The sequence below is a fragment of the Mus musculus genome, chromosome 2 (genome assembly GCF_000001635.26).
Source record: "Mus musculus strain C57BL/6J chromosome 2, GRCm38.p6 C57BL/6J".
NCBI classification, from domain to species: Eukaryota; Metazoa; Chordata; class Mammalia; order Rodentia; family Muridae; genus Mus; species Mus musculus.
Window position 1 is genome coordinate 175,304,976 of NC_000068.7, and position 72,089 is coordinate 175,377,064.

The 72,089-nt window shown below is 40.3% G+C and overlaps 2 protein-coding genes across 8 annotated transcripts in view; one reads left to right on the forward strand and one right to left on the reverse strand.

Annotated features, from left to right (window-relative positions):
• Nucleotides 1-9,724: 9,724 nt before the first annotated feature.
• On the reverse strand, nt 9,725-45,411 carry Gm4631 (predicted gene 4631). 6 transcript variants are annotated; one of them, XR_003954122.1, is made up of 6 exons: nt 45,397-45,411; nt 33,158-34,733; nt 29,648-29,702; nt 22,497-22,623; nt 22,231-22,291; nt 9,725-10,853 (listed from the first exon to the last, which is right to left on the reverse strand). XR_003954122.1 is itself a non-coding variant. In XM_030252314.1 (6 exons), exons 4-6 carry the CDS (start codon nt 22,528-22,530, stop codon nt 19,768-19,770), a joined length of 1,401 nt encoding a protein of 466 aa, XP_030108174.1. In that variant the 5' UTR covers nt 22,531-22,623; nt 28,241-28,342; nt 29,648-29,702; nt 33,158-33,332; the 3' UTR covers nt 16,884-19,767. The 6 variants fall into 6 exon arrangements, 5 of the variants coding, with proteins under 5 accessions (XP_030108174.1, XP_030108175.1, XP_030108173.1 ...); XM_030252314.1 differs by lacking the exons at nt 9,725-10,853; nt 45,397-45,411 and adding exons at nt 16,884-21,073; nt 28,241-28,342 and having other exon boundaries at nt 33,158-33,332; XM_030252315.1 differs by lacking the exons at nt 9,725-10,853; nt 45,397-45,411 and adding an exon at nt 28,241-28,342 and having other exon boundaries at nt 16,884-22,291; nt 33,186-33,341.
• A 21,647-nt stretch (nt 45,412-67,058) lies between these two features.
• Nucleotides 67,059-72,089, forward strand: part of Zfp968 (zinc finger protein 968) — a 12,721-nt gene continuing 7,690 nt past the window's right edge. The window contains exon 1 of one of the 2 annotated variants that reach the window (XM_030252321.1): nt 67,059-67,598. In XM_030252321.1, coding sequence (XP_030108181.1) covers nt 67,539-67,598 — 60 coding nt within the window. In that variant the 5' untranslated portion in view covers nt 67,059-67,538. The remainder of the gene's footprint in view (nt 67,599-72,089) is intronic. The other variant, NM_001374746.1, reaches the window with a different exon arrangement.

Below are 72,089 nucleotides of genomic sequence, written 5' to 3' on the forward strand. Positions count from 1 at the left end.
TTTACCACAAAACCATTCTTGAATCTTATAAACTGTCCATCTCACTAAATTTAGCAATGTTATTACAAGTATTTCATTAAGCTCAGATATACTATGGATTATTTGCTTATTACTAGATTTTAGACATATACGTGTCACCTAATCACTTTGTGTTCCTTTGCAATAGGTAAGTGATATGAGACTGTAGAGACACTTTTACAGCATGACTCTACTAGGCTTGATTTAAACACTAATATACATACATACATACATACATACATAGATAGATAGATAGATAGATAGATAGATAGATAGATAGATAGATAGGAGGCACTTCTTCTTCCTCCTAGAATCAAGCTGAATATCTTGCATAGCCCATCAGTCAGCTTACATTGGAGTTAACAATTTGTCCCACAAGTGGACAGTTGGCCAGGATATTAGCAATTAAAGAAATTAAAGAGCGATTTTAGGAAACAAGATTTTGTTCTGTGGCTTCCCACTGGGTTCAGGTCCACTGCATGTATGTTCCACGTGAAGGCTATGAGCAAGCTTCAGAACAGAGCAGGAAGCATATAACAGACACGGTGGCTTTGCTCGCTTTCCTTGTCTTCGTGTGTATAAGGCATGGATCGAGAACCAAAATACAGAGGCAGAATAACCATACAAATAAAATTCTTTGAGAGACAGAGAGAGGGAGAGAGAGAGAGAGAGAGAGCGGGAGGGAGGGAGAGGGAGGGAGAGGGGGGGAGGAAAAGAAGAAGGAGAATAAAGAGAGTAGAGGTAAGAGAGAAGATAAAGAGGAAAAGAAAAACAAAATGAATAATTAGATAATGAAAGCACTGAAGAATTGGGACAATACAATAATTCTTACAATCATTTCAGGTGTTTAGAATCAGTACCTTACAATCATGTTCAAAATGAATATTGCCAAGCATGGTAGTATGTGCTATCAATCCCAGAAGTTTGGAGGCAAATTCATATTCCTGAATTTCCAGCCACACTGGTTTCCATAGTCACTTCCATAATATAACCCATTTCAAAAAGGCCTAGTTTTTAAAAGGGTAGATATGTTTACACTGTCAAGAACCAGGAAGAAATGACCAAAATGATGTGAAGTAAAAATGTATTTTATTTCCAGGTCAATCTTGGATTCTCCTCTGAATTAGGAGAGATATTCAGCCTAGAGTACAAACAGAGAAACTTTTTGTAGTCAAATTCAAGGGTAAGATGCATACTAATTATCACAAACTGGAATTGCTTTGCAGTTAGTAATACAATTAAAATCTGAAGTTTTAAAAACATACCATGAACAGTCGAAGCAATTTATACTGTGTAAATCTCAAGATTATAGAGGAAAAACAAGTCAAAATGACAAGTTGGCCTTTAACTTGGGACATGATTAGAGAAAACACCATTATTAACAATATAGAATTAATCAAACTTTATCTTTAGGATTAATTTGGAACAGAAAATAAAAAATAGTTCTTTACAGGCCCTTAAAAATATAATTGTGATGTTTATCGTTGTTGTTGTTCTTGAGAGAGTGCCTTATTTAGAATGTCATCCCAACTTGATTCACTAAATATACCATAATTTACAACATTTATTGTATGTGTAATAAAGATTAGTATAATGCCCCAGTGTAAGTGAGTGCCAGGGCAGGGAGGCAGGAGTGAGTGGTTGGCGGAACACCCTCAAAGAAGCAGGGGTAGAGGTAGGGAATAGTGAATTGGGAGGAGAGAACTGAGAGAGGGGATAACATTTGAAATGTAAATAAAGAAAATATTCAATAAAAAATAAGAAACTGTCAGAAAAAGAAGGAGTAGTATGTATGTAATCCTATGCTTTTGGACCTCAATTCTTTACATGAATCTTCAACACAAGATGGAGTTGAGACGTTATTTGGTATTGGTTGAGTTATAAGTAAAGGAGAATGTCCTTAAAATGGTTGCTTTTTAAGAGAAATATATAATTGCCAATCTTGGAATCACTGATAATTTCAACGGCATGGAACAGATCATAGTGCCCTAGAGATAGTTGGAATAGTGTTCCTCCCTGTTTTCTGAAGTTAGAAGTGATTGTTTTCTGTGTTCTGATTTTCCATGCACTCTTTTGTATATTTATTTCTATTGATATCATAAAACACACCACAGAAAAAAGAAATTATAATTGAAGGCATCATTTTGGGCTTAGAGTTCCAAAGCATTAGAGTCACTAGTGGCAGCGTAAACACATGACATCCAGTAGAGCTGAGAGCTCATATTTTGAACCTGAGACAAGAGGTAGCTAGCAAAGTGAGCATGGTCAGAAGATATTAAAACCTGAATATGCACCCATATGACACATCTTTCCAAAAGGCCACACCTATGCTTCTTTGAAAACAGTCCCACCAACTAAAAAATAAGTATTGAAACATATAAGTCTATGGGAGCCATTCTCATTTAACTGTCACATGTTTTTTCAAAAGCCAAAACTACTTTTTTCTGTCCACACTGTACCATATGCTTAAGAGAGATTGTTATCTTTCATAAATCCAATGTCACAAAAGAAACAATCCTTAGCAGAAATAATCAGAACATAGGAAAAAATGAACTGACCAAATGAGACCAAAATTTAACAGTGAAAACAACAAAACTTATAACTTCCAGTTCAGCATCTTGGGATTATGGTGAAATTGCCTTAACCACAAGGTTTTAGGTACTCCCACTTCTCCAGCTCTGTCACTTGCAGCAAACATAGCTTCTTTTCAGCAAGCTCCATTAACCATTTGTAGCTTTCCTCAAAGCTGGTCCTTGAAGATCTAATATCTCGTGTTCAGTATTTTATTTTATTTTATTTTATTTTATTTTATTTTATTTTATTTTATTTTATTTTATTGAAAGTGGGTTACTTGGCACGCAGGGATCATTCAGTGGTTAAGAGCACTGTTCAAACCCATTACTTTTCCTAGGTCTCACACAGCTGATCAACATGGTCTTTAATTACACTTCCATAAGAACCATAAATCAAAATAGTTGGGTATAAGCTACTATTGGCATTGGAAAAGACCTTTAAAATCTTAGGTTCCAAATATGTAATTCCTCAAAAAACAATGATGCAAATTGAACTATGAGGGGCTTCACAAATCTAAAGGAAAGAAAGTAGGTGTGCTGTGAGCCAACTTATCAGACAGATACTAAGGAACATTTATGTTAACATAAATGAGACCTTTCCTATAAGTCCTGATATAGATTAAAAACTTAGTGGCATAAAAATATTCCTCTGTTGCCAAGTTCCAATCCTGGGCTAAAAGGAGTGTTCTGAGAGAAGGGGTATCTGGGAGCATCAAAAATAAAGGGAAGGCAGTTGAATCATCACTACAGGGTAACAACCTATGCTCTGCTGGAAACAGTCTTCTACCCTGCGTTCATTCTGTTCTGTGCTCATTTTGTCTGATCTGCCTCTCTGGAGATCTTCAAGCAGCTCTCCATGAGAATCTTCTACAAGAAATTCTCTTTTGCTATTCTAAAAAATTCTCTTAGTAGGTCATCTCTTGGAGATCAGAGTCCAGTCTTTTATTTTACATACCAATCCAGTCATTTACTCCAAGTTTCCGTTTGATTATCTTAAGAATGTGCATCCCTGAGCACACACCTGATTCTTAGCAGAAAGCAAGTACACATTTTCTTTTAATATTGCAGAAGAATTTAGAGGTCTTCATGCCTCTCTGTTAAGCACAGATACTAAACTAGTTGAGTGCAACCCAGTTCTGAAATTCCATTTCCAAAACACCTGGACTTAACCTTGATCTGTTCCAGACTGATATTGAACTCAGGAATCTATTTGGCTTTGTAAATATAAAAAACAGCTATAACAACAAAAACTTATCTTGGTTAAATCTCTTGTGATCACCACTCTCTAAGTCTCATTATCTTCTATATCCTTCCTTAGTATCTGTCTGATAAGTTGGCTCACAGCACACCTACTTTCTTTCCTTTAGATTTGTGAAGCCCCTCATAATTCAATTTGCATCATTGTTTTTTTGAGGAATTACATATTTGGAACCTAAGACTTTAAAGGTCTTTTCCACAGCCCTAAGGGCTGTCCTGAAGTTTGCAGCATTTACCATTTTACTGAGACATTAGCCACCCCTTTGCCTCCTGGTCTTGTAGCCATAATGGAATCATTAATATTAACAGGGAAGACATTCTTTAAAGCAATATTGTAATGGTCTGTATATTTTTGGACCACAGAGTGGCACCATTTGGAGGTGTGGCCTTGTTAAAATAGGTATGACCTGTTTGGAGTATGTGTGTCACGTTGGGTGTGGGCTTAATACTCTCAAGCTATGTGCCTGGAAGGCAGTCTTCCACTAGCAGCTGTTGGATGAAGACATAGAACTCTCAGCTCTGCCTGCACCATGACTGCCTGGATGCCACCATGCTCCCACCTTGATGATAATGGACTGAATCTCTTAACCCATAAGCTAGCCCCAATTAAATGTTGTTCTTTTGTTTGTTTGTTTGTTTGTTTTTTTATAAGACTTCCTTGGTCATGTTGTCTGTTCATAGCATTAAAACCCTGACTAAGACATCTTGTGTTCTCCTGAATGGAAGTATTTACAGAGACAAAGTTTGGAGCAGAGGCTGAAAGGATGACCATCCAAGACTGCCCAATCTAGGGATCCATCCCATAAACAACCACCAAAATCAGACACTGCTGTAGATGCCAACAAGAGTTTGCTGACAGGATCCTTCAGTCTCTGCTCCAAACTTTGTCTGTAAATCCTTCCACGGTTATTTTGTTCTCCCTTCTAAGAACAATTGAAGTATCCACACTTTGGTCTTCCTTCTTCTTGAGTTTTAAGTGTTTTGCAAATAGTATCTTAGGTACTCTGAGATTCTGGGCTAATATCCACTTATCATTGAGTGCATATCCTGTGTGTTCTTTTGTGATTGGGTTACCTCACTCAGGATGATATCCTCCAGACCCATCCATTTGCCTAAGAATTTCATAAAGTCACTGTTTTTAATAGCTGAGTAGTACTCAGTTGTGTAAATGCACCACATTTTCTGTATCCATTTCACTGTTGAGGAACATCTAGGTTCTTTCCAGCTCTGGTTACTATAAATAAGACTGCTATGAACATAGTGGAGTTTGTGTCCTTATTACAAATTGGAACATCTTCTGGATATATGCCCAGGAGTAGTATTATTGGATCTTATGGTAGTACTATGTCCACTTTTATGGGGAACCACCAAACTGATTTCCAGAGTGGTTGTAAATGCTTGATAGCCCACCAGCAATGGAGGAGTGTTCCTCTTTCTCAACACCCTCAAAAGCATATGCTATCTCCTGAATTTTTGATCTTAGCCATTCTGACCGGTGTGAGGTGGAATCTCAGGGTTGTTTTGATTTGCATTTCCCTGATGATTAAGGATGTTGAACACTTTTTCAGGTGCTTATCAGATATTCTGTATTCCTCAGTTGAGAATTCTTTGTTTAGCTTTGTACCCCATTTTTTAATAGGGTTATTTAGTTTTCTGGAGTCCACCTTCATGAGTTCTTTACATATACTGGATATTATTCCCCTATCTGATTTAATATTGGTAAATATCTTTTCTCAATCTGTTGTTAGCCTTTCTGTCTTATTGACAGTGTCCTTTGCCTTACAGAAGCTTTGCAATTTTATGAGGTCCCATTTGTTGATTTGCGATCTCACAGCACAAGCCATTGCTGATCTGTTCAGGAATTTTTCCCCTATGCCCATATCTTTGAGGCTCTTGCACATGTTCCTTTCTATAAGTGTCAGTGTCTCTGGTGTTATGTGGAGTTCCTTGATCCACTTACACCTGAGTTTTGTACAAGGAGATGAGAATGGATAAGTTTGCATTCTTCTACATTCTACCCACCACTTGAGGTAGCACCATTTGTTGAAAATGCTTTCCTTTTTCCACTGGATGGTTTTTGCTCCTTTGTCAAAGATCAAGTGACTTCCTCCTTTCCAGTATGAATCCCCTTAATCTCCTTTTGTTGCCTAATTGCTCTAGCTAGGATTTCACGTACTATGTTGAATAGATAGGGAGAGAGTGGGCAGCATTGTCTAGTCCCTGATTTCAGTGAGATTGCTTCAAGTTTCTCTCCATTTAGTTTGATGTTGGCTACTGGTTTGCTGTATATTGCTTTTATTATCTTTAGGTATGGGCCTTGAATTCTTGATCTTTCCAAGACTTTTATCATGAATGGATGTTGGATTTTGTCAATTGCTTTCTCAGCATCTAATGAGATGATAATGTGGTTTTTGTCTTTGAGTTTGTTTATATAGTGTATTTTGTTGATGAATTTCCATATATTAAACCATCCCTGCATCTCTGGTGTGAAGTCTACTTGATCATGAGGGATGATCATGTTGATGTTCTTGGATTCTGGCTAAGGGTTTATCTATATTGATGATTCCCTCAAAGAACCAGCTCCTGGTTTGGTTGATTCTTTGTATAGTTCTCTTCATTTCCACTTGGTTGATTTCAGCCCTGAGTTTGATTATTTCCTGCCATCTACTCCTCTTTGGTGAATTTGTTTCATTTTGTTCTAGAGCTTTTAGATGTGCAGTCAAGCTGCTAGGGTGTGCTCTCTCTAGTTTCTTTTTGTTGGCACTCAGAGCTGTGAGATTTCCTCTTAGGACTGCTTTCATTGTGCCTCATAAGTTTGGGTATGTTGTGGCTTCATTTTCATTAAACTCTAAAACGTCTTTAATTTCTTTAATTCTTCCTTGACCAAGTTATTGAGTAGAGTGTTGTTTAGGTTCCACATGAATGTTGGCTTTCTATTATTTATGTTGTTACTGAAGATCAGCCTTCATCTGTGGTGTTCTGATAGGATGCATGGAATTATTTCAATATTTTTGTTCTGTTGAGGCCTGTTTTGTGACCAGGCCAGTCAGTTTTGATAAGTTTATGGACAGTTTTGGAGAAGGTACCATGAGGTGCTGAGAAGAAGATAAATCCTTTTGTTTTAGGATGAAATGTTCTACAGACAATTGTTAAAATTGGTTCATAACGTCTGATAGTTTCACTGTTTCTCTGTTTAGTTTCCATTTCCAGGATCTGTTCATTGATGAGAGTCGGGTATTAAAGTCTCCCACTATTATTGTGTGAGGTGTGATGTGTGCTTTGAGTTTTAGCAAAGTTTCTTTAATGAATGTGGATGCTCCTGCATTTGGAGCATAGATGTTCATACTTGAGTGTTCATCTTGGTAAATTTTACCTTTGATGAGTTAGAAGTGTCCCTCCTTATCATTTTTGAGAACTATAAGTTAAAAGTCAATTTTATTCAAATGGTCCCAGCTTGTTTCTTGGGACCATTTGCTTGGAAAATTTTTTTGCAGCCTTTTACTCTAAGGTAGTGTCTGTCTTTGTCCTGGAGGTGGGTTTCCTGTATGCAGCAATACGTTGGGTCCTGTTTATGTAACCTGTCTGTTAGGTATTAAGAGATATTAAAGAAAAGTAATTGTTTTTTCCTGTTATTTTTGTTGTTAGAATTGGTATTCTGTCCTTGTGGCTATGTTCTTTTAGGTTTGTTGAAGGACTACTTTCTTGCTTTTTCTAGGGTGTAGTTTCTGTCCTTGTGTTGGAGTTTTCTCTTTATTATCCTTTGAAGGGCTGAATTTGTGGAGAGATATTGTGTGAATTTGGTTTTGTCATGGAATACTTTGATTTCTCCATCTATGGTAATTGAGAGTTTTGCTGGGTATAGTAGCCTGGGCTGGCACATGTTTTCTCTTATGGTCTGTATAACATCTGTCCAGGATCTTGTTGCTTTCATAGTCTCTGCTGAGAACTCTGGTGTAATTCTAATAGGTCTGTCTTTATGTTACTTGACACTTTTCCCTTACTGCTTTTAATATTCTGTCTCTATTTAGTGCATTTGTTCTGATTATTACGTGTAGGGAGGAATTTCTTTTCCGGTCCAGTGTATTATGAGTTCTGTAGGCTTCTTGTATGTTCATGGGCATCTCTTTCTTCAGGTTAGGGATGTTTTCTTCTATAATTTTGTTGAAGATGTTTACTGGCCCATTAAGTTGAAAATCTTCATTCGCATCTATACCTATTATCCTTAGGTTTGGTTTTTTAATTGTGTCCTGGATTTCCTGGATGTTTTGGGTTAGGATCTTTTTGCATTTTACACATCCTTTTATTTTTGTATCCATGTTTTCTAAGGAATCTTCTACACCTGAGATTCTCACTTCCATCACTTGTTTTCTGTTGGTGATGCTCAAATCTATGACTCATGATTTCTTTCCTATGATTTCTATCTCCAGAGCTGTCTCCCTTTGGGTTTTCTTTATTGTTTCTACTCCCATTTTTAGGTCTTGGATGGTTTTATTCAATTCCTTCTCCTGTTTATTTGCATTTTCCTGTATTTCCTTAAGGGATTTTTGTGTTTCTTATTTAAGTACTTCTTGCGGTTTAACTCTGTTGTCCTGTTTTTCTTTACGGGAATTATTAATGTCCTTCTTAAAATCCTTTACCAGCATCACGAGATATGTTTTTTTGGGTTATCCAGGGTTTGCTGTGGTGGGATTACAGGTTTCTGGTGATGCCAAGTGTTTTTGGTTTCTGTTGGTAAGATTCTTATGTTTGCCTTTTGCCATCTGGTAATCTCTGGTGTTAGATGTTCTAGCTGTCTCTGGCTGGAGCTTGTTCCTTCTGTGTGTCTGTTAGCCTCTGTCAGTACTCCTGGGAGACCAGCTCTCTCCTGAGTTCCTGGGTCAGAGCACTCCCTATAGGCCAACTCTCCTCTGTCAGGAAAGGTGCACAGAGGACTGAGGATCAGCTCCACCTCCTGGCTGAGGAAGAAGGACTGAAGGGATCCTGTCCAAGAATCTGTTCCTTCTGTAACCCACGTGCTCTCCTGTGTGGACCCGCCTCAAAGACACCCTGGATAGAAAATTAGCAATAGCATTTCTACAAACCAGGAGAAGATAGCCTAGTAAAAAGAGAGCCCAAAAATCAATGCAGGCATATATAGTCAACAAAATTTTGTCCCCAAAGTACTCTTTGAGTCATCTCTTTAACCACTCAGGGCCCGTTTTTTCATTTATTTTTAAAGGTTCTTAATGGTTAGACTTTCTTTTTAGTTCTTTGTACATTCTATCTATGATTCTCTTTCAGATGAGCATCTGGCAGAGAGGCCTCCCCTGTCTTGTGAGCCTCTCCTCTTCACTCACCTGACACTTCATTGTACAGCTGCATATGGTCCCCTTTGTCAGTAATTGCTCTCATCCTCGGCAGCACCAGGGTCCTGTTTAGAAATTCCTCTCTTGTACTTCTATGTTGATGCAGACTCGTTGATGTTTCTGGTGAGCCTTGGAGTACAAAGTCCTGTGTTGATGTCCTTGATCCAATTGGAATTAAGTTCTGTGCAGGATGAAAAGATTGGCTTCTTTTTCCTGAATATTGATTGTCAGATGTAGGGATACATGTAGGAATGTGTATGACTTTGGGGATGTTTTTGCATGTGTGTGGAGATGTATGTGGTCCTGTTTGTGTTTGAGCATGTAGGTAAGGTGCATGTGTATGTGTGAGCACAGGGTTTGCACATGCATATGCGTGTGTGTGTGTGTGTGTGTGTGTGTACATGTATGCATGTATGTGTGTCATCCAGTGTTCGTGGGGGTTTGTGCATGTGAGTGTGAGCAAATGTGCTTGGGTTACATGTGTGAATGTGTGTATGAGAATATGGGGCAGTGCATGTCTGAATGTCTGTCTGTAAAGTTGTTTTGGGGTTGCATTTGTGTTTGTGTGAGCATGTGGGGGAAAGAGTTTCTTGTGTGTATGTGTTTGTATGTGTGTGGAAGGGAGCATGTGTGCAAGTGAGGGTCAGGTATGTGGTGTGCATTTGTGTGTTAGCATGTTTATGTGGAAGTATGTGTGCATATGTGGGTGTGAGCTTGTGACCGAGAATGGGAGATGCAAGTGTGTATGTTTCTGCATGTGACAGGTGCATAAGCATGTGCTTGTATTTGTGTGTGTGAGCATGTGAGTGGGGTTCATGTATGGATGTGTGTGTGTGTGTTTGAGTGTGTGTGTGTCTTTGTCAGAGATAATGTGACCTTATGCAGTTATATCTGGATCTTCTATTCCAGTTGTTAAATCTGTGCCTGGTTATGTGTCAGTACCATTCTGACTTTTATTACTTCAGTTTTGTAGCATAATTTGAAATTAAGTATGGTGATGACCTGCAATATGTCCGAACACAGGGTATTTCAAACAAATAAAATCACTGGTAGATTTTCTTATTATTAAGGTAAATGAATTATTTGAAAACACAGAAACCTTTACAACAGTTTTATTTCACACCTTGTTTCTAGCTGGTACCACTTGCATGATGCAACCAAAAAACATTGAGCAATATTTGAGGTCGCCACAAGAGGGCCACCGAAACCTTCCTGACTTGTGGGATTCTCAGGGAATGGGAGAGTTGAGGGTGATGGGGGAATGGCAAGCTAGCTTTTTGAGAAGCCCCTGCTTTGTTTTTCTTTGAACAAACTCTGTCACTTTTGCCCTTGTCCTTCCTCCATCCACTTTTCATCTTAGACAGGCACATTCTTGAAGTCTGTACATTAGCACCAGCAATGATGTCCCAACACTGAGGTGGGTTCCTGGCTCCATGGCAGTGACAGTTCACAAGATGTCACAGGAGCTTCTCATGTGTCAACTACCCAAGGCACTGACCCTGGACAATGATTATAGCAAGTTCTTAATGGGGTGTTTGTTGTTAAATGTATCCTGGGGAGATGTGAAGGAACTTCCTTTCCTTCCAGATAGAGCATGTTGAGAGATAGGAGATGGCTCCACCCAAGTATTGTTTTGGAGCATCAGTGGGTTTTCTTGTTGCTGCAAATAAATACCCAACAAAAAAATTTTAGGATTATGGGAAGGAAAGGTTTATCTTGGCCCATGATTTTCCACCTTAGCTGGGCCAACATTTGGAGTCATTTCATTCTGGGTGGCTTTTTTTTTTGCTTCTCTCAAACTCCCCAAAACAACCAAAACTTTATCTCTGAAGTGATTTCAAGCCCAGTGAATGGGAGAGAAATTATTATTGAGCTTTTCGGATTATGGTTGATATAGTCAGCTAGCTGAGTCATTAACAAAGCAACCCAACATGGGTGATGCCTTGAAGGAGCTGAATCCCTGAAGTTTGCTATACTGCTTGCAGGCAGTGCTACCAGGGAGTCATCTCTCCCTCATGAACTGGTTCTTGCTTATACAACCCCATTGGGAACACTGTGAGTCCCATAACCTCCTTCTGAGTTAGTTTCAGATTGGAGGTAATATACAGCTGTAGGTCAAGCCAGGGATAGCATAGTAGGAATCTACTGTTTCCTGGCTGGAGAAATGAATGATGCCTGACAGAGAGTGAGACTGAGGGAGGCTGTCCATCAAGAGATAGACTAGTGAGATGTGTGCACTTGGCATTCTTTGGACAATGCCTTTCATGCCATATATACTTTATGTTTCATTTTTAAAAATCCTCAAAAGAGAAACAAAATGTTTAAATTTATTGGTACATCTCAATGCTATTCTTACAATAAAATACCCTAGGAAAAGCAAATGGGAAAGAAAGGGTCATTTTAGCTCATAGTTCCGTAGTATGGTTCATGGTGGTAAAATGTTGCAATGTCAAGAGCCTGCAGCAAGAGTGCACACCTATCGACAGTCAAGAGCAGGAGTCTCAGAGCATTTTTGCTAGTGCACAGTTCACTTTCTCCATTCTTTTACAACCAGGGTCCCTGCTTAGGAAATGGAGCAACTTAACCGTGCTAAGTCTCTTCATCTTAATTAATATAACTATGTCAGTATCCCACAGCTATTGTGAAAGGCTAACCTGATTCAGATGATGCCTCCTTGAGACTTTCCTACCATATGATTGAAGATTGTGCTAAATTGAGAATTGTTTTAAAGTTCCATGGGTGTGCTCCACAATACCTAGTCTTTGAGAATAATAAGGAATCCCAGTAATATGACAAATATTAAATTGTTAACAAAACATCACAAATGCCTGACTGTAATGGCCAGTAACTTTATGTCTTCCTGTCATTTTGAACATCAAGAATAGAAAAACAATGTAGGCAATGACTAGTTCCTTATTTAGTTGCTTATCCTGTTAAAGCAGTTGCAAATAGAAAGCATGAGAAGATATCAATAGTCATATGTACATTGTTTAACCTTTCTTAAATTCTGATATATAAGTAACATCCATTTGCCATACTTGATTAGGTATGTGTTCTCAAGGATTAACACCATTATGTAGTACAGGAAGAAATTGAGGACACTGAAGACAAGTTTTTATAAATTGACATGCACATTTTCTAGAAATACCAAATTGTTGTCTCAACCTATTAGTATTTTAATGATGTAAAGAATGAGAGTGTTTCTTTTAGTGCATCTGACTATGCCGGGGCCTAGCACACACAAAAGTGGATGCTCACAGTCAGCTATTAGATGGATCACAGGGCCCCCAATGGAGCAGCTAGAGAAAGCACCCAAGGAGCTAAAGGGAACTGCAACCCTATAGGTGGGACAACAATATGAATGAACCAGTACCCCGGAGCTCTTGTCTCTAGATGCATATGTATCAAAAGATGGCCTAGTCGGCCATCACTGGAAAGAGAGGTCCATTGGTCATGCAAATTTTATATGTCCCAGTACAGGGGAACGCCATGGCCAAAAAGTGGGAGTGGGTCGGTAGGGGAGTGGGGGGAGGGAATGGGGGACTTTTGGGATAGCATTGGAAATGTAAATGAGGAAAATACCCAATAAAAAATATTTTTAAAAAAGAGCACTGACTGGTCTTCCGGAGGTCCTGAGTTCAAATCCCAGCATCCACATGGTGGCTCACAACCATCTGTACTGAGATCTGATGCCCTCTTCTGGAGTGTCTGAAGACAGCTACAGTGTACTTACATACAATAAACAAACAAATAAATAAATAAATAGAATTTTAAAAATGAAAAAAACCAAACAAACAAAAAGAATGAGAGTGTGTGGCGGAACTATTCCTGTGTAATGCCTATACTCTGCCTGATATGCAAACCTGCTGTGGCATTGCCCTCATTAAGGGGTCTGGGTTCCTGTTCCCCCTAGGCCATTGTAAACACTTGTATATGGGTGTAACTCAGCTATCTATAGTTCTAAGTATCTACTCTGGTTCCTCCTTAGGTCACTAACTTCCCTCTTCCTAGATATTGGTAAATTCCTACATAGGGCAATGACTTAGCTATCCATGCCCAGGGTCGGATCAACGACTGCCTAGAATCTAACTTAGCTATATGTAAAAAAAAAAAAAATCAATACTTAGGAGCACTTATTTTTTTTTATAATTATGTGATTTAAAGATTTATTTATTATGTTTAAGTCCACTATAGCTGTCTTCAGATACACCAGAAGAGGGCATCAGATGTCATAATGGGTGGTTGTGAGCCACAATGTGGTTGCTGGGCTTTGAACTCAGGACCTTCAGAACAGCAGTCAATGTTCTTAACCACTGAGCCATCTCTCCAGCCCCCTTAGGAGGACTTATAATAAAGCAACATTAAGGGAAAGCCCAAGATCCGTTTACCAACTAAAGCAAGGACATTGGAGCATTCTTTATACGTGATGGCAAGATTCCAGGAGACTAAGTTTCCGTGAACTTCTCGCCTCAGGACAGCACACAGGTTTTCGGGGCCTGTCGCGCTTCTCACTACTGGATTGGATGTAGCACATATGTACATTGTTTAACATTTTTAAAATTCAGATATATAAGTAACGTCTATTTGCCATAACTGAGTAGGTACCAGTCCTAGAGGATTAACTCCTAGAGGATTAACACCTTTGTGTGATACAGGAAGAAATTGAGGACACTGATGAAAGTCTTTACAATTTGACATGCACATTCTCAAGAAATACCAAATTGTTGTCTCAACCTATTGTTTTTTAATGATGTAAAGAAAGTGAGTGTTTGGCTGAACTATTCCTGTGTAATGCCTATACTCTGCCTGATATGCAAACCTGCTGCAGCATTGCCCTCATTAAGGGGTCTGGGCAATCCACTATGAGCTTTTAAATGTAAGGTGTATGCCACCACTGCCAGGTTGATTATAGGTTGACTGCTCTATTTTGCCCCTGACAACCATATAAAAGCTCGCCGAACAGGCACGCGGGTCACCACCTCTCCTTAGGGTCTGGGATGACCCCAGTTTAGTGGAACAATAAATTCCTCTTGCTTTTTCCATTGATTCCAGCCCCACATGGTTCACTCACAGGTCCCCAGTAAGCTAAGGCTCCCGGGAGTCTTACAACCCAACAAGACCAACAGTCTCAAGAAACCTTGACCTTGGAAATCTCTCAGACTCTGAGCCAGCAACCAGGCAGCATACACTTGTTGGTCCAAAGTCCCCAACATATATACAGAGGAGGACTGCCTGGCCCGGACTCAGGGAGGGAAGACACACCTAATCCTTGAGAGACTTGAAGTCCCAAGGATTGGGGAGGCCTGGCAGGATGTTGTTGAATGGTTGTGGGTGTGAGGACACCCTCATGGAGATGTACAGAGGGGTCGGGATATGGGATGAGAAACTGTAAGTGGTTGGAATTGGGGGGTGATAATGACTGGAGTATAATTAAAGAATAAACATAATTAAAAAATCTCCATTCTGGTTGTTTGAAATATGTCTTAAATTCTAAGGGAAACTCTCCCTTAATCTTAACTACAGTCTTAATTGTCTATAATCCTATCCACTAAATATAATGTGACCTAGGTAACATAAAGAGAAAGTGCCAACAGAGAAGGTGCACAGAAGTCTGGAGTTCAGATCCACCTCCTGATTCCTGGGGTCAGAGCCCTCCCTGGAGGCCGACTCCCCTCTCGCAGGGAAAGTGTCTAGGGTTCTGGGTGTTAGGTCTGTCTTCTGGCTGAGGATGAAGGCCTGTAGGGACCTTGTTCAAGAAGCTTAGTTACTTCTGCTGCCCACTTACTCTCCTGCATAAACAGTTCTCAGTGATCCCAAGATTCTGGATGTGCTAGAGCCTGCCTTTGTTCTTTGACCCTGTTGCTGCTAGCACAAGACCCACTGGATTTTTTGGAAGTGATGTTGCATTCCACTCACCAGTGATCTCAAGGACCAGAGTGTGCTAGGGGGCCTTCAGCATAAAGAGTCCTCTGGGGACCTTTGGGCCCTCTGCTGAGATCTGGCCAAAGATTGCATGGGGGTGGGAGAGGGTGGCTCCAACCAGAAGTTAACCTCAGTCGCTGGTCATGCTGCTGTCCTTTGTCCCTGTTCCTACTATTACAAGACCCTCTGTATTTTTTGGAACTTATCTTGCATTCCACTTACCAGTGATCTCAAGGACCTGGGTGTGCTAGGGTGCCAGCCATGTGAAGAATCCTCTGCAGACATTAGGGCCCTTCACAGAGATTGCCTCAAACACTCTTACACAATCACCACCTGCTCATTTTTCCTTAAAAGAAGTTAAAACAAATCTCATCGATTTCTCTCTATTCTTTTTTTCTGATTATAGCTCTGGGCAGCCTCTACCATCTACCTCTGTTGTTGCTTTCTGAGCAGCCTGTCTCTTTGTACTGCACCTCCAAGCTTAAACTATTTGAGGCAGACAGAAATCTTTTAGAAGGGCTCATGGTGGAAGAGGGCTCATGGAAAATCCAGACCAACAAGGACGTCTGGATCAGCTTGGGACATTTTTCTGAGTCCCAGCTCATTCCACAAATCCAAGAATTATGCATACCATTTTAGCTCAACTTTTGTTTTAGTTGTGAACCTGCACAGCTAGTGAGGACTCAAATGGCTCAGCAAAACAAGCGAATCCACTAAGAAACCAATTTTCCTCATCCCTTAATTTCACATCTTAGCATTTGTTTTTCATTTGAGAATCCCCAATTAGTTTTTAATATTGCATTCCATCCTATAGGTGTGATGCCTTCTGTAGACTCAGTTGGTTACTCTGCTCTACTATAAAATGCCACTTGTTTAAGTTCTTAGCTCAGCATACAAGTACTTTGGAGTCTGAAATGAAAGACAAACAGCATTATGTAATATGCCAAATCAGCTCATTGGCTGGGACACTACCAAACATCCACATTGCTATTGGTTCCCCTGTGATACACCTAATTTCCTAAATCTAGAGGCCATCTTTGCTTCTCCAGAACCAATCAGAGGAGGGAACACTGGGGTCACTCTTTCCTAGCTTTTATGTGGCTGGTATTGAGTCTTTCCCAGCTCTGAAGCTGGCATCCAAATCCTTTACTGGCATGGAGATCCTCTTTGTTTCCCTTGCCATGAATCCAAAAGTTCTGCCTTTGTTGCCTGCCTAGCCATTGGCTGCTGGCACTTTTGTTACCCATTTATAATCAGCTTGGGGCAGGGAATCTCAGTGTCCCAGTACAGGATTATCATGAAATTTGGGAAGAATTTAACAGGAGTAGCATAAGAATCAATACACAATTGGGAATTAGCAGAAAAACAAATCAAATCCAAACACCAGGCCCTAAGTATTGCCTTTTTGTTATTATCCTGAATTTAATCATATGGTGAAACTAAGTTCGTTTCCAAGGATTAGGTATTGTGGAGATCCAACCTCACTTTACTCATATTTTCTTTTTAAAACATAATGACTGTCTCTAACAATGCTTTCTGCTTTTCATTGTGCCCCTCAAAACATAAGACCTGTACTTTACCACCAAAGAACAAATCCATATGATTAGTTAAGCTATAACACCCATAATATATAACAGATGACACTGTAAACTACATAAGCCCCTATCCCTAAATCCTGATTGGTGTGAAAATAAAGGTATAATTTGGAAGGAATGTTTCTGTCTGATCCTCCTTTTTTAAAAAAAAATTAATTTTATTTCTTCATTTCTTTATTGTCTAACCTTTTTTTTACAATCCATACCTTATACCCCTTGTCTTATTCATGGTTTCTATTCCTACACAAACATCATGACCAAGAAGCAAGTTGGGGAGGAAAGGGTTTATTTGGCTTACACTTTCATACTGCTTACTGTTCATCACCAAGGAAGTCGGGACTGGAACTCAAGCAGGTCAAGAAGCAGGAACTGATGCAGAGGCCACAGAAGGATGTTTCTTTACTAGCTTGCTTCACCTGGCTTGCTCAGACTGCTGTCTTAGAGAACCCAAGACTACCAGTGCAGAGAGATGGTCCCACCCACAAGGGGCCTTTCCCCTTGATCACTAATTGAGAAAATGTCTTACATCTGGATCTCATGGAGGCATTTCCCAACTGAAGCTCCTTTCTCTGTGATAACTTCAGCTTGTGTCAAGTTGACACAAAATTAGCCAGTATAATTGACACCTTGTCAATTTGACACGCAAACACATCACTAGTAATGCTCAACTCTTAGTTTCTTATTCATGCCCAAGATATACACAACTTTGAAAGCCCCACAGACTTTACATATTAAAAGTTCAATGCTTTTAAAATATCCAATATCCTTCAAAATCCAAAGCCTTTTACAATGGAATCCACTAAAATACTTGTTTCCTTCAAGAGGGAAAAACATCAGGGCACAGTCACAATCAAAAGTAAAAATTAAACTCCAACTGTCCAATGTCTGGGATCCAACTCACAATCTTTTGGACAACTCCAAAAGAACCAAGGGCTTGGGTCACTTTTCCAACCCTGTCCTTTGTAGCACACAACTTGTCCTCTATGCTCCAGATGCATGTACTTTACTGCTGCTGCTGTTCTTCGTGGTCAATCATGGACCTGTCAACTCCAACACACTGCATGATCTCTTCAGTACTGGGCCATCAATTTCACCTGAGTCTGCACCTTCACCAGTGGCCTTCCATGGCCTCTCAAACTGCTGGGCCTTAGCTGATCTGCATTATCCCTTCATGCCTTCAAAACCAGTACCACGAGGGTAAGACTTACACACTACCAAGTCCAGCCACAGCACAAGGTACCACCTTGATTATCTCTAGAACACTTCCTCTGTGCTCTCAGAAAACACTTCACAGATGATGCCACTTCAATAATGCTGGTTTCTTCTTAATCACTGCTAATTTCTTAGCTCCAGCTAACCAGCATCAACAGTCCCAGTAATGCAAAGTTTTCACTCTAGAAATTCTATTATCTTGTTAATCACAGCTGATTCTTCAGCCCCAGTTAACCAGAACCACAGAATCTTCACAAAGTAACAATGGCCCTGAAAAGAGGCTTTAATTTTCCCTCTGAAATTTCACAAGCCAGGCTTCCATCTTCTGCACGATTCTCAACATTATCTTCCAAGCTCCTACACAACATCCCACAGCGTTCTTAACACAGAATGGATCTTCTAACCCAAAGTTCCAAAGTCCTTCCACAGTCCTCCCAAAACATGGTCAGGTTGTCACAGGAATTCCCCACTCCTGATACCAATTTGTCTTAGTCAGGGTTTCTATTCCTGCATAAACATTATGACCAAGAAGCAGTTGGGGAGGAAAGGGAATCCACTCACAATTTCCACATTGATATTCATACCAAAGGATGTCAGGACTGTAACTCAAGCAAGACAATAAGAAACATTTCTTGTATCCCCTTGAACTTTGTATGATTATTTTCAGGATTATAAAGAATTAGAAATGTTTAAAGGCTTCCCCATATTGAATGCATTTATGGGTTTCCCATTCATAATGATGAAGATTTGGGAAATCTGAAAAGGTTTCACCATATTATATTCCTAAATTTATTTGCAGTATGAATTGTTTCATTGTGAAGACTCTAAAATATTCAAAAAGTTTCACCATATTAAACACACTCAGCCTTTTGTTACATTTTGTTTTCTTTTGTGTCTTTGAATATGACTGACAAGTGAAAGCAATACCACATGGCTTGTAGACATCGGATTTCTCACCTCTATGTCTTCTTTTATGTATTTGAAGATTTTAATGCACAAGGCTCTGTTCACTTGTTCATTTCATAGTGTTTTTCTCAACTGTGTCTCTTTTTATTTACTTAGAGACTACTGTGACTTATAAAATGTTTACCACATTGCCTATATTCATAGGGTTTCTATCTAGTGTGTATACTTTTGTGTTGGGAGATGACTCTTTTGTACAATTGCTTTCCCTAATTGGTGTTATTCAGAGGATTTCTCAAAACCTCATGTTCCTTACAGATTTGAAGATGATTGTGATGTAGAAGTGTTTTAAAACATTGCCAATATTCATAGGGTTTCTCTCCTGTATGTGTTCCTTTATATATTTGGAGGCCACTGCTTTGTGAAAAAGCTATAAAAGCACCATTGCTAACATTCAAAAATCTCTCTCCTATACGTGCTCTTTCATGATTTTGTTGATGACTGCTTTTTGAAAAAGTTTAACCACATTGGTTAAAATCAAAGCATTTCTCTCAACTATATGTGCTTTTATGTGTGTAAAGACTATTGGTTTTCGAAAAAGGTTAAACACATTGGTTACGTTTAAAAGGTTCCTCTCTGGTATATGTTCATTTATGTACTTGGAGATCAATGCTTGCTGCAAAGGCTTTATAACATCAGATACCTACATAGAGTTTCTCTCCTGTATGGTCTTTTCTCTTTAAAGGTCACTCCTTTCTGCAAAGACTTTACCACATTGGTTACATTCCTGGGTTTTTCAGCTGTGTGTGTTCGATTATGATATTCAAGACCACTGCTTCCTTCAAAGGATTTACCACCTTGGTTTCATTCATATGGTGTCTTTCGTGTATGTGATCTTTTATGGCATTGGAGACCACTGCTTCCTGCAAAGGCTTTACCATACTAGTTACATTCATATTGTCTCTCTCCTGTATATGTTCGCTTATGGATTCGGAGAGAACTGCTTTGTGCAAAGGCTTTACCACAGTGGTTACATTCATAGGGTTTCTCTCCTGTATGAGTTCGTTTATGTTTTTGGAGGTCACAACTTCTTGCAAAAGCTTTTCCACATTGGTTACATTCATAGGGTTTCTCTCCGGTATGTGTTCGCTTATGTATTTGGAGGACTCTCCTTGTTATAAAAGCTTTACCACATTGGTTACATTCATAGGGTTTCTCTCCTGTATGTGTTCGGTTATGGATTTGGAGAGTACTGCTTTCTGCAAAGGCTTTACCACATTGGTTACATTCATAGGGTTTCTCTCCTGTATGTGTTCGCTTATGTATTCGGAGATGACAGCTTCTTGCAAAGGCTTTACCACATTGTTTACATTTATAGGGTTTCTCTCCTGTATGTGTTCGCTTATGCATTTGGAGAGTATAGATTACTGCAAAGGCTTTACCACATTGTTTACATTCATAGGGTTTGTCTCCTGTATGTGTTCGCTTATGCATTTGGAGAGTATAGATTACTGCAAAGGCTTTACCACACTGTTTACATTCATAGGGTTTGTCTCCTGTATGTGTTCGCTCATGTTTGTGGAGATGACTGCTATGTGCAAAGGCTTTACCACATTGTTTACATTCATAGGGTTTCTCTCCTGTATGTGTTCGTTTATGTTTTTGGAGGTCACCACTTCTTGCAAAGGCTTTTCCACATTGGTTACATTCATAGGGTTTCTCTCCTGTATGTGTTCGCTTATGTATTCGGAGATGACTGCTTTGTGAAAAGGCTTTACCACATTGTTTACATTCATAGGGTTTCTCTCCTGTATGTGTTCGTTTATGTTTTTGGAGTTCACCACTACTTGCAAAGGCTTTTCCACATTGGTTACATTCATAGGGTTTCTCTCCTGTATGTGTTCGCTTATGTATTTGGAGGTTAATCCTTCTTTTAAAAGCTTTACCACATTGGTTACATTCATACTGTTTCTCTCCTGCATGTGTTCGATTATGTATTTGGAGATGACAGCTTCTTGCAAAGACTTTACCACATTGTTTACAGTCATAGGGTTTCTCTCCTGTATGTGTTCGCTTATGTATTTGCAGGACATTCCATGTTCTAAAGTCCTTACCACATTGGTTACAGTCATGGTGTTTCTCTCCATTATGTTTAATTTGATGCCTTTGTCTACCACTCTCATATGCAAAGGCTTTACCACATTGAATAAACTCAGAGGGTTGCTCTGCAGAACAACTTCTTTCATGCCTGCAAATAAAATTTGCACACGTGAAATCTTTCTTACACTGATTATACTGATGAGTCTTTTTATCTGTATGAATTGTTTTAAATTTTGGTTTCATTGAACAGAGCAATCTAATGTTAACATAATATTACTTTGTTTATATTCAAAGGAGTTCTACTAAATTATGAATTGTTTTACATCTTCGAGGATATATGAAATGGGAACAGTATTGATTATCTGGCTCACATTTATAACATACTTTTTCTATAAAAGGTTACTCACATATTTGAAAAAAAACAGGAAGAACTCACAGTGTTTGCACAATTATTGCATTCACAAATTTTGTTATCATGAGAGTAATACTACATTTGGAATATGAACAAATGCAAAAGAAAAAAAAAATTCTACTGCCTTAATTCTCATTACTATTTTCAGCAGTTAGAGTTGGTAAATGTCCCCAGCAATGTTCGGAAACAAATTTTTTATAAACTTATATAGCACATTTAGTATGTTGTTCAAAATATGTTATACTGCATATCCTCTAATTGTTCTGGAAAAGTGAAAGGTATGTGGCTTCTTTCAATGCCCCAGTGATCACAAGGCTTGTATCAATCGTAACCTATGACATCCACATCAAAAGAAGAATAACAAGTGAAAATTCCACATTACATTCACAGCTGACTTTTTTTTGTCACAGAGATGTGGTACAGAGATTAAGGTTTTTCCACAAAACCATTTTTGAATCTTATGAACTGTTCATCTCACTAAATTTAGCAATGTTATTACAAGTATATCATTGAGCTCAGATACACTATGGATTATTTGCTCATTACTAGGTTTTAGACATATACTTGTCACCTAATCACTGTGTGTTCCTTTTGCAATAGCTAAGCGATATGAGACTGAAGACACTCACACTTGTATAGCATGGCTGTACTAGGCTTGATTTAAACAGTAACATATGTGTTAAGCCATTATTTCTCTGTCTTTGACCTAATGGAATGTCTTGCAAACAACAGTTACATATCTGCCATAAACATATATGATTTTTATGAAAGTCAGTAAACATCCATCACTGAAAGCAGTGCTTATTGTACCCTATTGGTTTTCTTTACTACTTGTAGCACAAGTTAAACTTTCTTCATAGGCATTTTCTCCTCAGCTTGCAGAGTAAAATTACCTTCCATGACTTCTAGAAGTTTGAAAATGGTCTTCAATCGTATGTTCTTCCCAAATGTAACCTAAACCCAGTACCAGAGAAAGTATGTTACATTATTGGCAATTAAACAGTATTTAAGTTATTAACTCCATTGAACTTTAAAACCATGAGTGATTTATTCATCATATTCTTCCTCATTCTCAATTGAAATTATAAAAACAAATAAAATAACAAAGAAACAGTTGTGCATACATGTTATAAAGTAAATAAAAAAATCATAATATTACCTATAGCTGTGAGATTCTTATAGGTCTCTAGCATCACACCCTTGTAGAGACTCTTCTGAGAAGGATCCAGCAAAGCCCACTCATCCTGAGTGAAGTTCACATGCACGTCATCATAGGTGACTAAATCCTAAAAGATTCGATACGTGTGAATATTAAAAAATATGATACAGACAACAGTGTAAAGGTGTACTTCAAAATGAGTATTCGCTGACTGCCCTGCCCACCCACATAGTACTTTTTATCCAGTCTTTCACAGTTGGACAACAAAAACTTAAGTAAATAAATGATCTCTGGGAACCTGATGCCTTAGTATTAAGATGTTAATACATGGAACCATGTAGAATGCTGCTAGACCTTCACCCATATTTTGTTCCCTGAGACCCAATATGCAAGAGTGCCCTTAGGACTGCAGTTTCCTCTCACCTGTCCATGCTACCTGCAGATACAAAAGACCTTTTCCATCTCCCCTTCCTTTCTTGCCACATGTCTGTGTCTTAGCCCCCAAGTATGGGCAGACACACCCTTCTCAACCATAGCCAGTACTCCCGAAGAACAAGCAATCTGTCTAAAGACCAAGACCATTATCTGTTATCCTAGACATAATTCTCATAGTAGCCCACAGAACTGCAACACAATATCAGGGAAAGCTTCCTCTGCCCATTTCCATGTGGCCAATTTTCAACTTTTCTTCAATAACTAATACAACTACACCAGGAACAATGTGAACTTGACCAATGTTACCTGTGCTAGTATGTGTATAGAAATAAAATCATATTTCCTGACTCCGATAAAAATAACATAAATAAGTGACCCTGAAACTGTTATAAATCTGACCCTCCAGATACTACTGATCTGTCTTCAAACAGAGAGGCCCCATGCTCTAGAGTTCTCATTGAAATTGTTGATGATGAGAAAGTTGGACTATGGCTCAATAGCTGTTCATGACCCTTAGTAATTTCATGTTAAACCAGCCCCACCGAAGTATACAAAACAATGCTGAATGATAATTTAATGTCTGCTTCCTGCCATATGCATTATGTTCCAATCTGTCCTATCCACCCACCCAGCACCATCAACACCTGAGAAACTTCTGCATGTCAGAAGCTTTTTTTTGTAACCAAGAATTGAAGTTCTGTGAATCATTGCATTTTGACAATAGTTAACAGAAAGATAAAAGGAATCTAATCAAATATTTCTGAAGGATGATCGTGATCAGCTCTTTACTACTAACTTCTAAAGTATTTATAAAACTAGTCACACAAAACTGAATACAGAAGGGTCAGAAATTCTAGAAATCAAACCATTGCTTTTCCAATGTTGTCCTACTACACACCAAAGGCAATTCCTGTATATACACACTGCATAGTGACATTTAAGTTTCATACCTTGCCACTCCCAGGGCTACCGAGCCTCTGGGAGCCCTGTAAATCCACACTTAGGAAGAGTCAAAGGACGAGGAGCTCTGTTATGATCACCACATGGACCAACAGAACCACACTCTGACCCACAGTCCATTTAGAACCAGCAGATCAGACTCAAATAGCTCGCAGACTTGCTCCTCCTGTATTCTCAGTGGAGATTACTATAATAACCAGGGGATGGCTTGTAGTCTTCCAGGCAGCTTGTAACACATGCATCTGAGGAGAATCTTGTAAAGAACCTGTAAGCTACCTTCCCCTAGTGTTCCTGATTGTTAGTCCTGCCCAAAGTCCCTCATTAACTTGGAAAAGCCAGCAGGGCCTCAGGGCAACAGCAGCTCCTCTACTGTGGGATCACTGAGCAAAAGACTCAGACAGCTGAAACCTTCCAAGCTCAACTGTTACACCCTACAAGCAGACATAGCCCTAGTCTGGAAAATTTACATTGAAAAGAATATTCTAGTCCTGCAGACCAAGTATTTTCCATTTAAAAGGCCTAGGGTCCTTTCTTTGTATATTCAATTATGCATGCAGCCAACTCTTCTTCATAGTGGGGAGGTCCTGCAGACAAACTGGGATCAAATTCATACATTAACAATATTAAAAGTAAAAGTGGCTATGAATTTTAAAGATAGAAACTTTTAATGGGCAAAAAAAAAAAAAAGGAAGAAAATGAAGAAATAAAATGTAAAGACATCACTGCTCCTAGGTATGGTAGAGGAGAAAGTATATTATACACAAAAGAGTGAACATAGCCAGACCCAGTTATACCTGGGATAATACAGAGTAGACATGACCTGGGACCTTGTGGAGAGAGGAAGGAGGGCAGAAGCAAGAGTCAGATCAGGATGATTAATGATAGATGAAAAGTCCAGTTCCTAAATGATTGAATTGCATAAGGAATGGCAGCTGGGAGATTGGCAGTCCTACTGCTGGGGTAGATGGTGAGGTATGCCAGCAATATGGTGTCACAACGAGGGCCTGTGATCTCATTTGACATTGCCCTAATCTGAAAAATGCCTGAAGATGACCAGTATGGAATTTTACTGATTGTGTAAAATTGATTACTTGACTCCTCACGGTGAATGTCAACTACTGCCAAAGCAGAAAGACCTCACCTACTGTACTGGCTAGTTTTGTGTCAACTTGACACAGCTGGAGTTATCACAGAGAAAGGAGCTTCAGTTGAGGAAATGCCTCCATGAGGTCCAACTGTAAGGCATTTTCTCAATTAGTGATCAAGGGGGAAAGGCCCCTTGTGGGTGGGACCATCCCTGGGCTGGTAGTCTTGGGTTCTATAAGAGAGCAGGCTGAGCAAGCCAGGGGAAGCAAGCCAGTAAAGAACATCCCTCCATGGCCTCTGCATCAGCTCCTGCTTTCTGACCTGCTTGAGTTCCAGTCCTGACTTCCTTTGGTGATGAACAGCAGGGTGGAAGTGTAAGCCGAATAAACCCTTTCCTCCCCAACTTGCTTCTTGGTCATCATGTTTGTGCAGGAATAGAAACCCTGACTAAGACAAATTGGTACCAGCAGAGTGGGGTATTCCTGTGACAACCTGACCATGTTTTGGGGAGGACTGTGGAAGGACTTTGGAACTCCGGGCTTGAAGATCCATCCGTTGTTAAGAGCTCTGTCGGATGTTGTGTAGGAGCTTGGAAGATAGTGTTGAGAACACTGCAGAAGATGGAGGTCTGGTTTGTGAAATTTCAGAGGGAAATTAAAGACTCTTTTCAGGGCCATTGCTGTTTTGAATGTGAAGATTCTGTAGTTCTGGTTAGCTGGGGCTGAAGAATCAGCTGTCATTAACAAGATACCAGAACTACTAAAGCAAAAACTTTGCATTACTGGGACTATTGATGCTGGTTAGCTGGAGCTAAGAAATTAGCGGTGATTAAGAAGAGACCAGCATCATTGAGGTGACATCTTCTGGGAAGTGTTTTCTGAAAGCACAAAGAGGCTGTGTTCCAGAGATGGCCAAGGTTGTACTCCTGCTGCAGCAGGACTTAGTAATATGTAAGGGTCACCCAGGTGGTACTGGTTTTGAAGGCATGAAGGGGTCACGCAAAGCAGCTGAGGCTCGGCACTGTGAGAGGCCATGGAAGGCCATTGGTGAAGGTGCAGCCTCAGTTGCAATTGAAGGCCCAGGATTGAAAGGGTCATGCAGTATTTTGGAGATGCCAGTACCATGAGATGACCACCAAGAGCAGCAGCAGCAGTTGAGTACAGGCATCTGGAGCCTAGAGGATGACGCCTGTGCTACAAAGGGCCTGGCTGGAGAAGTGACCCAAGCCCTTGGAGGACCCCAGAAGATCGTGAGTTGGATCCCAGACATTGGACTGTTGGAGATTGACTTTTGCTTTTGATTGTGACTGTGCCCTGATATTTTTCCTCTTGAAGGAAGAAACTGTTTTAGTGGAGCCCACAGTTAAGAGACTTTTAATTGTAAATAGACTTTGGATTTTAAAAGAGATGGATATTTTAAAGAGATTGAAATTTTAAGCATATGTAAAGACTGTGGGACATTTAAAGTTATTTAGATCTTGGGGATGAATAAGAATGTAAGGGTTGAGGCTTACTAGTGATGTGTTTGTGTGTCAAGTTGACAAGGTGTCAATTGTACTGGCTAGTTTTGTGTCAACTTGACACAGCTGGAGTTATCACAGAGAAAGGAGCTTCAGTTGAGGAAATGCCTCCATGAGGTCCAACTGTAAGGCATTTTCTCAATTAGTGATCAAGGGGGAAAGGCCCCTTGTGGGTGGGACCATCCCTGGGCTGGTAGTCTTGGGTTCTATAAGAGAGCAGGCTGAGCAAGCCAGGGGAAGCAAGCCAGTAAAGAACATCCCTCCATGGCCTCTGCATCAGCTCCTGCTTTCTGACCTGCTTGAGTTCCAGTCCTGACTTCCTTTGGTGATGAACAGCAGGGTGGAAGTGTAAGCCGAATAAACCCTTTCCTCCCCAACTTGCTTCTTGGTCAGCATGTTTGTGCAGGAATAGAAACCCTGACTAAGACACCTACCTTATTCCTCCTCCATTTCTGTGCTGCAAGTAGACCAGCTTCAAAGTTGGTCAGTGAACTCAACCTTATACCTGTCCCTCTTTATTTGTAACCCCCTAATTTGTAACCCTGTAACCCAGGGAGGTTAGACAACACTCATTCCCTGGTGTCTTTTGTCTCACTGATCAGTCAGAACCCAGCCTGAAAGCAGTTGTAGGACTGTTTTCCAAGCCCTGGGCAGCAGAGGCTGGAAGAGGAGTTCAAAGCAAGTTTTAACTACATGACATAAAGAAAGTAGGAGCTACAGGAGATGTTTCTCTAAACAGACAGATGTGAAATCTCTTTAAAAATAGGAATGAAATTCTTAATTAGGGGAAATATTGGAGAATAGAAACACGTAAGACGTCAAATCACCTATGCATAATGAAAATGAAATTCAGAAAAGTAATACCAAAATTTAATATTTAAAAAGATCAATATAATTGAAAAAATATATTCCTGTACTGATTTGAAAAAGATCAGGCCCTTCCTGGTAGAAGGAATGTCATTAATAAGATAGCATTTGACCTTGCCCCTATGTGCTTTGTTAACTACTGAGACCTATAATGTGACACACACAGTTACAAGTAATGGCATGTGTTTTACATTTTTGAGCTCACTTAAATATGTCACCCAAGGATTGCACATGTTTATCTAATACAGATCCTGAAATGGGAATTCATTACTAATTGGTTCTAGCTAACCTGCCCAAATTAAACACCCACCAATCAGATTTTACTAAACTATATCCATAAATTAATATAATCTGTGAAGTTATCAAATTATTCTCACTGCCCTAATCAGGTCCTTCTCCATAACAGTGACCCCTGCAGCATACTCCCCTCTGGTCTGTGACCTAGCTCTTGTCAGCACTGTTTTATCTGACAGTGTACACAGTAAGCTGTTTCTCTGGTTCTCATCCTGCCAAGTGTATTTCCACACACAAGCCCCTGCCACAAAGGTTTTGTCCAGATGCAGGCTTATAATAAAGTTACTCAGAGGCCACAGCCTGGTCCAAAAGGAGAGACTAAGTCCACAAGGGACCTCACAGGTGGCCCCATCTGTCTGGCTGAGGCTTACCATCCTGCCTCTGGGAAGACCTATTATACAGGCATCCTTTGCTAAGATGTTTGCTCACCCCACTTCGTTGGAGATGAAGTTGCACTTACCATGTCTGAAGTTCTAAGCTTGCCTGAGCTAATCTCACAGCATTCAGTAAAAATAATAAGAACCGATTCCACAGAAAATCTGAGAGCAGCTGAGTTACACAGAGAAACTTGCAGGCTTAGTACCTGGAAGAGTCACCTCCTCTTCTGCCTGGCAACTCCATGTGGAGGTTTTGATTGGCCATTGAGTCTTGAGTGACATGAGGACCATGCTTAGGGTCAGAGTGTCTGTAGGGACACAGCACAATGGTTCGAGCCTGGGCAAATCCTTTTCCATATCTGCAGATTTCCAGTTCAGTAGCACTAGTGTGTCTCCTCCAATGGCCTACCTGTCTGATCCCCTGCCAAGCCCTTCTGAGGGGCTAAGATTCTTGATCCCTGCTGCTTACCTGCCTGCCTCTCCACCTTTCTGGTCAGTGACCCTGGGTTCACTGCTTTGAAAGGTTGGAGCTTGCCTGAGCTCCAAATCCAGCGCTCAGGAGGCATTTCCCCTTCTTCCTCCTGGAATCAAGCTGGGTAGCTTGCATACCCCATCAATCAGCTGACACTGGAGTTACCAAACTGTCCACAGGTGGTCAGTGCCAGAATATTAGCAACTGAAGAGGGATTTTAGGACACAAGATTTTGTTTTGTGGCTTCAGGCTGGGTTCAGGTAAATTGCAAGTACTTTCTACCTAATGGCTATGAGACAAGGCTCAGAGCAAAGCAGGACACATGTCACTGAGGAGCACTCAGTGCATTAATCAGAACAATTGTCCTCACTGGGTTGGTAAAACAAACATAACAACAACAAACCCACACCTATATTAGTAAAATATATCACTGTTCTGATTTGAAAAAGACCAGGCCCTTCTTGGTAGAAGGAATGGCATTAATAAGATAGTGTTTGACCTTGCCCCTAAGTGCTTTGTTAACTACTGATGTCTACAATGTGACACACACAGCTACAGATAATGTCATGTGTTTAATATTTGTGGGCTCACTTAAATATGTCACCCAAGGATTGCACATATCTCATAATACAGATCCTAAAAAGGGAATTCATTACCCACTGGTTCAAGCTAACCTGCCCAAATTAAACACCCACGAATCTAGTTTTATATACGTCCATGCATAATTAATACAATCTGTGAAATTACAAAATCATTCTCACTGCCCTAATCAGGCCCTTCTCGATAACAGTGGCCCCTGCAGCATACTCCCCTTTTCTTTGGTCTGTGACCTAGCTCTTGTCTGCACTGTTTTACCTGACAGTGTACACAGTAAGCTGTTCCTCTGGTTCTCATCCTGCCAAGTGTATTTCCACACACAAGCCCCTGCCACAAAAGTTTTTTCCAGTGCAGTCTTATAATAAAGTTACTCAGAGGCCACAGCCTGGTCCAAAAGGAGAGACTAGGTCCACAAAAGACCTCACAGGTGGCCCCATCTGTCTGGCTGATGCTTACCATCCTGGCTCTGGGAAGACCTAGTACACAGGCATCCTTTGCTAAGATGCTAGCTCCTCCTCTTTGTGGGACATGACACTGCACTTACCATGTGTGAAGTTCTGAGCTTGCTTGAGCTAAATTCACAGCATCCAGCGAAGACACTAAGAACAGATCACACAGAAACACTGAGATCAGCTGAGTTACACAGAGAAACTTGCAGGCTTGGTACCCGGAAGTCACTGCCTCTTCTAACTGGCAGCTCCATGTGGAGGTTCTGATTGGCTATTGAATCTTGAGTGACATGAGCAACACCCTTAGGTTTAGAGTTTGCTGAAGGGACACAATATAGAGTTTCCAGCCTGGGCCAATCCTTTTCCATATCTGCAGATTTCCAGTTCAGTAGCACCAATGTGTCTCCTCCAATAGCCTACCTGTCTGTTCTCCCGCCAAACCCTTGGGAGGGGCTAAGACTCCTGATCCCTGCTGCTCACCTGCCTGCCTCTCCACCTTTCTGGGCAGTGACCCTGGGTTCACTGCTTGGAGCTTGCCTGAGCTCCAATGACAGGACTCAGGAGGCAATTTCCCTTCTTCCTCCTGGAATCAAGCTGGATAGCTTGCATATCCCATTAATCAGCTGACACTGGAGTTACCAAACTGTCCACAGGTGGTCAGTGCCAGAATATTAGCAACTGAAGAGGGATTTTTGGACACAAACTTTGTTTTGTGGCTTCAGGCTGGGTTCAGGTAAATTGCAAGTACTTTCCACCTAATGGCTATGAGACAAGGCTCAGAGCAAAGCAGGACACATGTCAGACACTGTGGAGCACTCTTGTTAATCAACTCATTGTCCTCAGTGGGTTGGTAAAACAAACATAACAACAACAAACCCACACCTATATTGGGAAAAATATATCACTGTACTGATTCGAAAAAGATCAGGCCTTTCTTGGTAGAAGGAATGGCATTAATAAGATAGTGTTTGACCTTGTTCCTATGTGCTTTGTTAACTACTGAGATCTATAATCTGACACACACAGCTCCAGCTAATGGCATGTGTTTTACATTTCTGATACATTTTATCTATATAGTACAGATCCTAAAACAGAAATTCATTATCACTGGCTCAAGCTAACCTGCACAAACTAAGCACCCACCAATCTAGTTTTATTTAATATCATGCATTATTTAATACATGCTGTTAAATTACAAAATTATTCACCCTGCCTGACTCTTATCCTTCTCTAGAATGGTGACACCTGGAGCAGATTCTCTTATGGTTTTATCTATGATCAAGCTATCTCCTGCCCTGTTTCACCTGACAGAGATAACAGTAAACCATTGCTCCCGTTCTTATCTAAAGGTGGAAGAAATGGAGGGTTCATTATATGACTCAAATGAGCAATTATAAAACACTTTTTTGCTACATTCTTTAACTCAAGAATTTAGGAATTTATATCAAGAGGAAAGCAAGGCCATTGTCCTGGGTAGCAGCAGACCAGGATCAAGGCTACCTGAGTCAAAATAGCTTGTCTTAGAAACATCTCTATATGGGGAAGAAGAGACAGCTCTCCCAGAACTAACATGTCACCCCAGAAAAAATCTCTCCATATACAACTAAAATATTAATTAGGAAAAATGTCTTAATGACAGCATGGATTCAGCTGCGGCTAATGCTCAAAGACCAGGCAGCCAAAAACAGGTTTTGGATTCCACACATGCTCTCACCCATAAGTTTCTTTCCTGTTCAGTCCCCAGGTTATTTTGAACAATTTTAATATGGACTGGAGATTACAAGTCCTACTTAAGACTGCTAGGAGATTTACACAGCAAAGACCCCCAGAATCACTTATTAAGTGTCTCAGAGCCCTGAAATAGCAAGCCATTTCTCAGAGATGGGTTCCTGAGTTGGAGGTCGCAGGAGATGAGAAAAATAGCAAAAGTAGAAGGTAGAATTTACAACAGCTGCAGTGGGGACAGCTTACACAAGCTATGTCTTATGCCAAGTAAACTTTTTAAGAGTAGCATCAGCCGGGCGTGGTGGCGCACGCCTTTAACCCCAGCACTTGGGAGGCAGAGGCAGGCGGATTTCTGAGATCGAGGCCAGCCTGGTCTACAGAGTGAGTTCCAGGACAGCCAGGGCTATACAGAGAAACCCTGTCTCAAAAATAAAATCAAAAAAAAAAAAAAAAAAAAAAAAGAAGAGTAGCATCTTGTATCCTACTTACAGGGATAAGTGGAAAGAAATGGAGACCTCTATGAAGTTTGCAGAAGCTAGAATACACTGGGACAAATTCAGGAGAAGTCTAATAAAACAACCCTGCACAAGGGAACTGCCAAGTATCTAAAAAAAACATTACTGACCAAGCCCCCAGTGGACTTGGGGACCCTACTCAGTGCAGGGTGGCACAGAATTACTGCATGGCACAGCAGAGACAGAGGTGGAATTGACTGGCACTGCAGAAGCAGGTTTGCAACTTCCCCTCCCTGCCTGCATTCCTTTGTATTTGCTGGAACCCTCGCACCAAGGCTGGCAAGAGATCTCCGTGGAAAACCTTTGGTACCCAAGTCCACAAGCTACTAGGGCTACTGAGCTTCCCTCATCCCCATTAATCCACACTCAGGAAGGGGCAAAGGACAAGGGCCTCTGCTATGATCACCACATGGACCAACAGAACCACAGTCCTTGGAAATAGCAGAACTGACTCAGATAACTCAGGAAACTTGCTCCTCCTGGCCTGGCAAAGGAGACAATTACAATCACCATGACATGGCTTTTGGCCTTCTTCACAGTTTGCAACAGATGGCTCTGAAGAGACTCCCATAAAGAACCCCAAGCTACCTTCCACTAGGGTTCCTGATAGAGAGGCATGGACAGAGTCCCTCATTAGCCTGGAAAACACAGCTGGGACTGGGACAACAGCAGCTCCTCCACTGTAAGATCACAGAGCAAATGATTCAGACAGCTGAAGCTTTCCTGGCTCAGCAATTCCGCCACAGTTGCAGACAGAGCTCTAGTCTGGGAAATTTGCATTCACTAGAATTTTCCAGACTCCACTTATTTTCCTTTTTAAAGGCACAGAGCCTTTCTTTGCAATTAAAGAGCATTATTAAATTATACAGGCAATGTCCAGTGCAGCCATCTCTGCTTCATACTTGGGAAGCCCTGCAGCCAAACTGCAATCAAATTCACACAGTAACAAAAATTAAAAAGAAAACCTCCGGCCAGAAGGCCATCCTGTGCTCCAGCCCCGGACCTGACCAAGGACGCTCGCTCGCGTGGGAACCATTCAGTGGCCCCTATCCCCCAACTTCTCCTCCCTTTGGCCCCGAAGCCAGTGCCACCCCGGGGACCCCATTCTGTCCTAAGCTCTTCCGGGGTATCCAGCATGGGATGCTGGAGACTGGGAACCCGGTGCTTAGAGCTGCCCTTGTCCACCACCCACCGAGTTGTGCCTTCTCAGGGCCAAGCAGCCACCCGGGGCCATGTGGAAAGCGTCCTGCAGTCCTCCCGCTCCTGCCTGCCCAGGGCAATGGAACTCTGGCCAGAAGCGAGTTCTCTCCCACTCCCCTCTTTTCCCCACACCGACGGCACCGCAGGAGATGACCTGGCACTTACCACGTTTGGAGTTCTGAGCTTGACTAACCTTCTCTCACAACACCCAGTAGAATCACGCAGAACACATCACACAGAAACTCTCATGATCGCTGAGTTACAGAAAGGAGCTTGCAAGCTTGACCTGGAAGAGCCGCCTCCTCTTCTGACTGGCAGGTCCATGTGGAGGTTCTGATTGGCTATTGAGTCTTGAGTGACATGAGCACCACCCTTAGGGTTAGAGTATGTTAAAGAGACAGGGCACAGAGGTTCCAGCTTTGGCCAAACCTTTTCCAGATCTGCAGATTTGAAGTTCATTTGCACAAGTGCCTCTCATCCAATTGCTTACCGGTCTGTCCTCCCATCAAGCCCCTGGCAGAATGTAAGACTTCACATCCCTGCTATTCAACTGCCTGCTTCTACCCCCTTATGGGCAGTAACTCTATGCTTCCCTGCTTTGCAAATTTGGAGCTTGCTTAAGCTCCAATCACAGCACTCAGAAGATATTTCCACTTCTTCCTCCTGGATTCAAGTTGGATGGCTCTCACAGTCAATAAATCAGATTACAATGGAGTTAAATCTGTCCCAAATGTGGAAATGTGCCCAGAATATTAACAATTAAGAAAGATTTTAGAAAGCAATATTTGTTTGGTGCCTTCAGGCTGGGTTCAGCTACAATGCAAGGACTGTTCACCTGGTGTTTCTGAGACAAGCCTCAGAGCAAAGCAGGAAACAACAACCACAAACCCACAGCTGTGCTATCAAAGATTCTTCTGATGAACAGAGCTGATAGAATGAATCTCTATTATATAGTTAATGCATGTATTAGAATGACTCACAGGATGCCATTCAACCAGTCCAAAAATGGCTGTCTACACATTTAAAATTTCCAATAGTGGTTCAGTTCATGTGGCTTGACGTCTCAACTAGTCTTCATTATATACCTAAATTTTCAAAATTATGCACTACTGCCAAAAAACAAACAAACAAACAAAAACAAACAAACACACACAATAACAACAACAACAAAAAGTTGTTAGAAAGAGGTAGGGCATTAAGGCAAAGAGATAGAGCTACCATCTTCAATGTCCTTTATATATGTAGGCTGTCACCATAAACTGTTGCCTAGATCCAAGGTGGATCTTATCACCCCAAAAGACCCAGATTAAAAATACTTTTCCCAGATTGAAAACTACAATTAAGAAAAATCCCTCACAGTACCCAACTCTTTCTGTTTCAGCTAATTCCAGATGTGTTCAATTTGACTGACAAGAATACCTAGCACAGCAGACAAGACAGAACAGCTTCAAAAGATTTTTCCGGTGATGGGTAAGGAGAGCACAGGAGCCATTTCCAAAGCAACGCCTTTCTTCAAGTGTGGGAGCATTGAGATTTTACTCAGGGAATCTAGACACATTTACACATAGATCTGCCTACTCCTATGAATGTTAAGTTAAATTCTTTTCTGAAGATGATCAAATGTAAAAGCTGAGATATTGAAGGGTATTCTTACCTCATAGTCATCCAGAATCATCCATAAATTATAAAAATGTTGGACATAAATGCATCTGGAAAGTACATCTTGTAGTACAGGTCTTAGCTGTAAATCAAGGGAAAGGTGAGAACTCATAATTTGAACTCCACGAAAGTGGGAGCTTGCAATATCGGCGTGTTAAGAAGAGGATAAAGCCTGAAAATGCACCCAAGTGTCACACCTCTTCCAAAAAGGCAGACCTGTGTTCCTTCCCAAACAGTTCCACAAACTAGGAAGTCTATGGGAGCCATATTAATTTAACCTATGAGTCTATGGGAGCCATATTAATTTAACTACCATCTGTCTCCTTGAAAGTAAAAACACCTGTTTACCTAACATCACTGTACCATATCCTAAAGAGAGCCTATTATGCTTTCAACACACAATGTCACAAAAGAAGCCTTACCAGAAAGAATCAGAGCATTATAAACAATAAACAGAACAAACAAGACCAAAATTCAACAGGGAATCCATCAAAACTAAAAGTTTCTTGTTCAGCAACTTGAGATTATGATGAAATTGCCTTAGCCACAAGGTCTTAGGAACTCCCACTCTTCTAGGTCTGTCACCTGAAGCACACACAGCTTTGTTTTCTCAAAGTCGCTGTCTTCTTTCAGCTTTCCTCAAAGCTTGTGTTTTTATCTCAAATCTATAATGTATAGCACTCTCTCTTATTTTATTGAAAGTAGGTTAGTGGGCTACAGGGATCATTCAGTTGTTATTAAGAGCACTGCTCAAACCCATTTCACTTCCTAGCACTCAAATGGGAGTTCACTCATCTGTAGCTACACTTCTATGAAAATACTTGAGTATAAGCTGGTACCTGGAATTGACTTGGATGGTTACATAAGTGATACATTTGCTCTAAGTCCTGACATCTAGATGTAAGATTAATGATATCAAAGTATACCTCTGTTGCCAAGGACCAAGCCTGGGCTTGGAGACTGGTAGAGAGAGAAGGGGTGTCTGGGAGCATGAAAACAAAGGACTGGTAGTCAAGTCCTGTGTCCAAGCTGTCAGTCTATGCTCTGCAGGAGACAGCTTCCCATCCTCCTTTCGCTGTATTCTGTTTTCTTTCTGATCTGCTTGCTCTGCAGGTCTCCAGACAGCTCTCTGTTTATGTTCTGCTGGAGACTCTTCACCAAGCAGCTATCTCCTGCTATTCTAAAAAATTCACTCAATAGTTCATCTCCTGCATACCATAACCAGAATCTATTATATCTCTCAAACCTGCCATTTACTCCAGTTTTCCTTTTGATTGTCTTAAGAAATAGATCCTGTGTCCACAGGAACTTAATTCTTATGAGACAGGAAGCACACATTTTCTTTTAACCTTACAAAAGGAGATCTTTGCCTGCCTCTGTGAAGCATAAAGGCTAAGATCAAACTGGCTGGGTGGGACCCAGGCCTTAAATTACCATTTCTACCACACATGAGACTAAATTTGCTCTTTCCCAGGCTGATACTGAAATCAGTAAACTGTGAGCCTTTCTAAGCATCATCATCATCAACAACAACAAAAACATTAGCTGGGTGAGATCTTCTGTGATCACCAATTACAAATCTCTTTATCTCCTTCCTTAGTATCTTTCTGAGAAGTTGGCTTTCATTCCTTTAGATCTTGATGTCCCTCATAATTTATATACATTATTATTTATTGAGAAATAATATATTTTTAATCGATGTTTTAGGGGTCTGTTCCACAGTCTTAAGGGCTGTCTTGAAAGTCCCAGCATTTACCATTTGGCTGAGACATGAGCCACACTTTTGCTTTTGGACTTGTGCTGTCTCTGATCTTCATGCACTCATTAATGTTAACAGGGAGAACATTCCTTAAAGGAGATTGTAAAATATGTGCATTATTCTGTAAACAAGCCTTAAGCTCATGGTAGTCATTAGCACTTTCAGACGCCCACATCCACTGGTCCTGTGAGAGGGGCAGAAACCATGCCATTCTGTAGTAACCAAGTTTTTATATGGTTTCCAGGGGCAGAATAGAGCATCAGCAACTAGGCACAATATGATTGGTGGAACAGTGCACCCTTTAAACTGGTCTTTAGGGAATGAGGTGACCAGGAACTTCCCTTGTCTGAAAGGGGGCAATGGTCCATCCTGTGGAATGTGTCCCCACCCACAGGTTGGTTCCTGCCCTGTGGTCTGAGAAATGTTAATTACCCTCTCCCTTATGGAGGGGCAAGTGTTTCATGACCTTCGCAAAGTTCCTGAGGTGACCTTTTCAAGAGACCTTATTGCGAAGCTGTGGATAAAGTAAGACTCTGGCAAGCATCAGCTTACAGGGAAACCCCTGAGTGAACAATGCAGAGCAGAAAATCAATGCAAAAAGCAAGAGGAATTTATTGTTTGAATGTTTTGGGATTATACTACACCTGAAGGAGAGGTGGTGACCTCGTGCAGCCCATTCATTAATTTTTTTATACAGTTTTCAGAGCAGCAGCAAGTAGACACAATGTGACTAGTGGAAGAGTGTACCCTTTAAAGAGTTTGGTCTTTATGGGCTGAGGTAGCAAGGGCTTTTCGTGGCTGCGGCGGCAGGGGGGAGTTCAGAGGAGGAGAGGTGGTGGGGGGATGCGACCTGTCTCTTCACCTTGAGGAGTGTGTCTATGTGCTCTGGGTTTCCCTTATCTGCATGTGGTCAGCAGTAGGTCCCCCCTATGGTCTGCAGAATTTAATTAAATTAGCTTCTCCCTTCTGGAGCACAGGGGTGCCTACATGTTCTATGACCATTGTCTTTTAGGAGGAAATTGTCTTTTCAGGTGTGGTGGAATTTCCCAAAGTTGTTGAGCTCAACTTTTCAGTAGCATGCAATGCATTTCTTCAGTCCAGGCACTCAGAACTCAGAAGAGATCCCTGAGATTTTGGATAGCCATTGTTACATATCAACACACACACACACACACACACACACACACACACACACACACACACACACAGAAACACACACACACTCACTCACACACTCACAGGAAAAGAAAAACAAATTTAATAACATGATAAAAAGAGCATTGGGGAATTGGGACAGTACTATAACCCTTAAAGTCATTTAAGATGTTTGGATCCAATGCCACACAATCATTTTCAAAAATGAATATAGCCAAACATAATAGCATGTTCTATCAATTCCAGCAGTTTGGAGGCAAATTCACATCCATGAATTTGAGGACACACTGTTCTACATAGTCATGTCCATATTTTTAAAAAATAGTTATGGTTGCACTGTCAAGAACAAAGGAGAAATGACCTAAATGATGTGAAGTTAAAAGTTATTTTATTTCCAGGCCAATCCTGCAGTCTCCTCTGAATTAGGAGAGAATAGCAGTCCCGAGTAAAAACACAGGAAATTTTCTATTTAAACTCAAGGCCAAGGTTCATAGTAGGTGATTACAAAACTAGAATTGCTGTGCAGTCAGTAATTTAGTTAAAAACCTGGCAGCTCTAAAACCATACCACGAACACTGGAAACAATTTACACCATGTAAATCTTAAGATTATTGGGGAAAAACAAGTCAAAATGAAAAGTTGTCCTTTAACATAGAACATGAGTAGAGAAAATACCGTATTAAACAATATAGAAATTACTGTATTTTTTTCTTTAGGATTAATTTGGAACAGGAAAAAGAATAGTCTTTAACTGGCCCTTAAAATATAGTTTAGATTGTTTATCATCCTTTTTTTTTTTTGAGACTGGTTCTCATTTATAATGCAGCTGACCTTTACTCACTAAATAAACTACTATTTACAACACTTATTGGATCTGTAATAAAGAGTAGTATTTATTTCATCCTGTGTTTTGGGCCACCATTACTTAAATGAGAGTCTTCAATACAAGATGGACCTGATTCATGATTTGGTATTGGTTGGGTTAGAAGTAAAGGAGAATGTTCATAAAGGGGTTGCTTCTCCAGGGAAGTCTATAATTGTCAATCTTGGGATCATGCCTAACTTCAAAGACACAGGACAGAGATAAAGTTTGAACAGTATTCCATCCTGGTTCCTATAGTTGGAAGGGGAGGATTTTCTGGGTTCTGACCTTCCACACAACATGTGTATATATTTACTTTTCTATTGTTATTATAAAACACACCATGGACAAATTATAATTGAAGGCATAAAATCGGGTTTACAGTTCCAAAGTGTTAGAGTCAATTATAGCAGCAAAAACACATAGCATCAGGCAGAGATGAGAATTCATATTTTGATCCACAGGCAAGAGGTAGCTAGCAATATGGTCATGGTCAGAAGATGCTAAAACCTGAAAATGTACCCATGTGACAGACCTCTTACAAAAGGGCCACATGTATGCTCTCTGTCCCAAAGAACTCCACAAACTAAACGTAAGTTTTCAAACATATGAGTCTATGGGAACCACTCTCATTTAACTACTACAAGTTTTTTCAGAAGTAAAAACTGTTTTTATCTGACCACACTGTACCATATCCTTAAGAGAGACATTATGTTTCCAACATACAGTGTTATAATAGAAACACAGCTTACCAGAAAAAAGTCAGAAGATAGGAAAGAATGAACAGACCAAACAAGACCAAAATTCAGCAGGGAAAACACCAAAACTTATAGCTTCTTGTTCAGCAATTTGAGATTATGATGAAATTGCCCTGACTCTAAGGTCTTAGGTATTCCCACTCCTCTAGCTGTGTCACCTCCTGCATACATAGCTTCCTTTCTAAAAAACATAAATAAAAAAGATTTATTTATTACTTATATGTAAGTACACTATAGCTGTCTTCAGACACACCCGTAGAGGATGTCAGATGTCATTATAGAAGGTTCTAAGCCACCTTGTGGTTGTTGAGATTTGAACTCAAGACCTTCAAAAGAACAGTCAGTGTTCTTAACCGCTGAACCATCTCACCAGCCCCTACATAGCTTTTGCTGACAGGACCCTAACATAGCTCTCTCTTCTGAGTCTATGACAATGCCTGGCAAATACAAAAGGGGATGCTCACAGTCATCTATTGGATGGAACACAGGCCCCATAATGAAGGATTTAGAGAAAGTACCCAAGGAGCTAAAGGTGTTTGCAAAACTATAGGCAGAACAACAATATGAACTAACCAGTACCCCCTACCCAGAGCTATGCCTCTAGTTGCATATGTAGCAAAGGATGACCTAGTTGGCTATCAATGGGAGAAGAGCCCCCTTGGTATTGTGAAGATCATATGCCCCATTACAGGGGAATGCCAGGGCCAGGAAGCAGGTGTGGGTGGGTTGAGGAACAGGGCGGGGGGGGGGTATAGGGGACTTTGGGGATGGCATTTGAAATGTAAATGAAAAAATATCTAATAAAAAAAGTGGTTGAGTATACATGGAATAAGGTAATCCAGGCTTTGATCTCAAATGTAGGAAACAAAGGCATGAAGATAGAGTGATAACTTACCACAATAAATAATTAGAGGTGTTAATTTCTACACAATGGAAAATGAATCGAAAAACTGCCTTAAAGAAAAATTTAAAAGTCTATGGTATTATGGGAGAGAATCTATATTTGTGCTAATAGCAAGGAAGAAATTGCCTTGGACCTCTTCCAGAGTGATATAGCTCAGATGTGACAGGGGAAGACCCCCTGAAGATCTTGGCTACCAAAAATTAATGTTTGAGAAAATCCAACAGGCAGGCACCATGATTTGCTGTTTCCTACACATGGGAACAGCCCTGTAACTAGCCTAGACATGTAAAGTCGCTAGCCAAAACTTCAGCTAAAATTAGAACATATATATTATTGGTTATGGAACACTTAATATTCATCGTCATCCATCCTATGACATGAATGAAGATTTATTATTGATTAAATTAACACATAAAAGAATAGTTGTCTTTCACCTGCTCTAACGAGGAGCAAAAATTAATTCTTAACTGATCTGTGCTCCTTTCACATTCCATATGAATATCTTAATAGAACTGAAATCATTACTGTAAGATTCACATTTGCAGAATGTGCCCCGCCAACTAGATTCATTAGTTGGGATGTTGAGTTGACCTCTTTTTCCAGGTACCTGCCTCCTTATACTGTTTCCAGAGACTTGCTTCCAGAACAGTTTCAGAAATTGCTGCTGATTCAAAATGGACTTGATTCATCCAACCTTTCAGACAGATAACTGAACTTCAGTCAAAACCTGAGTGTTCTAAGCATGCAGAGACTGGAAAACAAATGCTTTCTTAATTCTAACCAGGTTTTCTAATTTTCGCACCCCTACTCACCCCTTTAAACTCAGCAGGACGACATTGTGCAGTCTTGTCATGCTGATCCCTGACTTTTGGGTGTGGTTATTTTATAAATTATGGTTTGGTTGTCATTTTAAGGGATGAATTAATATCTTTTTTTCTGTTCTAATTATATGAGATGTGTGTAGCCACATCATGTTTGATACTTACTGGTTTTAATAGTAATATATTTACTCCATGTCTCCATTATGGAGTATTGGCTTATAACTCATTGGGTATGATTAAAAATTTGGAACACTGGTAAGAGAAAGTTACCTTAAAACTGGTAACTCAGGGATGGAGTCATTCTAAACAACAACTAATGACATGAGCCAACCCAGGAAAGCAGGTCTCTAAACATACTTCTAAATGAAAGTAATATATTATGTAATTCTTATCCTAGAACTAAACTAATAAAAATGGATTAAAAAGAATATCTCTTTTATGAGGTATTAAAACTGTACTGTCATGCATTCATATATATGAACTTGAAAACAAACTTTGTAATGGCAAAGTAATGCTCTTGGTATTGATTTTAAAGAGAACAGATGGTTTGCACTGATAAAAACTGGGTTTTGCTTTCCAAAATTATGGTTATGCTATAATATTAAAAAGAAACTTAACAATAGAGATTCACTGCCAATGTCCCATTAGCTACAGTATTCAATTTGATCACAAGCTCAAGAGTGTTAATTCACCCATATTTGTAATTAAGAAAAAAATCAACTCCTATGCTTAGGCTCTTCCCAGGACAGAAGACCATCAACTTCTGGCTACCTGCAGAAGAATCTGGCTGCTTTAAGATTCACATTTGGTAAGATCCTTACCAAAATAGCACCAGGAGAGAGCTAGTCTCCCAGGAGTACTGAAACACCTGTGAGTACAGGTAAAACCATTACTACTGGTCACAGGGACCCTCCTGAAAGCCTCAGGACACAGAAACCTAGAAGCAGCCTGGGACAGGAGCCTTGTGGTATCTGTCAGGAAGCCCTTAAAGAGGAAAAAAAATCCCTTAAAAAATTACAGGAAGCCGGGCATGGTGACACACACGTTTAATCACAACACTTGGGAGGCAGAGGTAGGTGGATTTCTGAGTTTGAGGCCAGCCTGGTCTACAGAGTGATCTCCAGGACAGCCAGGGCTATATAGAGAAACCCTGTCTTGAAAAACCAAAAAAAAAAAAAAGAAAAAAGAAAAGAAAAAAGAAAAGAAAAGAAAAGAAAAGAAAAGAAAAGAAAAGAAAAGAAAAGAAAAGAAAAATTACAGGAAAACACAACCAAACAGGTAAACAGGTGAAGGAAAGGAACAAAACTGCCCATAATCTAACACGGGAAATAGAAACAATAAATCATAAAGGGAGACAACCCTGGAGATAGAAAACAGGAAAGAGATCAGGAGTCATGGATATAAGCATCACCAACAGAATACAAGAGATACATAAGAGAATCACAGGTGCAGAAGATACCACAGAAAACATTGATTCAACATTCAAGAAAATGCAAAAATGCAAAAAGCTCTTAACACAAAACATCCAGAAGATCTAGGACACAATGAGAAAACCAAATCTAAGGATAAGAGGTATAGCTGGACAGTGGTGACACACACACACGCCTTTAATCCTAGCATTTGGGAGGCAGAGGCAGGTGGATTTCTGAGTTCGAGGCCAGCATGGTCTACAGAGTGAGTTCCAGAACAGCCAGGGCTACACAGAGAAACCCTGTTCCAAACAAAACAAAACAAAACAAACAAACAAACATACAAACAAACAAAAAGATAGTAGGTATAGAAGGGAGTGAAGATTCCCAAATTGAAGAGCCAGTAAATATCTTCAACAAAATTATATAAAAAAACGCCCCTAACCTAAAGAAATAGATGCCCATATACATACAAGAAGCCTACAGAACTCCAAAGAGATTGGACCAAAATAGATATTCCTCCTGTCACATAGTAATCAAAACACCAAATGCACTAAACCAAGAAGTAGTAATAAAAGCAGTCAGGGAGAAAATGTCAAGTAACTTATGAAGGCAGACTTATCAGAAATACACTAGACTTCTCACCAGAGACTATGAAAGCTAGAAGATCCTAGAAATCTCATACAGATGCTCAGAGAACACAAATGCCAGCCCAGTCTACAGTCCGCAGCAAAACTCTCAATTACAATAGATGGAGAAACCATGATATTCTGTGACAAAACCAAATTTACACATCAACTTTCCACAAATCCAGGTCTACAAAGGAAAATAGATGGAAAATGCCAACACACGGAGGGAAAGTGCACTCTAGAAAAAGCAAGAAAGTGTTCTTTTGCCAGGCTTGGCAGTGCATGCCTATAATCCCAGCACTTGAGGGGCAGAGGCAGGGGGATTTCTGAGTTCGAGGCCAGCCTGGTCTACAAAGTGAGTTCCAGGACAGTCAGGGCTATACAGAGAAACCCTAGTATGGAATGAAAAAAAAATGCTTTAAAGAAAATTTGAACACATTTATGGCAGAGCAAACACTTAGATTCTTTTGAATGTGATCCATACAGAATTCTGGGATTGTTCATGCACATATGACAATTTTAGACCTGGGAATTAGGATTATACAATAAGGACACAGGAATTTAATGAAAGTACATGGGTGAGAAAAAATTTAAAGGTTTTGAACTTAAATTATAGGTCAAATGTTAACAGGGGATAATTGAAAAACCTTATCTCAGACAGATGATAGAAATTTATGTTAATTCAAGTTATATAATCATAAAGGGGACATATTTAGTGACAGATACATTAATCTCTATAGAAAGGAAAATTTAAGTATATAGTTGAATAAATAACTTAAGTCTTGATCACACGGAGGTATGTAAGACCCTGCTTGAATCTGGAACTTTCTTTGAACATGCTGGCCTTAAACTCTGGGATCTGTTTGCCTCAATCTTCTGGGATTGAAGGTATGAACTACTTTTCCTGAGCCTAAGATTTTCATGGTCACTATGCCTCAAACTCTTCATGTCAAGATGCAATCTGAAACCTATGCCTTCTTGCCTCAGGATCTGGGTCACATGTGTAGCCTCCATTTCTGGGTTCTAGTTCATTCCATTTATAGTCTAGTTGACAAACAGGAATAGCCATCATGGGCACATGTAATGAAATAGCAACAGGACAGTAGAAGTACTGTGCAGCTCTCCTTTATTTTTTATAACATTTGAATCCTGTTGCCTAATCCACATCTCACTGTTCTTGTTTTAGTATTAAAATAATCGTTTAGCCATGCATGGTGGCACATTCCTTAATCCCACCAATTTGTAGCTAGAGGCAGATGGATATCTGTGAATCTGAAGCCACTCTGGTCTACACAGTGATTTTCAAGATGTCCAATATGCCCTCACACTTCATGTGGGCAGCCTGTCATCTCTGTCACCATCTGAGTAGTACCCTGGCTTTCCTATTGACACCCAAAGGCCCTATTAATTTAGGGAGCCTCTATTTACTTACAAAGTAATGCAAAGTTTTGTTTTAGTTTTGCACCTTCCCATTTATTCACAGTGTGCTGCATGGCTCTTTTCAGTTATGAACTTTTGCTTCATTTTATTAAAGGCTTATTTTGCATTTGCTGCTAAGGCTCCTCCTCAATCACCGATGTAATAGTTCCACAGATTCAATATAAAGGCAGTCTTAGTTGGGTGTCCATTGTTGTGAAGGGGCTCCATGACCAAGGCAACTTTGATAAAGGCAGAATTTATTTGGGTGTCTAATCGGTTCAGAGGTTCAATCCAATATCATCATTGCAAGAGGCATGTCAGGATTCAAGCAGACATGATGCTAGAGAAGAAGCTGAGAGTTCTCCATCTTGTACGAAAGTTATCCAGAAGACTGTCTCCCAGACAACTAGGAGGATGTTCTCTGTGGAGAGCCGCAATAACATTTACCATCTTAAGATGGCGCTGGCTCCGCAGTGCCTTATGCCACCTAAACAAAGAACAAGCTATATGCACATGTGCTAAAAGCAAAAACCCGCCAAAAGTCACCAGCCCATTTCCAGGCACCAGTCCATCCCCCAGGGCACTAGCCCAACCCCTGGGGTGTTTAGCCTATCCCTAGGGTGCATGAGAATCGTGGGTGTTGCTACCAGTCCTAGTTTAGACACGTCACCAAAAAGTATTTAAGCCACACACTTTCTGAACCTTCTTTGTGTACCTCACTATGTTATTGAAGTAAAGTTAACCATGGAAGAACCTGGCGTGTCCTGTGTTTATTTCCTGTGGAACAGGGAGAAGGTCAGGATAGTTCTCAAAGCCCATTCCCACAGTAACAAATTTCCTCCAACAAAGCTATTCCTCCTAACAGTGCTGCTTTTTGAGCTAAGCTTATGCAAACACCACAGAGCCCATCATGCATAAATGGGCAAACCATACTTAACTGTAGTCTATAATTCCTCTCTTTTTCTCAAACATGTTTACCCCTACAAATAACCCCATTTTTTCTGTATCCATACATTGAAACATGCTGACCTCCTTTTGAACTTGGTCTTCTCACATGGTAAACATGAAGATCTTTTGTTTCCAGTGGTGAGGAGACATTTACAATTCTTGTCTATTAATTCCATGTTGATGTTTTAACATAATTTTTAGAATTTTTCTTTTTCCTTCTTGAAGTCTTCTCAAAGATTGGGCATTCTCTACACAGTACAGAGTATATTGGAGCTAGAGAGTTTACTCTTTATATAAAGCTCTTGCACTGAAAGAGCATAACATAAAAACTAGGCCTTAGGCCCAGGCTTGAGAATGTGACCTTTGTGATTCAATGCTCCCAGGTATGCTAATCATAAAACAGATAGCAACATTCCTTGTGACGCACCTGCTTCCTGGGTTCTGAGAGTGTTCATTCAAAGAAAATCACCATGACCCACCCTGACCATGGCTGGAATCCGCTATCCAAAAGTGCTATTGCTAGAGGTTCATTGTAACTGTCTTGACTTTCCACTTCCTTGTAATTCTTAACTGGTATTTTTGGTGTTTTTCTCCCCACCCCTTTGAGTTGTGGTTTCTTCCTTTAAATACCCCCTTACCCAGATACTCGGGGAGCCACGGTTCTCTACCCCTGTGTGGTTTATGACCGTGAGCCCGAGAGCACTCTTGATAATAAAAGTCCTCTTGCAGTTTGCAGTAAGACCTTTACTCATGAGTGATTTGGGGTGTCACCTCTCCTGAGTCAGAACGTGGGGGAGTCCTCACGTTGTGGTTCTTTCACAAGCATCAACACAGGGACCCAAGTTCAGATCCCAAGTACTCACATAAAATCTGAGAGTGGTAGCACTTGCTGTAATCCCAGCACTGGTGAGGCAGAGACAGGAGCAACCTCAGGGCTTGCCTGCAAGCTAGTCTACTCAGGTTCAGAGAGAGAACTGGCTGAATACAGAAGGTGGGGTCTGAATGAAGAAGGCACCCAGCCTTGATCCCTACATGCATGTGAACATGCAAGAACTAAACAGAGAGATAATGAAACTAACAGACACTATGAATCAAATAGACTTAACAAACATCTATAGGATGTTCCACCCAAACACAATGCAATATAACTTCTTCTCAGCACCTCATGAATTCTTCTCCAAATAGAACCATGTAGTCACCCACAAAGCAAGTTTCAACAGATAAAGAAAATTGAAGTGGGGCTGGAGAGATGGCTCAGCAGTTAAGAACACTAACTGCTCTTCTGAAAGTCCTGAGTTCTAATCCCATCAACCACTTGGTGGCTCCCAACTGTTGTGAATAGCCCTGGAGCTAATTATATTAGATGTTAATTCCATTCTCCTGTGAGTGGTTGTGAATAAGGAATGAGTCAGCACTCAGGTGATTTCCTGTAAACCTGCTTCCCACCTTCATTTGTAAAATATAGGAGAGCTGATGATTGGGCAGATAAAAGGGAAGGTGGAGCAGAAGGTGAGAGAGAGAAGAAGGAGAAAATTTGAGAGGGAGAGGATGCAGAGGAGGAGGAAGAAGAAAAGCAGAGCAGAAAAGCACATGGCCTAGAGAAACCCAAGTTCTATGGGGTCTCATAGATGGAGAAGATGGTTGTGTAGCAGTAGATCTGCCCAGTCTAAGCATACAACTTGTATTCATATTAACTGTGTTGTGTTATCATTGACAGGGCATATTTGGGTTGGAGATTTACCACAACATACAACTATCCAGAATGAGACCTGATGTCCTCTTCTGTTGCATCTGAATACAACTATAGTGTACTTACATATAATAATCAATAAAACTTCAGGCTGGAGCAAGCAGATTCTGAGCCATCGTGGCTGATCAAAGTAAGCAACCTTCACTCCCAGCAACCAGGTGATGGCTCATAACCATTAGTACAGCGACATTGTACCCATATACATAAAATAAATAAATCTTCAAAAAAGAAAAAAAATTGAAGTAATAGTATCATATCAGACAATATGAATAAAGCTGGATTTCAATAACAACAGAAAACCTAAAGCCTAAATACACTTGGAGATTGAACACCTCAATGATCTCTGGAAATGAAAGAAAAAAAAAAGATATTAAAGACTGTATAAAATTAAATGCAAATGAAGGCAAAACATACCAAAATTTATGGGACACAATGAAAGCAGCCCTAAGAGTAAAGTATATAGTGCTAAGTGCCTGTATAAAGTACCTCCAGAGCTCATATGTCTAGCTGCATATGTAACAGAAGATGGCCTAGTCAGCCATCACTGGGAAAAGAGGCCCCTTGGTGTTAGAAACTTTATATGCCCCAGTACAGGGGAATGCCAGGGCAAAGAAGTGGGAGTGGGTGGGTAGGGAAGCAGAGCTGAGGAAGGGTATTGGGAACTTTCAGAATAACCCACCGAGACTAGTATGAGTAGGTGAGAGTGTGGACTACAGAAGCTAACAGCTTCTGGGATAGGCCCTGTTTTGGGCCTTCATCTTCTGCCAGGAGGCAGGTTCAAATGCCAGATATCAGTGCACCTTCCCTGCAAGAGGAGTGCATGCCTGCAGAGAGTGTTCTACCCACTTAAACTCAGGAGAGAGCTAATCTCCCAGATCTGCTGATAGACGATAACAGAATCACGAGAGGAATAAGCTCTAACTAGAGACAACTATAACAACTAACTCCAGAGATTACCAGGTGTCGAAAGGCAAACGTAGGAATCTTACTAACAGAAACCAAGACCACTCACCATCATCAGAACCCAGCACTCCCACCTCAGCCAGTCCTGGGCACCCCAGCACACCCGAAAAGCTAGACCCAGATTAAAAAGCATATCTCATAATGATGGTAGAGGACATCAAGAAGGACTTTAATAACTCACTTAAAGAAATACAGGAGAACACTGCTAAAGAGTTACAAGTCCTTAAAGAAAAACAGGAAAACACAATCAAACAGGTAGTAGTCCTTAAAAAAAAAGAGGAAAGCACATCCAAACAGATGATGGAAATGAACAAAACCATACTAGACCTAAAAAGGGAAGTAGACACAATAAGGAAAACATAAAGTGAGACAACGCTGGAAATAGAAACCCTAGGAAAGAAATCTAGAACCATAGATGGGAGTATCAGCAAGAGAATACAAGAGATGGAAGATAGAATTTCAGGGACAGAAGATTCCATAGAGAACATGGGCACAACAATCAAAGAAAATGCAAAATGCAAAAAGATGCTAACTCAAAACATCCAGGAAATTCAGGACACAGTGAGAAGACCAAACCTACGGATAATAGGAGTAGATGAGAATGAAGATTTTCAATTTAAAAGGTCAGTAAATATCTTCAACAAAATTATAGAAGAAAATGTCTCTAACCAAAGGAAAGAGATGCCCATGAACATACAAGAAGTCTATAGAACTCCAAATAGACTGAAGCAGAAAAGAAATTCCTCCCGATACATAATAATCAGAACAGCAAATGCACTAAATGAAGATAGACTTTTAAAAGCAGTAAGGGGAAAGGTCAAGTAACCTATAAAGGCAGACCTAGTAGAATTACACCAGACTTCTCACCAGAGACTATGAAAACCAGAAGATCCTGGACAGATGTTATACAAACACTAAGAGAACACAAATGACACCCCAGGGTACTATACCCAGCCAAACTCTCAATTACCATATGTCTTAGTTAGGGTTTTACTGCTCTGAACAGACACCATGACCAAGGCAAGTCTTATAAAAAACATCATTTAAGTGGGGCTAGCTTACAGGTTCAGAGGTTCAGTCCATTATCATTAAGGTGGGAGCATGGCAGCATCCATGCTGTCATGGCGCAGGCAGAGCTGAGAGTTCTATGTCTTCATCCAAAAGCTGCTAGTGGAAGCATGACTTCCAGGCAACTGGGGTGAGAGTTTTAAGCCCACACCCACAGTGATACACCTACTCCAACCAGGTCACACCTATTCCAACAAGGCCACACCTCCAAATGGTGCCACTCCCTGGTCCAAGAATATACAAACCATCACACCATAGAAGAAGAAACCAAAGTATTCCATTACAAAACCAAAGTCACACATTATCTTTCCACGAATCCAGCCCTTCAAAGGATAATAAAGGGAAAACCCAAACACAAGGGGGAAATTATGCCCAATAAAAAGCAAGAAAGTAATCCTTCAACAAACCTAAAGGAAGATAGCAACAAGAACAGAATGCCAACTCTAGCAACAAAAATATAAGGAAGCATAATTACTGTTCCTTAATATCTCTTAAAATCAATGGACTCAATACCCCAATAAAAAGACATAGACTAACAGACTGGCTACATAAACAGGACCCAACATTTTGCTGCTTACAGGGAACGCATCTCAGGGAAAAATACAGACACTACCTCAGAATGAAAGGCTGGAAAACAATTTTCCAAGCAAATGGTCTGAAGAAACAAGCTGGAGTAGCCATTCTAATATCGAATAAAATCAACTTCCAACCCAAAGTTATCAAAAAAGACAAAGAGGGGCACTTCATACACATCAAAGGTTAAATCTTCCAAGAGGAACTCTCAATTCTGAATATCTATGCTCCAAATGCAAAGGCATCCACATTTATTAAAGAAACTTAAGATCCAAGCACACATTGCACCTCACACAATAATAATGGGAGAGTTCAACACCCCATTCTCATCAATGGACAGATCCTGGAAACTAACTAAACAGACACAGAGAAACTAACAAAAGTTATGAAAGAAATGAATTTAACAGATATCTACAGAACATTTTATCCCAAAACAAAAGGATATACCTTCTTCTTGACACCTCATGGTACCTTCTCCAAAATTGACCATATATAATCAATCACAAAAACAGCCTCAAAAGATACAAGATTATTGAAATTATCCCATGCATCCTATCAGATCACCACTGGACTAAGGTTGATCTTCAATAACAACATAAGTAATAGGAAGCCAACATTCAGGTGGAAGCTGAAAACAACACTCTACTCAAGGATAACTTGGTCAAAGAGGAAATAAGGAAAGACATTAAAGACTTTTTAGAGTTTAATGAAAATGAAGCCGCAACATAACCAAACTTATGGGACACAATGAAAGCATTCCTAAGAGGATCATACATCATGATCAATTAGGCTTCATCCCAGGGATGCAGGGATGGTTTAATATATGGAAATCCATCAACATAATCCACTATATAAACAAACTCAAAGACAAAAACCACATGATCATCTCATTATATGCTGAGAAATCAATTGACAAAATCCAACACCCATTCATGATAAAAGTCTTGGAAAGAGCAGGAATTCAAGTCCCATACTTAAAAATAATAAAAGTAATACATAGCAAACCAGTAGCCAACATCAAAGTAAATGGAGAGGAACTTGAACCAATCCCACTAAAATCAGGGACTAGACAAGGCTGCCCACTTTCTCCCTACCTATTCGATATGTACTTGAAGTCCTAGCCAGAGCAATTCGACAACAAAAGGAGATCAACGGGACATAAATTGGAAAGGACGAAGTCAAAATACCACTATTTGCAGATGATATGATAGTATATATAAATGACCCTAAAAATTTCACCAGGGAACTCCTAAACCTGATAAACAGCTTCAGTAGCTGGATATAAAATTAACTCAAACAAATCAATGACCTTTCTCTACACTAAGGATAAATAGGCTGAGAAAGAAATTAGGGACACAACACCCTTCTCAATAGTCACAAATAATACCTTGGTGTAACTCTAACTAAGGAACTGAAGATATGTATGATAAGAACTTCAAGTCTCTGAAGAAAGAAACCAGAGAAGATCTCAGAAGATGGAAAGATCTCCCATGCTCATAGATTGGCAGGTGCAGTATAGTAAAAATGGCTATCTTGCAAAAGCAATCTACAGATTCAATGCAATCCCCATCAAAATTCCAACTCAATTCTTCAATGAATTAGAAAGGGTAATTTGAAAGTTCATCTGAAATAACACAAAACCTAGGATAGCAAACTCTTCTCAATGATAAAAGAACCTCTGGTGGAATCACCATGCCTGACCTAAAGCTGTACTACAGAGCAATTGTGATAAAAACTGCATGGTAATGGTAGAGTGACAGGCAGGTAGACCAATGGAATAAAATTGAAGACCCAGAAATGAACCCACATTTGTTAAGCAGGGATGTTAAACTAGCTGAAACAGTTCTGAAGTTACCTTTTCTATAACATTTGGGTTTAACCTTGCTCTGCTTGCTCTGTCCCAGTCTGATCCTGAACTCAGGAATCTGTCTGCCTTTAAAAACATTAAAAAAAAAAAAAAGCTGAATGGGAGAATGGGATCTCCTGTGATCACCACTCCCTAAATCTCTTTATCTCCTTCCTTGGTATCTTTCTGACAAGTTAGCTACAAGACAAGTGCTTTTCTTCCTTTAGATTTGTGAAGACCCTCATGATTCAAATTGCATCATTATTTTTTGAGGAATTAACATGTTTTGAACCCATGTTTTTATATGTCTTTTCCAAGCTTTAAAGGGAAGTCCCAAAGGTCCCAGCATTTACCATTTTGCTGAAACATTAGCCACACCTTTGCCTCCTGGACTTGTGATCACCATGCAGTCATTAGCTTTAACTGGGAGGACATTGGACATTCCTTAAAGGAATATGTACATATTATTGTTTTGATTTGATTTGATTTGACTTGTTTTCTTTCTTTCTCTCTCTCTCTCTCTCTCTTTCATTCTTTCTTTCTTTCTTCCTTCTTTTCTCCTTCCAGAGATAGGCAAATTTCTGAGTTCAAGGCCAGCCTGAGTTCCAGGACAGTCAGGGCTATATATAGAAACCCTGTCTCAAAAAAAAAAAAATTTAAAAAAATTGAGCACCAACATCTAGGCACAATATTATTGGTAAAATAGTGCACCATTTAAACTGATTGGTCTTTAGGGAATGAGGTAACTAGAATGTCCCACATCTGAAGGTGTACAAAGGTCTATCCTGTGGAATGTGTCCCCACCCCTAGGTTGGTCCCTGCCCTGTGGTCTGAGGAATGTTAATGGCCTCTCCCTTCTGTAAGGGCAAGTGTTTCATGACCTTCCCAAAGTTCCTGAGCTGACCTTTTCAGGGTCATCAGCCTTTTTCAGCTTTTCCCTACTTCAACCACAGGAGTCCCTGACTTCAAACCATTGGATGGGTGCAAGTATCTGCTTAGTCAGCTGCTTGTTGGTCCTCTCAGGAGGCAGCCTTGCTAGGCTCCACCCTATAAGCACACTGTAGAATCAGTAACAGTGTCAGGCCTTGGAGACCCCCCATGAGAAGGATCCCAATTTGTTCTGGTCACTGAAACGCCTTCCCCTCAGTCTCTTTTCCTTTTTTGTCTCTGAAGTTCTATTAGAAAGGAACAATTCTGGGTCAGAATGTTTGACTTTTGGATGGCAATCCCATCCGTCCATGTAATGTCCAGTCATTATACTGTAGGTGGATTCTACATGTTCCCTCTCCCCATTGTTGGTCATTTCATCTATGGTCCCTCCCTTTGTGTCTTGGGATTCTCTCACCTCTACCAGGACTTTAGTACAATCTAGAGATCAAGCTTCCTTGATGATGATGACTAATCATTTTGATGTTTTCTAAAGCACTTAGTATAACAGCCTTTTTTAATACACAGAGAAACCTTTGCATGTGGAAGGTTATACATGTGGTTACAGCATCTTCCCAAATTTTGATGTGAGAAGGAAGCAACAAAAATACCTTTGACAATCAAACATATTCATCTGACTCTATGATTCATTTTGAGCAGAAAAACTTGATCATTGGAATTTCTTTAGAAATATTTTTGGGAATTCCTTTCCAGTACAAATATTTGAATGAAATTCTGCACACAATTGGTGGTATTTGATGAACATAAAGCATTTAAAATACAATGTCATGAGCAGGGTCATGAGGTAGAACTATGTCAAGTTTTCTCAGAAACCACCAAATTGATTTTCAGAGTGGTTGTATAAGTTTATAATCCTAACATCAATGAAGGAGTGTTCTCCTTGCTTCCCATTCATGCCAGTATGTGTAATCTTTTGAGTTTTTTGATCTTAACCATTATGATGGGTATAAAATGGAACCCCAGAGTTGTTTTGACTTGCATTTCTCTGATGAGTAAGGGCTTTGAACATTTCTTTTTTTTTCCAAAAACAATTTTTATAGATATTTTCTTCATTTACATTTCAAATGCTATCCCCAAAGTACCCTATACATTCCCCACGTCCTGGTCCCCAACCCACCCACTCCCACTTCTTGGTCCTGGCATTCCCCTGTACTGGGGCATATGATCTTCACAATACCGAGGGTGTCTCCTCCCATTGATGGCCGACTAGGCCATCCTCTAATACATATGCAACTAGAGGCATAGAGCTCTTGGGGTTACTGTTTAGTTCATATCGTTGTTCCTCCTATAGGGTTGCAAACGCCTTTAGCTCCTTTAGTACTTTCTCTAGCTCCTTCAGTAGGGGCCCCATATTCCATCCAATAGATGTCTGTGAGCATACACTTCTGTATTCCCAGGCATTGGCATAGACTCACAATAGAGAGCTAAGTCAGGGTCCTGTCAACAAAATCATCCTGAGTGAGGTAACCCAATCACAAAAGAACTCACTGATATGCACTCACTGATAAGTGGATATTATCCCAGAAACTTAGAATACTCAAGATAGAATTTGCAAAATACATGAAACACAAGAAGAAGGAAGACCAAAGTGTGGACACTTCGCCCATCCTTAGAATTGGGAACAAAACACCCATGGAAGGAGTTACAGAGACAAAGTTTGGAGATGAGATGAAAGGATGGACCATCCAGAGACTGCCCCACCCGGGGGTCCATCTCATAATCATCCACCAAACACAGACACTATTGCATATGCCAGCAAGAATTTGATGAAAGGACCCTGATATAGCTGTTTCTTGTGAGGCTATGCCAGTGCCAGGCAAACACAGAAGTAGATGCTCACAGTCAGCTATTAGATGGAAAACAGGGCCCCCAATGGAAGAGCTAGAGAAAATACCCAAGGAGCTGAAGGGGTCTGCAACCCTATAGGTGGAACAATAAAATGAACTAACTACTACCCCCAGAGTTCATATCTTTAGCTGCATATGTAGCAGAAGATGGCCTAGTCGGCCACCATTGGGAAGAGAGGCCCCTTGGTCTTCCAAGCTTTATATGCCCCAGTACAGGGGAAACACCAGAGCCAAGACATGGGAGTTGGTGGGTAGGGGAGCATGGGGGGAGGGGGGAAGCAACGTTTAGGGGACTTCCGGGATAGCATTTGAAATGTAAATAAAGTAAATACCTAATGAAAAATTGGAAGGAAAAAAAAGTCTTTCACCAGGGATTGACTGTTGAACGTATTGGAGAGGTTGGCTATTTTACCTTCAATTTTTGGTGTCAATGGCAAGTGCTGTTCTCTGTCTCTTATGGAGGCACCATCCAAATTTTTTGTTCTCTTTGTTGCCATATGACAATGTTTCTTGTTTTTTCTCTTTGTTGAAACAATTGTGCCTAAATGAGTTCTAATATTACATGGATATGTTTAGCTTTTCTGTTTTTAGGGACTGTCTCTCAGTTTTATACATTATGTTACACAGAAGACTTCGTTTTCTTCACTATGAGTATTTTCTGTATATCCATTTGATAATATCTGACAACAAATAGGTTCTTAATGTAGGTGTGAGTATTATTTTATTTAACACTTTTGCTTAGTTATTACTCAGTTTTCCGGTGACTTCATACTGTCAGAAAGCTGGTGTTTCTATGATAAGCATTCGTCAGATTGAAATACTATTTATTGTGTACTATGACCAATGCTCAAGAAAAATACAGAAAATTAATAAACAGAAATTTGAGGTATATGAGCCTAGATAATGACTTAATTAATTTGTTTTTAATAGATTTTCAAATGTTAAAATGGCATTTGTGGGCTGGAGAGATGGCCCAGTGGTTAAGAGCACTAACTGTTCTTACAGGCATCCTGAATTTAGTTCCCAGCAACCACATGGTGCCTCCCAACCATCTGTAATGGAATCCAATGCTCTCTTTTGGTGTGTTTGAAGACCACTATGGTGTACTCATTTACATAAAATAAGTAATTAAATCTTTAAAAAATGGCCAAAAAAAAAAGAGAACTGAATGATCCTTTCAGTCCACTAACCCCCTTTCAATAGAATAAAAGAGAATACAATACAAAAAAGATTCAAGATACAAGGACCAGCTTTGAGGACAACTGCAGGAAGGTAGTGGCATTTGTAGGAAAGAAGCTATTTTGGGGCTGGAGAGATGGCCCAGCAGTTAAGAACACTGACTGTTCTTTTGAAGGCCTTGAGTTCAAATCCCAACAACCACATGGTGGCTTGCAGCCTTCTATAATGACATCTGACATCCTCTACTGGGGTGTCTGAAGACAGGTACAGTGTACATACATAAAAATAATAAATAAATCTTTTTTTATTTTTTTTAAAAAAGAAGCTATGTATGCAGGAGGTGACACAGCTAGAGGAGTGGGGTTACCTAAGACCTTAGAGTCAGGGCAATTTCATCATAATCTCAAATTGCTGAACAAGAAGCTGTAAGTTTTTGTGTTTTCCCTGCTGAATTTTGGTCTTGTTTGGTCTGTTCATTCTTTCCTATCCTCTGACTTTTTTCTGGTAAGGTGTGTTTTATTATAACACTGTATGTTGGAAACATAATGGCTCTCTTAAGGATATGGTACAGTGTGGTCAGATAAAAATAGTTTTTACTTCTGAAAAAACTTGTAGTAGTTAAATGAGAGTGGTTCCCATAGACTCATATGTTTGAAAACTTACGTTTAGTTTGTGGAGTTCTTTGGGACAGAGAGAATACATGTGGCCATTTTGCAAGAGGTCTGGCACATGGGTGCATTTTCAGGTTTTAACATCTTCTGACCATGCCCATATTGCTAGCTACCTCTTGCCTGTGGTTCAAAATATGAATTCTCATCTCTGCCTGATGCCATGTGTTTATGCTGCCATGATTGACTCTAACACTTTGGCACTGTAAGCCTGATTTTATACCTTAAGTTATAATTTGTTTGTCCATGCTGTGTTTTTTGATAACAATAGAAAAGTCAATATACACACGTGTTGTATGGAAGGTCAGAACCCAGAAAGTCACCCCTTCCAACTATAGGAACCAGGATGGGATATTGTTCAAACTTTACCTCTAGAGCAGTTATAATCTGTCCTGTGTCTTTGAAGTTAGGAATAATCCCAAGATTGACAATTATAGACTTCCCTGAAGAAGCAACCCCTTTATGAACATTCTCCTTTACTTCTAACCCAACCAATACCAAATCATGATTCAGTCCCATCTTGTATTGAAGACTCTCATTTAAGTAATGGTGGCCCAAAACACAGGATTAAATATATACTACTCTTTATTACAGATCCAATAGGTGTTTTAAATTGTAGTTTATTTACTGAGTCAAGGTCAGCTGCATTCTAAATGAGAGCCTGTCTCAAAATAAAAAGGATGATAAACAATCCAAACATATATATATATATGGTTTTTCGAGACAGGGTTTCTCTGTATATCCGTGGATGTCCTCGAACTCACTTTGTAGACCAGGCTGGCCTCGAACTCAGAAATCTGCCTGCCTCTGTCTCCCAAGTGCTGGGATTAAAGGCATGTGCCACCACCGCTTATCTCTAAACTATATTTTTTAACAGCCAGTTGAAGACTATTCTTTTTCCTGTTCCAAATTAATCCTAAAGAAAAACATTCAGTAATTTCTATGCTTACTATGGTATTTTCTCTAATCATGTTCTATGTTAAAGGACAACTTTTCGTTTTGACTTGTTTTTCCCCAATAATCTTGAGATTTACATGGTGTAAATTGTTTCCAGTGTTCATGGTATGCTTTTAGAGCTGCCAGGTTTTTAACTAAATTACTAACTGCAAAGCAATTCTAGCTTTGTAATCACCTACTATGAACCTTGGCCTTGAGTTTAAATATAAAATTTCCTGTTTTTTCACTCAGGGCTGCTATTCTCTCCTAATTCTGAGGAGATTGCAGGATTGGCCTGGAAATAAAAAAAATTTTACTTCACATCTGTTGGGAGCTATTTAGACAACACTATTGTCCTGATCTCTAAATTGGGCCTCTCCCCCGAGAAGAAAAGGGGGTCAAAAGCTGGCCACGTACACACCATTGCCGATGTCCTGACCACACCCTGATACCACCAAGTTCCTGCTTCCCGGAGTAACTGCCTAAAGAATGTGCAATTCTATTGACCCCTCCCCCCGCACTGATAAGTACTTCTCCTTTTGCTTGTATTGCCCCACCCCTCCGGCTGATAAGTATCTGTACTTCCCCTTTTGCTTGTGCATTTAAGCCTTGGGCCTTTCTCAATACATTGGGGTCTTGATGCAATCCAGAACGTTTCCGTGTCGTTATTTGCACAAGAACCTCGTCTCTCTCTACCACCACCCCCCCAATTTGGTTTTTAGGAGAAGGTCCCCTCAAGACCCTCGAATAAGTGGACCTGCTGGACCGGTCAAGTGGCCCCAGACATGGGGCACGAGGTACGACCACCCTCCAAACAATGGATTAAAGAGGTACCACACAGACAGTGAGACAGTGGGAGAGTCCCCCACCACTTCACTAGAGTGTCACGGATGGACATCGGACATCGGAGAGGTAAGCCTAGGCATTCAGTTGTTGTCCCATTAACCATGGGGAAGGTTCTGTCCAAAGAGGCAGTCTTTATTCAAGAGATGAAGGGTTCTCTTAAGGAGAGAGGGATAAGAGTTAAAAAAAAAAAGGATTTAATAAAGTTTTTTTTTGTTTTGTGGACAAGAGATGTCCATGGCTGGTATTGAATGGTTCCGAAATACACCCTTTAACTTAGAATAAAGTAGGCAAAGATATTAATGCTTTGATAAAACAAGAAGATGTCCCTGAGTCCTTTTTTTAGCAATTGGGGAATCATCAGAGATCTCCTTAAACAGGCAGAAGAGGGTGGAGAAGGTGCTCGCCTCCTAGTCCTTACTGAAGATATTTTAGAAAACTCCCGATCACCATCTCCCAAAAGCTAAACTAAGCTGCTGGCGCACAGTATCTATATTAGAAGGTTTAGCAGGGGAAGGCTACTTGATACCCAATGAATGAAATAAAGTTGTTCAGTCTGTCCTCACTAGAGACAAATATTTAACTTGGAAGTCAGAGTTTAGGGCTGCCCTGAGAAGTAAAAGTAAAAGTTTAGATATAAATGATATGTTCAAACTTTGTAATGAGGTAGATGTGTTTTCTTAACAAGATTCTAAGTCTATTAACCTGGCCATTGGGGCTGCTCTACAACTAAATAAAGGAGAAAAAACTTGCTATAGATGCAACCAACCTGGACATTTTGCTAGAGAATGCCCTACACAAAGACAGAACACCCTAGTAACTAAGGTCCAGGGAAACGACCAGAGGGCCCCCCTGCGAGGCCCGTCTCCCCTAATAACAACTGCAGACAACCCCCTACCCCCCACGGGAGATTGTGCAGGGTTTCAGCAGAAAGCACATCAAGCTCGAGAGTGCGGCCTTCTTTGCCCCGAGCCTCTCATGGCCTCGGCCCGTGCCAGGTGAGCCCGAGGGGCCCGGGAGCAGCCTAGGTCCCTACCTTGGCAGTCGCCAGGAGCCCTCGCCCTCGAGGCAGCCAACAGGTAGGCCTGAAGGCCAAGGCTGGGCCTTCGGGGCTTCTGCGGCCTAAGGCGGAGGGTCTGAGCAAGAACACTCTGCCATCACAGGCCCGCCCATGGCCAAGCACGCAGACCTGGATAAACCGAGGCCTCCATGGGCCTGGAGAAAGGCGGGGGGGGGGGGGGGGGGGCTCTTCCACTGATTTACTGTGGTCTATATTGAATGCTTCTGCTTTAGCCTTGTTGGATAAGACACAAAGAGATAATGCGTCAGAATTTAAAGATTGCTGGATGTGCTTTTCTGCTTCCCCGCGCCCTTTTATGAGGGCATAGCTTTATTTGGAAATTTTACCCTGCTTTCAGATGCTAGGCAGCTTCCCTTTGAGTCAGTTCAGCTTACCTTGACAGAACTCTCTGGCGTAGGAAGTTGTGTGTTGGGCCAGGCATGCTTCCGCAAGGCCCTTGCTAGAGATTTGCAGTAACATGTTTTGAGTAAATAAAAATGGCTTTTAAAGAGACTTCATAATGGTCAAAATATAGCTCAATTATTACTGTTACCTTATTTACAACTCCCCAATCCTACATTGTGTCAAAAAATTCATAGATTAGGTTTTATTGGAAGTTAAGAAAGCATTTCCTAAAACATATATAATTCATTTTGCCAATGGTGTTTTTGTTGGTTGCAAAAAATAGAGAGCGTTTTTCCAGATGGCTATAAAATATTTGACTAAGTGTGCACTGATAATGGCTTCAAAAAAGATTTAGCATGGTAAACTTTTAGGGTATTTGAGACATTTAGTGTATAGAGATTGTGTGTTTTCTCAAAAATTTGCCCTCAGATTAAATAAATTAGAAGTTTTAGATGCTTGCCAGAGCTGTTAGAAAATTTTGGATTTTAATCTTGGTTTGACAAGCTGCCTCTTACAAGCAGGAAAAGAAAGGAAGGGATAGAGGAAAATGGATTTTAGAACTCTCCCAGGGACAGAGAGAAATCGGGGGACGCCCTGTTTTATTCTCTCTGGCCCCTACAGGAGAAGTTCTCTACCCTCTTTCTATTGTCTATGTTTGGTGCACCAATCATGTGTCAATTCATGTAAGTTTTCTGTTTCATTGTCTGAATGATTGTTTCGTTGTCTGAATGACTGACTGTTTTATGTTTCATGTTAAAGAAAAAAAAAATGGTTAAAACTTTACCTGCTAAATCACTCTCAGTTTGCACAACTGAGGATCAGAGGCCCCTCCCTTTAGCCAAACATCAAGCACAGCAGGAGAGGTCCTGCTGAAAAATTTGTTTTTAAAGAAAAGGAATCTGCAAACTCTTAGTTCTAAGGCAAATGAGTTGATAGTTGTTTTTTTTTCCTAAAAAATTCTCTACAATTTTCTGAGTATTGTGTTTAGCAAATGACAAAGTGTGTTTTTATCTTATAAGTATAGCTATAAAAAGTAAAATTCTTTGATTGATCTAAATTTATAAGATTCGTGTAGCCACTTCATTTGGGTTTTGACTGGTCTTAAAGGTATAAATATAATCTGCATATCTTGGTCATAGAGAATTGGCTAATAAGTTATTTGGGTATGATTAAAAAGGTATAACACTGGTTACAAAGTTAGCTTAAGTAGTAACTCAGGGCTAGAGTCATTTTCAAACAAAAGCACCTGGCATAAACCTGCCCAGAAAATTACTCCTCTAAAGATACTCCTAAATTGAGATAATATTTTATGTAATTCTTATCCTAAAAGGTAGACTTATAGAGATAAGTTTTTAAAACAATGTCTCTTTAATAGAACATTAAAATTTACAGTGTCATGCATTCATGAATTGGCAGCCAAACTTCGTAACGTGATAGTGATGTTTCTAGTATTGATTTTAAGGAGAATAAATTGTTTAAAATTGGGTCTTGCTTTCCAAAAGTTATAGATATATTCTAATATTGCAACAGAAACTTAAAAATTATGGTTAAAATTGCCAGTGTTCCATTGACTGCAGCTTGCAGTTTAATTTCAAATTTAAGATCTTTATTTCACCTGTATATTGTAATTAAGATAATTATAAGAGTAATCATCTTTAAAAAAGAGTATCAAAAATTAGAGGCATAGACAGTTAAATTGTTCCTCTAAAATCGGTCCTTATTACAGGAAGGCCAAAATGCTCAGTTTAAAAAATATTTTATGTTTGAGTTAATGCAGGGCTCAAGGCAGCCCAAAAAAAGCTTGTAACCTTCTTTTATCTTGCAAACAGTGCCTGACAAAGTTTGCCCTGTGTTCAAGGGAATTTTCAGATGTTTAAAATAATGCTTAAATTCGAAGAGTTTTGCTTTTAATGAACTGGTGATCACTAGATAATTTTGCCTGTAGGTATGGCTAACATAGCTTTACAATATGTAAGAAATTTTTATTGTCTGCTTCAATACAAGAAACAAAGTTTAACTCTTTCAGTATATATTGTTTCTTAAATGAAAATTACTCTATTAGCCAATGCCTCTAAAGGAAAGTTTAAAGTTCTGGGGAATAATTGTTGCTCCATAAGATTCAGAGGCAATATTTTTAATATTTAGGGTTTTAGTTATACTGGAAAATTGTGGTAAAATTTGCTTTAAATTTTTATTTTCAAAAGCTTCCAGGAGATGTTAATTGGCTAAAGACCTTACCTTAAACTCACCACAGGAGAACCTAAGCCTTTGTTAGGTGCTATCAAGTGTGATTCAAATTAACTGGTGAGAACCAAAAAGGCTTTAAGAGAAAGTAGAGGAAAAGTCTATAATCTATTGGTATCGATTATAATTGGTGGTAATCAAATATTAGCTACATATTCTAGTTATTGTTATTAAATGTGTCCACAGCTATTCTTTGGCAGGAAAAATCATTAAAGTAAAATCATTCTTCTTCACCTTAAAGTTTTAACATCCTATTATAAAGCTGCTGTGGTGCTAATTAAGAATTCCTTGTTCCAAACAGCAATTGTTTATTGCAAAATATTGATATTTGACCTATTGCATACCATCATTTTAAATAAAATTGATACTCATCCTAAAAATAGGTTAAAAATTGCTTATATACATGCTTTTGTATCTTCTATAAATTCATGCATGCATGCATCCCATTTACTGTATTTAAAAACAACCCTTCTATGGGAAAAAAGTATATGTGAATTGATCACATGTTTATTCTTTCGAGTTTCTGCCTGCTTCAGCACAGATAATTAAATTATGTGCTGTAGATGGTGTTTTAAAATGTAAAAGATTGCCTGTAAAAGATCTCTTAAGACAATGCCACGCTAGATTTATATCCCAGGTAGATTATGGATCTTATACAAAAATAATTGGCCATATAATCTCATTCTTTCCATCATCAAAATAGTAATGGCTTAAAATAATAATTTGGTACTTAAATTAATTAAATAAATAAATAAGTAAATAAATAAATAAATAAATATGCATGTCATATTGTAAAGATTTGCTCTCAGTGTCCTCAGTTTCTACCTGTTCCACACATTGGTGTTAATTCTCGAGGATTTATACTTCATCAATTATTGCAAAAGGATACTCATTTTTAATAAAAAAAATATACACATGACTATTGATACCTTTTTAGTCTTTCTAATTACAACTACTTTAACAAGAAAAACAACTAAAAGTATAGTTAATCATTGCCTGTGTTGATTTTTTTTCTTGGTGTTCTAAATCAAATTAAAACTGGCTATTACAACCCAAGATTTGAGATGTTTTGTCAACAGTTTAATGTTACACATGTTACTGAGATATTTTATGATTCTCAAAGACAAGGTATTATAAAACTTTAAAAACTATATCTTCTTTAAAAACAAAGAAGGGGAGAAATTATATCCCTGTGCACATTATTTGGATCACATTTTTGTGAGAAATTATATCCCCGTGCACATTATTTGGATCACATTTTTGTGAGAAATTATATCCCCGTGCACATTATTTGGATCACATTTTTGTTTTTGGAAAAACTGGATATAATAGTGTCTAGGGCAGATAATAAGGATCTACTTATTGGCACATGCCATGATCCTGTTCAGATACTTAATATGGGGAAAACAGGGAATGTTTCTGTTTTTTCCACAGAATGCTTACAAGAGCATGCTAGCTTCCAATGTGACAGGCTGACCTGTGACCTGTGAGTGCCCTGACAGTGATGACCAGAAAGCTGTGTTGAGTGCACAAAAGAGGAGAAATCTGAGAGCAGCCACTTACAAACAGATAAAGAAACTTCATATCTCCACCATGGGCTGCAGCAAGGGGTACCAACCTGGTGCCAACTTAAAATAAAAACAACTAAAAAAGCTGACTAATGAGGCAAAAAGACTGGTACAGAGAATGTACAAGATGCTTTCATCAGAGACACTGTTTTTGGCCATTCAGGCCAGATCCTTATAGCTATGAAAGTTTGTGTACCTTACCTATATGCTTATTGTTAGATAACTTTAAGAGATAAGATCGCCAATCTTGGCAAGTCTTTTTATATTCATTATAATTCTTGTCAATCAATTTATTGTGTAGATCCTAATTTAGATAAGAAATCTACTGTTATGGTTTTGTAAGAGACCTGCTTATGTTTTGCGACCTATTAGAGTTAGAAAATGATCCTTGGTTTAATAATCTGAAAATGCAAACTTTAAAAACGTATCTACCACAGCTTTAGATTAGCAGCTACGTACTGCCCATTTTGTTAATGATAAGCATAGAAATATTTCCATAGCTTTGTCAGAGCAACATATTATATAGATAAAAATTTGGAGGCAAAAGATAGCATCCTAGATAGTCCTTGAGCTGACCATGGGCTTGGAATTCAGAAAGAAAGTTGCCTATTCAGTGACATTCAGAATTACCTCTGGCATTACACTATCACTTTGAATAAAGGCTAGGTTACTGCCTTACACAGGAATCTACTATCACCTACGAAGAAGGAAGTTTAAGACCTAAAGAGGAACCAGAGTAGATACTTAGAACTATAGATAGCTGAGTTACACCCATACACACGCATTTACAATGCCCTAGGAGAAAGGTGGACTACTAAAACTGGTTTTCAACCTCCCCCTGACCTTGTTGCCCTCCCTTTTAGGGCCCCTATTGGGACTCCTATTATTGATCTCCTTCGGTCCTTGGGCATTTCAAAAATTGACCAAATTTGTTAAATCTCAAATTGATTCATCTCTTTCAAGTACATTTGTTTCAGTTCATTACCATCGGCTGGACGTTGGCGATAACAAGCAGGTTACTAGAAAAGAGTCAGACGTAGATACTGCTTCATCACCCTCATTTAAGGGAGAGAGACTCAATTTCCATAAAATGCTTAAGTAAGATCATTCCCCTCCCCCTAAATTCGGCCATCAGTCTCATGCCACAAATCATTTATAGATTGCCGTAGTCTGTGCTTCCGACATGGTAATATACGTTCTCGGCACACTGGAAACTAAACAGTCCTCCCAGGCTAGACACATAGAAAAGTTGGAACTTGAAGCAGTCGCCCGTGAGAGTTGTAAGACTAAGTACTGCACAGAGATTAGTCTGGAAGCTGTTAATCTCTGAGAGGCATGTCTGATTGCATGAAGGTTGAGTGCCCTAGGGTCCTTCCCCCAAGAAAAATGGCACAGGAGCAGGTCAGGGTTACTCTGGGTAAAAATCTGTGGGCATGAGAGTCAATCCTGTATATGGCCCCTAACATTGCACACTGGGGATCAGGCCTCTACCTCTACCCATGGAGCTTGCTTCGTTCCTAAATCCCTTTGCTGGCCCAGGTTATACCCAACAGACTGGGACCATTAATTCAAGCCTCATAGATGACTTGTCCTTGGGTCCTTCGTGGTTTTAGAGAATCACCCAGTGAGCAAACAGACGTTTAGGCGATCGTTAAAAACGTGGCTACAGATTTATTATACAATATGCCTTTATAAAAATATTAAAATGGGGGAGATGTTGGGAGCTATTAAGACAACTCTTGATCTCTGAATTGGGCCTCTTCCCCCGAGAAGAAAAAGGGGTCAAAAGCAGGACACTGACACATGGATTCCGAGAACCAGGGGATGTTCCAGCCCTAGGTCATCACCGATGTCCTGACCACACCCTGATACCACCAAGTTCCTGCTTCCCCGTGTAGCTGCCAAAAGAATTTCTATTGCCCCCCTCACATAAGTACTTCTCCTTTTGCTTGTATTGCCCTACCCCTCCCACTGATAAGTATCTGTACTTCCCCTTTTGATTGTGCATTTAAACCTCGGGCCTGGCTAATACATTTGGGGGCTTTGATGCATTCCAGAACGGTTTCCGTGTAGTTATTCGCACAAGGCCCTCGTCCCTCTCTACCCCCCATTTGGTTCTTAGGAGGAGGTCCCCTCGAGACCCTCGAATACCTGGACCTGCTAGACGGGTCAGAAAGGCTGACAGATTACTGATTTCAGGATCAGCCTGGGAAAGAGCAAATTTAGTCTCATGTGTGGTAGAAATGGTAATTTCAGGCCTGGGTCGCACCCAGCCAGTTTGAGCTTAGCCTTTATGCTTCACAGAGGCAGGCAGATATCTGCTTTTGTAAGTTTAAAAGAAAATGTGTGCTTGCTATCTCATAAGAATTAAGTTCCTGTGGACACAGGATGCTATTTTAAGACCATCAAAAGGAAACCTGGAGTAAATGGCTGGGTTGAGAGATATAATAATAGATTCTGGTTATGGTATGCAGGAGATGAACTATTGAGTGAATTTTTTAGAATAGCAGGAGATAGCTGCTTGGTGAAGAGTCTCCAGCAGAACATAGACAGAGAGCTGTCTGGAGACCTGCAGAGCAAGCAGATCAGAAAGAAAACAGAATACAGCGAAAGGAGGATGGGAAGCTGTCTCCTGCAGAGCATAGACTGACAGCTTGGTCACAGGACTTGACTACCAGTCCTTTGTTTTCATGCTCCCAGATACCCCTTCTCTCTCTACCACTCTCCAAGCCCAGGCTTGGTCCTTGGCAACAGAGGTACACTTTGATATCATTAATCTTAAATCTAGATGTCAGGATTTAGAGCAAATGTACCACTTATGTAACCATCCAAGTCATTGCCACGTACCAGCTTATACTCAAGTATTTTCATAGAAGTGTAGCTACAGATGAGTGAACTCCCATTTGAGTGCTAGGAAGTGAAATGGGTTTGAGCAGTGCTCTTAACAACAACTGAATGATCCCCGTAGCCCACTAACCTACTTTCAATAAAATAAGAGAGAGTGCTATACATTATAGATTTGAGATACAAACACCAGCTTTGAGGAAAGCTGAAAGAAGATAGTGACTTTGAGGAAACAAAGCTGTGTGTGCTTCAGGTGACAGAGCTAGAAGAGTGGGAATTCCTAAGACCTTGTGGCTAAGGCAATTTCATCATAATCTCAAGTTGCTGAACAAGAAACTGTAAGTTTTGATGGATTCCCTGTTGAATTTTGGTCTTGTTTGTTCTGTTTATTGTTTATATGCTCTGATTCTTTCTGGTAAGGCTTCTTTTGTGACATTGTATGTTGAAAGCATAATAGTCTCTCTTTAGGATATGGTAGAGTCATGTTAGATAAACAGGTGTTTTCACGTTTGAGGAGACAGATGGTAGTTAAATTAATATGGCTCCCGTAGACTCATAAGTTTGAATACATGTTTCCTAGTTTGTGGAACAGTTTGGGAAGGAACACAGGTCTGCCTTTTTGGAAGAGGTGTGACACTTGGGTGCATTTTCAGGCTTTAACATCTTCTGACCACGCCCATATTGCAAGCTCCCACTTTCGTGGAGTTCAAATTATGAGTTCTCAGCTGTCCCTTGATTTACAGCTAAGACCTGTACTACAAGATGTACTTTCTAGATGCATTTATATCCTACATTTTTATAATTTATGGATGATTGTGGATGACTATGAGGTAAGAATGCCCTTCAATATCTCAGTTTTTATATTTGACCATCTTCAGAAAAGGATTTAACTTGATATTCATAGGAGTTGGCAAACCAATGTGTAAATGTGTCTAGATTCCCTGAGTAAAATCTCAATGCTCCCACACTTGAAGAAATGCATTGCAAAATCTTTTGAAGCTAATCTGATTTATTGACTGTGAGAGCCATCCAACTTGAATCCAGGAGGAAGAAGTGGAAATACCTTCTGAGTGCTGTGATTGGAGCTCAAGCAAGCTCCAAATTTGCAAAGCAGTGAGCATAGTGTTACTGCCCACATGGGGGTAGAAGCAGGCAGTTGAATAGCAGGGATGTGAAGTCTTACGTTCTCCCAGGGGCTTGATGGGAGGACAGACCGGTAAGCAATTGGACGAGAGGTTCTTGTGCTAATGAACTTCAAATCTACAGATCTGGAAAACTTTTGGCCAAAGCTGGAACCTCTATGCTGTGTCTCTTTAACACACTCTAACCCTAAGGGTGGTGCTCATGTCACTCAAGACTCAATAGCCAATCAGAACCTCCACATGGACCTGCCAGTCAGAAGAGGAGGCGGTTCTTCCGGGTCAAGCTTGCAAGCTCCTTTCTGTAACTCAGCAGTCATGAGAGTTTCTGTGTGATGTGTTATGCGTGACTCTACTGGGTGTTGTGAGAGGAGGTTAGTCAAGCTCAGAACTCCAAACATGGTAAGTGCCAGGTAATCTCCTGCGGTGCCGTCGGTGTGGGGAAAAAAGGGGAGTGGGAGAGCTCACTTCCAGCCAGAGTTCCAGTGCTCTGGGCAGGCAGGAGCAGGAGGACTGCAGGACGCTTTCCACATGGCCCCGGTTGGCTGTCTGGCCTTGGGAAGGCACGGACCCAACTCGGTGGGTGGAGGACAAGGGCAGCTCTAGGCACCAGGTTCCCAGCCTCCAGCATCCCACGCGGGATACCACGGAAGAGCTTAAGACAGAATGGGGTCCCCGGGGTGGAACTAGGCTTCGGGGCCAAAAGGAGGAGAAGTCGGGGAGAGGGGTCGCTGAATGATTCCCACGCGAGCGAGAGTCCTTGGTCAGGTCCGGGGCTGGAGTACAGGATGGCCTTCTGGCGGGAGGTTTTCTTTTTAATTTTTGTTACTGTGTGAATTTGATTGCAGTTTGGCCGCAGATCTTCCCAAGTATGAAGCAGAGATGGCTGCACTGGACATTGCCTGTATAATTTAATAATGTTCTTTAATTGCAAAGAAAGGCTCTGTGACTTTAAAAAGGAAAATAAGTGCTCTGGGAGACTGGAATAGTCTATCGAATTTAAATTTCCCAGACTAGGGCTCTGTCTGCAACTGTGGCAGATTTGCTGAGCCAGGAAAGCTTCAGCTGTCTGAATTATTTGCTCTGTGATCTTACAGTGGAGGAGCTGCTGTTGTCTGAGTCCCAGCTGTGTTTTCCAGGCTAATGAGTGACTCTGTACATGCCTCTCTATCAGGAACCCTAGTGGAAGGTACTATGCGGTTCTTTATGGGAGTCTCTTCAGAGCCATCTGTTGCAAACTGTGAAGAAGGCCAAAAGCCATGTCATGGTGATTGTAAAGTGTCTCCTTTGCCAGGCCAGAAGGAGCAAGTTTGCAGAGCTATTAGAGTCAGATCTGCTGGTACCAAGGACCGTGGTTCTGTTGGTCCATGTGGTGATCATAGCAGAGGCCCTTGTCCTTTGACTCTTCCTGAGTGTGGATTAATAGGGGTGTGGGAAGCTCAGTAGCCCTAGTATCGTATGGGCCTGGGTACCAAAGGTTTTCCGCGGAAATTTCTGGCCAGCCTTGGTGCGAGGGTTCCAGCAAATACAAAAAAATGCAGGCAAGGAGGGGAAGTTGCAAACCTGCTTCTGCTGTGCCAGTCAACTCCACCTCCGTCTCTGCTGTGCTATGCCATAATTCTGTCCCTCCCTTCACTGAGTAGGGTCCCCAAGTCCACTGGGGGCTTGGTCAGTAATGTTTTTCTTCAGATACTTGGCAGTTCCCTTGTGCAGGGTTGTTTTATTAGACTTCTACTGAGTTTTTCCCAGTGTATGCTAGTTTCTGCAGACTTCATAGAGGTCTCCATTTCTTTCCACTTATCCCTGTAAGTAGGATACAAGATGCTACTCTTAAAAAGTTTACTTGGCATAAGACATAGCTTGTGTAAGCTCTTCCCACTGCAGCTGTTGTAAATTCTACCTTCTACTTTTGCTATTTTTCTTATCTCCTGGGAACTCCAACTCAGAAACCCATCACTGGAAAATGGCTTGCTATTTCAGGGCTCTGAGGCACTTAATAAATGATTCTGGGTATCTTTGTTGTGCAAATCTCCTAGCTGTCTCAAGTAGGATTTGTAATCTCTAGTCCATATTTAAATTGTTCAAAATAACCTGGGGACTGAACAGGAAAGAAACTTATGGATGAGAGCATATGTGGAATTCAAAACCTGTCTTTGGCTGCCTGGTGTTTGAGCATTAGCCGCAGCTGAATCCATGCTGTCATTAAGAAATTTTTCCCAATTAATATTTTAGTTGTATATGAAGTGATTTCTTTCTGGGATGACATGTTAATTCTGGGAGAGCTGTCTCGTCTTCCCCTCATAGAGATGTTTCTAAGACAAGCTATGTTGACTCAGGTAGCCTTGATCCTGGTCTGCTGCTCCCCAGAGCAATGACCTTGCTTTCCTCTTGATATAAATTCCTAAATTCTTGAGTTAAAGAATGTAGCAAAATAGTGTTTTATAATAGCTCATTTGAGTCATATAATGAACTGTTCATTTCTTCTACCTTCAGTAGAGAACAGGAGCAATGGTTTACTGTTATCTCTGTCAGGTGAAGTAGGGCAGGAGATAGCTAGATTATAGACGAAAGCTTAAGGGAATCTGCTCCAGGTGTCACCATTCTAGTGAAGGATGAGAGTCAGACAGGATGAATACTTTTGTAATTTCGTGAAATGTATTAAATAATGCATGTGATTAAATAAAACTAGATTGGTGGGTGCTTAGTTTGTGCAGGTTAGCTTGAGCCAGTGATAATGAATTTCTGTTTTAGGATCTGTACTATATAGATAGAATGTATCAAAAATGGAAAACACATGCCATTAGCTGTAGCTGTGTGTGTCACATTATAGATCTCAGTAATTAACAAAGCACATGGGGCAAGGTCAAACACTATCTTATTAATATCATTCCTTCTACTAAGAAAGGTCTGATCTTTTTCATATCAGTACAGTGTTATATTTTCCCAATATAGGTGTGGGTTTGTTGTTATTATGTTTGTTTTGACAACCCACTGAGGACAATGTGCTGATTAACAAGAGTGCTCCACAGTGTCTGACATGTGTCCTAATTGCTCTGAGCCTTCGCTCATAGCCATTGGGTGAAAGTACTTGCAGTTTACCTGGACCCAGCCTGAACCCACAACACAAAATCTTATGTCCTAAAATCTCTCTTCAGTTACTAATATTTGGGCACTGACCACCTGTGGACAGTTTGGTAACTCCAATTTCAGCTGATTGATGGGGAAATGTAAGCTATCCACCTTGATTCCAGGAGGAAGAAGGGGAATTGCCTCCTGAGCGCTGGAATTGGAGCTCAGGCAAACTCCAAACTTTCAAAGCAGTGAACCCAGGGGCACTGCCCAGAAAGGGGAGAGGCAGGCACTTAGGCAGCAAGGATCAGGAATCTTAGCCTCTCCCAAGGGCTTGCGAGAGAACAGAGTATTGGAGGAGACACACTGGTGCTACTGAACTGCAAATCTGCAGATCTGGAAAAGGATTGGCCCAGACTGGAACCACTCGGCTGCATCTCTACAGCATACTCTAACCCTAAGCCTGGTGTTCACTTCACTCAAGACTCAATAGCGAATTAGAGCCTCCACATGGAGCTGCCAGTCAGAAGAGGAGGTGACTCTTCCAGGTACTAAGCCTGCATGTTCCTCTGTGTAACTCAGCTGATCTCAGTGTTTCTGTGGAACCGGTTCTTATTTTTGCTGGTTGCTGTGAGGTTAGCTCAGGCAAACTTAGAACTTCAGACATGGTAAGTGCAATGTCATCTCCCACAAAGAGGAGGAGCAAGCATCTTAGCAAAGGATGATTGTGTAATATCTCTTCCCAGAGGCTGGTTTGTCAGCATCAGCCAGACAGATGGGGACATCTGTGAGGTCCTTTGTGGACCTACTCTCTCCTTTTGGTCCCAGCTGTGTCCTCTGAGTAACTTTATTATAAGACTGCATCTTGTCAAAACCTTTGTGTCAGGGGCTTGTGTGGAGAAATATACTTGGCAGGATGAGAACCAGAGGAACAGCTTACTGTGTACACTGTAGGTAAAAGAGTGCTGACAAGAGCTAGGTCACAGACCAAAGGAAAAGGGAGTGTGCTGCAGGGGTCACTGTTATGGAGAAGGACCTGATTCAAGGACTGAGAATGATTTTGTAATTTTACAGACTGTATCCATGTATGGATGTAATTTAGTAAACCTAGATTGAAGGGTGTTTTATTTGATCAGGTTAGCTTGAGCCAGTGGGTAAGGAATTCCCATTTTAGGATCTGAATTATGTAGATTTGTGCAATCCTTGTTGACAAATTTAATTGAGCTCAGAAATGTAAAACACATGCCATTCGCTGTAGCTGTGTGTGTTAGATTATAGATCTTAGTAGTTAACAAAGCACTTAGGGACAAGGTCAAACACTATCTCATAAATGCCTTTCCTTCTACCAAGATAGGCCTGATCTTTTTCAAATCAGTATAGTGACATATTTTTCAATTATATTTATCTTTTTAAAAAGCCAATATTTGGTATTATTTTTTAAATTTTTATTTTCTTTATGTATAGGTGCTCTGACCTCTTACTTCTTCCTATTCTCCAATATTTCCCAGAAATCAATAATTTAATTCCTATTTTTAAAGAGATTACATATCTTACTGTTTACAGCAACATCGGTAGCTCAGGCTTTCCTTATGCCATGTAGTTAAGCCTTGCTTTGAGCACCTGAACCTAAAACCTTCCTTGCTCTTTCTGAGGGTAGAAGACATGGCTTCGGTGATTAACACCTGTAGCCTAACAGCTGAGGATTAAGCAATGTGGCCTTTTATCTATATCAGAAGGAACTGCTGGTCTCTAACTTTTAGCCTGCAGGTCAGAAGTCACAGGAAGAAAATGAGACACTCAAAGAAGTGGTTATGGAGTTTTTAC

Bases quoted from the DNA above. Each gene is read 5' to 3' on its own strand.
- Gm4631 (XM_030252313.1), bottom strand. The intron at 22,292-22,496 runs GTAATATTATGA...TACTGGGTTTAG, and splicing joins TAAGAATCTCACAGCTATAG to GTTACATTTGGGAAGAACAT. The intron at 21,074-22,230 runs GTAATTTTACTC...TTTTATTTGCAG, and splicing joins ACTTCTAGAAGTCATGGAAG to GCATGAAAGAAGTTGTTCTG.